The sequence below is a fragment of the Ictidomys tridecemlineatus genome, chromosome 3 (assembly GCF_052094955.1).
Source record: "Ictidomys tridecemlineatus isolate mIctTri1 chromosome 3, mIctTri1.hap1, whole genome shotgun sequence".
NCBI lineage: Eukaryota > Metazoa > Chordata > Mammalia > Rodentia > Sciuridae > Ictidomys > Ictidomys tridecemlineatus.
Genome location: NC_135479.1, coordinates 117518736 through 117590824, shown reverse-complemented (window position 1 = coordinate 117590824; position 72089 = coordinate 117518736). Strand labels below are relative to the sequence as shown.

Sequence of the window (72089 nt, the reverse complement as noted above, 5' to 3'; positions counted from 1 at the left end):
ATCAATGATGCTGAAAAAATATCTAATATTACTCTATTCCTTTACAAGAGCAATGTAAGACAGTTCAAAGCCTCAAAATTATCTGTCTCTAGAAGAATAACAAAAAAGCACATTAAAACACAGAGAGGATATTTCAGAATCTCTGTATTCTCGGTTCTACTCTGTTGTGATAGATCTTCTTGGGGCTCTAATAATTTCCTTTGAGAAAGCATCTCCGCAGAGAATTCAGCTCTTACATACACATTCTACTCATCACCCTCTTCCTTACACATCTCCAGGATGAAAAGCAGAAGTCACAAAAGAACCATCACTATTGGTTCTCAGTGGGGAGAGGGGAAGCCAGCTCTCCAGCACACTTTCCTGAGTGGCAAGCCTGAGGTCTGAATGCAGTGCCTTGAGCATTAAGCCAAAAGCACAGATCCTTCAACAAGCACATCAAGCTGCCATGTGAAAACCACACTCCTGCCACTTGGAAAAAAAAGCTGGTGCAGGCTCTTGGGCACAAGTCTTGCCATCCCTGCTGTGAGATGGCTTAGGGAAGCTACCCTGCCAGCTTCCACTTAAGCTGCCAGCAGTTGGAAGAGAAATGGGGTAGGGAGAGTGTTTCCTCCTGTCCTGGCCTGATTGGGATATTGCTAATGTCTTTCTGGAAGCAATCAGGAGGATGAAATACCTTCACTAAAATTTGTTCACCCAGAACTTAAGACAAAATGCTCTCCACCAAGATATTCAGAAAGAACAACAGAAACGCTTTTCAAGGTGTTAGAAACCATTGTGGGTTTACTTGTGCCCTTGCAAATGTGTTTGTTATAGTACTACCTCCCAGTGCCCCAGAATGAGATCCTATTTGGAGACAGGATCTTTCAAAAGGGTAATTAAGTTAAAATGAGGTCTTTATGGACGCACAAAGAGTAAAGAGGATATGAAGACAAACGTAGGGAGAACATGGCCATCCACAAGCCAAGAAGAGGGATTTCAGGAGAAACTAACCCTGCTAACACTTTGATCTCAGTTCTAGACTCCAAAACTGAGAAAATAAATGTGTGTTGTTTAAGCCACTCAGAGTGTGGTGTTGTATTTCATTATGGCAGTCCTAGCAAACCAATAACAACAACAACAACAAAAAAAAAAATGAACAGCTTCAATAGCAGTAAAGTCAAATCCTGACCTTACAACCAAGATCTGGAAAAGCTTCCCTCCCCAGCATATCCCTGCACACACATCCCAGTCTAACTGCACTCTTGCTTGGTCAGGACAAGCCATCCAGGCATTCGTTCCAGCAGTGTACAGAATGTGTGCACCACACTGGGGCATTATTTCTCCCACTTGATATAAAGGATCTTTATTTTTGCGGGAGGACCACTGGGGCCTAACACCATGTCTGATGTTTTAGTCTACATCTCTGAATTCCACACCGGCTGCCTGCACTGTGTTTGTTGGTATCTAGGCCTCAGTATCCAGGCCCTGCCTCTCATTGTCAATCACCAATGCTGTCTGAGTGCCAGCTCTGGGTTTGGCCTCACAACTTCTTTATTCCCTTTCAGTTCCTTGAACTTGCAAAGAACCTTGTTACAGGAGATATAATTTCTGTTCTTCAGTCTTTTAGAAATTATTGAAGTTCATTCAGAAATTTTCCCACCAGTAATTTTACATAATTTTTCAATGCTAGTGTCAGAGAAAGAAGGGCCTTTTGCATCCATAAAACATGCACAAAACTCCTTTCTATGGATAACATAAATGGTCATAGAAGGCATCCAAAAATCACTGAGAAACAGAGTAGGCAAGGAATAAGTTCCATTTGGGTGCTTAGTTTAAAAATCAACTCTGGGGGCTGGGGTTGTGGCTCAGAGGTAGAGCACTTGCCTAGCATACGTGGGCACTGGGTTTGATCCTCAGCACCCCATAAAAATAAAATAAAGGTACTTAGTCCACCCACAGCTAAAAAATAAATGTTTTTTAAAAATCAACTCCGAAGATATACAAAATGTTTTCAAAAAACTATGCTGATAATATAAATTGTTGTTCATTAAGTGAGTATGTTTTTTTTCTCTGTTAGTTCAAATTTTTTACTTTTTTCTTATAGGTTGTTGGGGCTCCTAGTTGTTAAGAGGAAATTTTTGTTCCTATAAATAAATATGGATTCTTAAGCAATATGGTTTTATGCCATTTTCAGAAAAAAAAATGAGATAACTATAGACATACTTTTTATTCCACATTCAAGCCTTATTAGAAGGAAAAGTTATAGAAAAAGGATAAGTTCCTTTTAAAACTTTATGTAACTTTCTTTTTAGTCTGTTATAGATAGTAATAGGCCTATTTAAAACAGGAAGTTCAAGGTGATGACAGAGCTTTACCAGGAATCGTACATGGGGAAATATAAAGAACTTAAACAGCTGAATCCACCTTAAATGTCACTTGTGATGTAGAGGGAAGGGACACTTTGCTGGGAGGAAGTTGAGAAAGGTTCTTCTTATTCCAAAAGGCTTTCCCAGGTACTAGAGGATGAAAAAAAAAAAAAGTGATGTGATGTCTATCTAGTTTGCCATTCTTTTTATAGAAAGCACTTAAATCCAGATAGTTCAATAAGTATTTTGCAGAAAACTCTTTTCCTATAAATGACTCCCCAATGTCTACTCATCAGTAAGTTAATTATAATATTGGACTTAAGGATTTGATTTCTAAAATCAATCAAAAAATGACACATTGAAAAATAGAATTTTTATTTCCATCTTAAACTCAGTGCAGAAGTACCTGTTTACAAACTTTCTTCATTTAATTGGATTTCTTAGTATGAAATAGTATTTCCAGAACTAATTACAATTTTGTTCTAATGAATATTTAGCACCAAAATATGTTATCTTTGCAGTACAGTATATAGATTTCTAAATCATCCATAAAGGTAATTATATTTTTTACTTTCTCAAAAAGTCATATATTGTTATTGATGCCAAAATGGGTCGTTTACTTCTTCTCAGGCCATGATTGAAGAAGCCATCACCAGAGCTGAATCTTTCTCAGTTATGTACACACCATTTGCAACAAAAATAAGAGCTGATAAAATAGAAAAAGTAAAAGAGGTTTTCACAAAAACTCATCCTGCGTATGTAGAGTACATCTACACAGGTAAGACTCAACATCTTCAGTTATCAACTGATCCCTTATTTCTGTTGAAATAAATGCAGAGCCCTTTCTGGTTCGTTTACTGTTTGTGTCAGAGTATTTCTATTTAAATCTAAGGAATTGAAATGGGAAATTGTTTTAAGGTTTTAAGTAGAACTGGCTTTTACAGGTCTAGCACAAAATCCCTTGAGCCTTCCTGTTTCTGTTTTTAAAGGAAGGGGTAAAACCTAGAAACTTCAAGGTTTTTTAAAAAACAAAAGCAATACAAAAGCAATTTTAGTAAAATTTCATCTTTCTATATATCCTTCATCAGTACACTAGGTGATTATAGTATTTTCCTGAAGACTGACTTTTTTCCAAAGCCTGCTCTTTCTGCTTTCCTGTCCCCATCTTCTTCACCCCTCAAGCCTCTCTCTTCTTGAAAAACACTGGTTTCCAAATGAGCTCTGGATAGCCAAGGGTACCTGAGAGGACACACATTGGTATTATCCTTTTTCCTCTCTTTTTCTGGGAATTGTCCTTTTCCTTGTCTTTTTCTTTAAAAGTCACTTACTTTTATTCATTCATTCAAAATATTTCTTCCTACCTACTGTGTGTCAAGTGTCAAGGAGTTTTGTTTTGTTTTATATTAAATGAAGGGCCATTCAGCGATGACTAGTGTTAAGCAAAATACCTAAATGTACACACCTAATATCACAATCTTCTATTAAGGCCAGTTCAACTCCTTTAGGTTTTAGGGGCTGAGTTGTTGATGCATAAGATTAAAAACATACTCTGTCCTTGGCCATTTTTAAAGCACCATGTGCTCTGCATTTATTGTTCCTTGTTGTTCCCATAATCTATGAGGTTAGGTGATTTGCTTTAGAAACAAGAAAAGATAATTGAGAAAAGACAAATAGCTTTCTCAAAGATGCCCACCTGATTGTTTATGGCAGGCTTTAGATTGAACCCATATCTTTGCCATTGAGCTATACTGTCTCCCTGTGACAGAAGCATTAAGTTAGGTCCTGTGGATTCCTTATTTTTCTCCACAGTGCCTCAACTTCAATTAAATAAATCCAACCAATAATGGTTGAATACTAATCTCTGAGGAACAATGGGAATTGAGGGCAGAGAAAGGGAGAAGAGCATACAAACTTTGCCGTAATGACCACTGATGCTGATTATACTAAGGTTGAGCATTTTGTAAAAAGAGAGGTAAAAAATTTCCAGAACTTTGCTAATTGCTACAAACTTTTCATCATTTTACTATGAACATGGGTTGTTGTTTTGTTTTGTTTTGTTTTGTTTTTTGGTAGTGGGGGGGAGGGGCACAAATCATGCCCATTTAGCCTCATGGGAAAATGAATCTGATGCAGTCATTTTCACGGCTGCTCTCAGATCCATTGGTAAGGAAGAGGGATTCACTAAGGAGATCATCAGTTTGCCAATTTCTCTTCTGGTAGAAGGAGTTTAGTTATATTTAACCTACTTCACAGAGAAGTCATGACGATTAATTAATACTTAGGAAGCACTATTGCCACTGAGAGTTTAAAAACAATAATAACATTAATGAGCCAGACTCATGTCTCATGTAACTCCATCAAACCTGTTATCAAGATGAATTATGATCTGCTGGCAAGACGATTCAAGCTAAAGGATCTTATACTGTAGAAGAGAAGATAATTATAAGTTACTAATGATTGTTTCTATTATTTTATAATTGCTAATTGTGAGAGTATGACAGTGCAATATGATACCCTGAGAGGAAAGGTACTACTCCTGGCAGAGGATCATGAGGTAGAAAAAATCAGCCTAGAGTTTAAATCTCATTGGGCCTAGTCAGGTTCTTTTTTCTGTGGAAATCATGATTTGGGTTAATACTATTGACTTGGTGACACGATTTGCCTCTGTATGAAGAACTAAAGGGCTGTCTAGCTATGTGTGCACAGTGGGGAAGGGGACTTCCTTTCCCCCAGGCACTTCCAAGGTGAGTGAGAACACAGAGCATGGGTGGGAAGGGGGAAGGAAGGTCAGGTATTTTCCTTAGCAGCTGAACCTCTCTCCCAGGAGGTGCAGAGAGCTGTCTAGAGGAGGCATCAGGAGCCACAGATCATAACTAGGAAGTGAGAAACACAAAGAGAGATTGGGCGTAGGAGAAATAGTTACTTTTTGTTTGTTTGTTTTTGTTTTTGACATATTCCCAAAACCAGAATTCTTTTATGAACTTTGTAGATGGAATTCAAGACGCTTCTGTCCTGATAAAAATTTATTCACTTACCCATTTCAACAAATATTCATATAGCAGGAGAGACTGCACAATCACACAGCAGATGTGTGCAGACAAGACTGTTTCCGCATGATACTTGGGCTAGACAAGTGCACAAGTTTCTGCTCAGTGCTGACTGTTTCATAAACACTCCTCCATGTGCAATCAACTCCATCCTCAAAGACACTGAGTTTGTACACTCACCCTTCCACAGACAGCTACAGGTGAGGCTGACAAGTGTGTTTGTATCCACCCATAGAAATATATAGTTGCAGGAGAGAAACTGACGCCCCATGGAAGATGAAAGCCAGCCTTAGCAGCAGCAAGGCACTAAGCAATTCAATGAGACCCTGTCTTTAATAAAATACAAAATAGAGCTGGGGATGTGGTTCCGTGGTTGAGTGACCCTGAGTTCAATCCCTGGTACCCCACCCCCCCCCAAAAAATATATATATATAGTGCTCATTGAAGCAAAAGAAATGGAGGCCATATGTAAAAATTTCTAAATTACAGAAATCATCTAAACCAACCATCAGTAGAAGAAGTTTGTCATATAATGTGTACCTCAAAAATCTTGGATGAGGAGACTACCTACCAAAGTTTTGCTGGAGAAGTAGTTATGATCATTAAAACTTGGAGATAAGCACCTTTCATTCTGCCAGTGGAGACTGGCAAACAAATTTCCAACTCAGAAACCCTGCCCAACTCCAGGTCACCTTCATCAAGCCCAGCTTGGCCTGAGAACAGTACTCCCTGGTCACATGATGAGCTCTGGCTTGTGGTGGTGAGGAGCAGGAGAGACTCCCCCAGTAGTGCTTTCTCTCTAGCCAGCCCACAGTTCACAATCACCTCTGTCAGAGATTTCCACAGGAAAAACAGATGCAGGATGGAGGAGGTGAATGATGATTAATTTTGAAATAATGCTTAAATACAGATCTGATGTTTAAATATTTTTTTAATTGAAGAGGCCAACTAAGTGAGAAATTGGTTTTATAGTGTTGTTTCATTTATAATTTCTATAGGGCTGATGAGGGAGGGTTAAAATTCAAATATGCTTTATAGGACACCCACATTTACACATGCTCAGAAACTTACTCCTCATCCTTTTCTGTTTCAGAAACATGCTAAAACCCACCCAATCTTAAAGTCATATTATAATAGAGCTGTATTGTATTCTGTTTCATGGAGAAGAAATTACTTATTTTTATAGTATAGCTCTCCATTCTTCTTATTTAAGGAAAAATCCAGTTTGATTCATGCAGAGTAGTCAGGGTATATAAAACAAATAATAATTCACCAGCCCCAGAATTATTATGTTTTCATTTATAAAGATTTTGCTTGTGATTTTTATTCATATATTCCAATGAAATAATGCAATTCTGCATAGTTCCTATTCTTGCATGGTTGTATTTTAATAATAATAAAGTAATACAATAAGCATATCCTGTCTCCTCTTGATGAAAATATCAAGATTTATTTTCTAAATAAATAAATATTCAGTAATGGATCTATGCTTAGTAATGTTTAATAGAAAAGTTTTCTGGATCAGATATCAATTACTTTAACACTTAGGTAGATAGAGTCATATTTTGTCTTTCCAATGCAATTTAACTCCCAAGAGTAAATATGTATGTTCAGAGGAATAATATATTGTTTTAAAATAGACCTTTAAAAATTGCTTTTCACTGAAATTTATAACCTCATTCTTGTTCAGTCATCATTTACAAGCAAGGATAATACATTCTTATGTTCTCTAAAACACGAAGTTAAAATTTCTCATTTTATTCTTTCTTCTTTAAATTATGTAATTTTACCATGATCAAGAGTTTTCAAGATCAGACTATTTTCCTCTTTGTAACTAGATTTCTCAAATGGAAAACTTGAGAATTAAACAGTCTGTATTTCCAATATCATTAGGAAAGTGTTACAGCTGGATTAATTATAAAGATAAGTCATCTCATATTTGTAGAATCAAAGAATCATTCCCAAAGAAGGTCCTCACATATGGGTCTGAAATCTCTGTTCTTAAAATAATAAAATGCTGGTCCTCCCAGTGTGCAATGCGAAACTCTGGCATTGTTCTATCTGATGGAAGTAAACATTCCTCAACCAGCAGTTCACATGTCCCTTGCAGTAGCAGATTATAGCACAGCTTGTCTTAGATCTCCACTTCTACCTCACCTGAATCTCCCTAAAACTAATGCCTCCTGCTTAAGACCTTTTCTTATGGGACCTGACCAAAGACAGACAGAGTTGCCCTTAAGGAAGTAATCCAAAAATAAATGGAAGTAATAGAAATATTTACTTCAGCCTCTCGAGACTATTTAGTGGGTTGGGGCAGGGTAGAGCAGATGGAATGGGATGGATGGCTAGAAGCAGGGAGGTATTATAGGTATTGTATCCATAATGCTCAGCAACACCTTGTAAAATGCATACACACAATAAACGCAAACACATGGAAGCTTCACTCAAAGATGCCTTTCCCATTCTGCGTCCTCCAGATATATTCCCTTGTGAATATAAAGGTGAGTCCCTTTCTATTGTCAGAATTGGTAGTCTTACCTGTTATTACCTAACACCACTTTACCCATGTGTATAACGAAGTCCCAAGATTATTTTTAAGGAGCAAAGTTCATCTTATCAAGCATGGGAATAGTGAGGTAAAGACTCAGATGTTAGGCAGAATCTCTTTCTTATGCTGTCTGATCTAGCTACTCTGTAATGTTATATTTAATCATTAGACACTGCTAACTAATAAATCATGCAGCTGAGCATCCAAATCCCTAAAGACTGACCTCCCCGTCATATAAAACAAAGTCTCTACTTTTTCAGTTTTAAATTATATTTTTTTAGATTCAGTTTTGCATGGAATTTTGTAGTGTTTCCCTTTCTTAGCAATTTGTTTTTCTAGATTTGTATATTTAGCGTTGAGTCCTATTTATTTCCCCTTCAATACGTGGCTCACAAATAGCCTACACCTTATGGGCACCTGCATTTCTTAATGACCTTGTAGTCCACAGATAATCAATGCCCTTTTGGGCTAAAATACAGCCTCATCCAACCCATTGTACATTTTCTTGCTTTTGTTTCACTTTTTAAAAACATTTATTGTAAAATACCACACACACATAAAATGCATTAAAAGTGTACATCTTGACTAATTTTTATGAAGTAAACATCAAGTCAAAAGTCAAAACATTGCCAACTCTCCAAATAATCTCTAGTGTCCTCTTCCCAATCCCAAAGCATTCTCTACACTGGGCCAAGGTAGTGAAACCCTTAGGAACTTAGCAAGACCCTGACTCAAAATAAAAAACAGAAAGACTGAGGATGTGGTTCTGCTAAAACACCCCTTGGTTCAATCCCCAGTACTTATTGTTTTGCTTACTATAATTTTTTACTTTGTCTTCATACCCTATAGTTCAGGTATTCTGCTTTGCCTCTTCAAGAGTGTCTTAGCTCTTTTTGGTCTTTTGCATGTCCATACAAAATACATTACATGTTGATTTCTGATTTCTACAAAAAAATCTATTGGAGTTTTCATTGATATTTGAATCTATAGATCAATTTAGGGGAAACTGGCATTTTTATGATTTTTAATCATAATTTATGATTGTAGTATATCTCTTCATTTAATATTTCTAAATTTCTCTCAGTATTGTCTCAAGAGATTTCTGAACAGAGTTGCAGATACCTAGAAATGACTTTAATGGGTAAACCCTCTACACTTTCTAAATCTAATTTTTATCTATTAACTTATATTTTTTTGGGGGGGTACTATGGATTGAACTCAGGGGCACTCACCCACTGACCCACATCCCCAGCACTTTTTGTATTTTATTTACAGACAGGATCTCACTGAGTAGCTTAGTGCCTCAATGTTGCTGAGGTTGCCTTTGAACTTGCAGTCCTCCTGCCTCAGCCTCCCAAGCCGCTGGGACTATAACGCATGCGCCATTTATCTCAGATTTTCTACATATTACCTGTTGACTTTTTTCTTCCTATCTAATTTTTAAATAGTTTGTATTTTTCTTGGACTTACTAAATTGTAATGAAACTACCCTGAAGAGTTCTTAGTAAGCAAACTTATTTTGTTTCCAATCATATCAAGACAGTCTTTAGCTTTTTTAGTTTTTATTTTTGCTTTTAATTAACATACCATAATGCTACATATTTTTGAGATACAGAATGATATTTTAATATGTTTATACAATATGTAATAATCAGCTCAGAATAATTGGTATATTCATCACCTATAACATTTATCATTTATTCATGCTGGAAGCATTCAAAATTCTCTCTACAAGCTATTTTTAGTTAATTGTCAGTTGTAATTACTGTATCATGTTATAGAAAATTTGAAGTTATTCCTGATATCTAATTGCATCCCTGGAAAAGACTTTAACTATTAAGTATAGCATTTTTGTTTTAGGATTTTATAAATACACATTTTTCTAATGTGTATCTATATAGTTTCTTAATTTTTTAATCTTTTCCTTGATCTTTTGCATTTATAAAGAACTGATTTTTCCTATTTTAATCTGTTAATGTGACAAATTACATTGACCAGTTTCAAATATTAAACCAACTTTGCTTTCCTGGCATAAATCAAATGGTTCAGGATAGGTTTTTCTTTTTATCAATTGCTAGTAAACATGTCAATTAACATTTTATACAGAATTGTTGCCTCTATGGTCAAGAGAAGGACCTTAATTACTGACAGTGGCTTATTAACCTTGAGTACTGAGAGTGAGACTGGTTTAATTTCCTCTGGCTCACCTCTGTTCCTAGGGCTCAGACCCTAGTATTCACTGCCCTCCACATTGTTACCCTTAGGCACTATTAAACTCTGAGCCACTTCTTTTGGGTCAGAAAATGCCCCCTGGACAAAAGCAGCACAAATACTGGAATTAGCATAGCCCATATCACCCCTCACTTCTCTACTAAGTAATTCTTCATCATCATATTAGTTCTTTGATGCTGTTAGAAAGATGTTCCTTCCATACTTCTGGGGTTTTAGATGTCTTCAGAAGGAAAGTTGGTCCACATTATCTGTTTTGAAATAACAAAAAAAGAAACTTCTGTTCTAAGATTCTGTAATGTTTCAAGTTTACTAAAAGATATAATGAATAACAAAGTTTTATTTTAGAAATAATATTTTTAAAGTATATTCGAATCATTAACAATTAGGGAAATGCAAATAAAAACTACATTGCAATTTCATGTCACACCATTAAGAATGGCATCATCAAGAATACAAGCAATAAGCCAAGTGTGGTGGTGCATGCCTGTAATCCCATCACCTTATGAGGCTAAGGCAGGAGGATCACAAGTTCAGATCAACCTCAGCAACTTAGCAAGGCCCTAAGCAACTTAGAGAGATGCTGTCTCAAAATGAAATATAAAATTTAAAGGGCTGGAGATGTGGCTCAGTGGTTAAGTGCCCCTGAGTTCAACCCCTAGTATGAAAGAAAGAAAGGGAGGGAGGGAGGAAAGAAGCAAGGAAAGAAGGAAGGAAGGAAGAAAAATACAAGCAATGATAAAGGCTAGAGAGAATGTGGACAAAAAGTACACTTTTACACTGTTGATGGAACTGTAGTTAGTACAACCACTATGGAAATCAATATGGAGATTCCTTAAAAGACTAGAGATGGGACTACCATATGACCCAGCTATTCCACTCCTAAGTATTTATCCTGAAGATTTAAATTAGCATACTATAGAGACACATGCATATCTGTGTTTATAGCAGCACAAGTCACAATAGCCAAATTATGGAACCAGCCTATGTGACCACCAACAGAGGAATAGACAAAGAAAATGTGGCATGTACACACAATGGAGTTTAATTCAGCCATAAAGAAAAAATGAAATTATATCATTTGTAAGAAAATGGATGGAGAACATTATGTTGAGTGAAATAAGCCAAACTCAGAAGGTGAGTTTTAAGTGTACATTTCAGTGGCATTCAATATATTCATATTGCTGAGGTAATATCTCTAGTACTTTCTTGTCTTCCCCAACTGCAGCTCAATACCAGTTAATCAATAACTCACCATACCCCAGCTTCTGTCACTTATCCTTCTACTTCATATCTCTATGAATTTCACTGCTCTAGGTACCTCATATAAGTGGAATCATATATTTGTCCACTTTGTGTCTGGCTCATTTCACTTAGCATAACGTCTTCAGGATTCATCCATGTTGTAGCATGTCAGATATTCCTTACTTTTTAAGGCTGTATAATATTCCATTGTATGTCCGTACCATATTTTGTTTGCCCGTTCAACTATCATTGGAAGCTTGAGTGACTCCCACCTTTTGGCTATTGTGAAAAATGCTGCTATGAACATGGGCATACACATATATGTTCAAGTTTCTGTTTTCAGTTATTTTGAGTATATACTCAGAAATGGAATATATGGATTGGTTTTTGGAGGATCAGTCAATAAAAATATAATGATATTTCATAACAAGGCCATCATCAAGATATATTCAGTTTTGTTAGCTGCCAAAATAATAATCCCCAATTGTCAAGCTTTTATTATTTTTAGGTAAGGAAAATATTCTTCCCAGAAATTTAACTTAAAGTATTTATATGTATTTTATATCTCAACCATAATATTATAAATATCACATATTATTTGTAAATACTAGCTAAACCCCTGCATCAAGAGACTTTGTTTTGGGCTGGGAGTGTAGCTAGTGGCAGAGCGCTTGTCTACATGAGGTTCGATCCTTGGTACCATATAAAAATAAATAAATAAACATTTTTTAAAAAAAAGAGCCTTTGGCTTTGAATGGCAGGAATCACAGCTCAAATGGCTTTGGGACATAAGTTTTAAAAGTGCAGGAGGAGGTATTGAACACACTGATTTACATAAATGAAATATCTATTGGTAGACTGTCTTCAGGTATCAATTCAACAGCTTCGCATCTCTATTCCCATAATCAACTTTATTATGAAGTTCTACCATTCTACCTGGTGTTCCACTACCTGCACCATGTCTTTAAGTACTAGGTCCTGATATGTGAGAGCTAAATGTTCAAATATCTTTGCGGATCTCAAATCGCCCAAAGGAACAGTGGATGCCTCTTCCACACAATTCCTGGAGTTTACTTTTTCATATTGACCCAAATTGCATCATATGCTTATGAGTGAACTAATAACTAAGGTCAAGAGTATGGCATGGATTGATTGATTTAAATCAACTGAGTCTTACTTTTAGAGTAGGAGAGGACTTGGGGAAATTCCCCAGAGAAAAAAAGAGGTTGAGGGAATGAATCCAGTTAGCCAACAAATCCAATGACCACCAACCCCAACATAGTGCAGTAAGACAGACATCTGTTGGAACTATAACAACATTGTGTTATTTCATCAGTAGTGACTCTTATAAATATTGACAGGAAGAGCAGTACTTTTATAACATTTGTATTGTCTTAAATCTACGTTGACAGAGGTATAATTAAGGAACTTCAATGTAATAAAACACAGAGTAGAGGCACAATATAGTTGATTAAGCATATAACTTTAGAATTAATTAGAATTTTAAGTACAGGTGATAAGAGGAAACTTAGACATACAAAAATTGGCCTCAGAGAAGCAGACCAACAGCCTGAAGTGAAAATGAGGACTTCCAAGAATGGAACCCGTTCTTTCCACTTGCATCTATAACTCTAAAGTTACATTAAAGGTCAAAAAGGAAACATCATTTATTATACAAAGATTCATTATGCATATGGCTTTCTCATGCATCAAATGCAAAAATCAAAATATACTATTTATTTTGAAAAGTAGAAAACTTCTTATTATTTATGAGGAAGGGCAGTAATGATAACTAGCTATGAAGTTGCTGCCTTCTGCTATTTTCTTGCTGATGTGAATTTGTGGATTCCTTCCAAGAAAGGAGGATTGGCATTAAAAAAGAGTACAAAATAAAACTCAGAAATGTCTGAAAAAGAGGTAATGACAAAGTGTTGGCATTATGAAGGTACTGTAGAAGCTAAATTCTGAAACCGATCAGTAAAAAGAAGTCGTATAAAACTTACATGGTCCCATCTCACACCGAACAATTGGGACCTTTAGAAATGAGATTTTGCTCTAGCCCAAAATGTCAGAACATTTTGTTATGGACAAAGGGCAGGGAAATGACAAAGACACCAGAAAATAGAGAAGGAAATGAAACTTAAAGAAAAGTAATGATAAAACACTGATAAATTTGCATATTTCTAAAAAAAAAAAAAACTTAAAATCTCCGATTTTTCTTTTTTAAAAAATTGCTTTAAAATATCCATGCACTATCTGTTGGCTGTGGTTATGACTAGGTGTCCAACAGAAAACAGTGAAATAAGGGCATTTATGTTTCCTACTTCCAGAGAGCTCAAATTTTATTTTGCCAATATTTAACTTCATAATAAATACAACTATCCCTCACATGGAGATGGGTCCATTCATCTATAATCATTATTTCATGTTTTTGCAGATGCTTCTCTGGTCCTGCAAATGGTTTCTATTAATCCAATCTTCCTTTGTGACTCAGAGTCCATATTTTTCAGAGAACAAGCTGCACCAGGACAACAACCTGACTAGGAAACTAATTTTTCCATCCAGGCAAAGCTGCAGTTCGCCTGGGCATCTCCTCCACTGAGTTGCCCAGTACACATTATTTTGCCTCACTTACCCTTGGTAAATTGAACAGAATCCATTTAGGATTTAGATAAAATGCAAAAACAAAGCCTATGTGATTTTGTTTCCCCTAAGTTTAGTGACAGAAAATAAATCATATCTCAGAAACTGGATATTTTATTAATCTTGATATGTTGCCTGTTTTATTCATTAAAAATTTGAGATTTGGAAAAGTTTGTATCTAGATTCAAGCATTGATTGAGCACCTGCCAAGTATTTGGGCCTGAACATAATTGGAAATGTGATCTTCAAGAGCATTGAAATTTGCTGAGGAGTTCAGACATAAACCCATAAGACCAGAGATTCACTCTAGTGTACACAATATAAGTTTTTAAGAGTGTGAAGAGGAAAAACTGGATAAGCGGATCTTAGGTTTGGTACATTTGGAAAGACAAGGATCAAGTGAATAAAGGAAAAATGGGGAGAGAAGGTGTTTGTGGGTGAAAAAAATCATAAGCCAGAGTTCAGAGGCTGGATGAACTCAGGCTGGTGAACTTGGTGAAATCAGAAGTTAATGACAAAGATTCATGCCATAGATTCAGGTTCAGGTACTGATGTGAAGCAGATTCACACAGTCGAGGACCTCAGATGTCAGAAAAGTAGAAATCACCTGAAGAAGGCAGTGAGAATGACAAAGGTGACATTCTGGAAATATTCATCCAGTGGTGGTATGGAGAAATTCTTAACAAGAAACAATACTGGGAACCTTGAGACCTGATAGAAAACTCTTTCTGTAATCCAGATGTGATGAGAAATTTGACAAAGACAATAATAGTAATGCAAAGAAATGAGATATGTTGTGATGGGTGGATTTGATTAGTTTCCGAGACTCACTAAATGTCAAGGAATAAAAGAAAAGTCAACAACAATTTCAAAAATTTAAGCCAAAATAATTGAGTGAATAATGGCTGTTCTCAGAACACGCTGATAAACACTGGGGAAAAGGAAATTTTGGAGTATAAAAATCACTTTTGAGGAACAAATTGGCTCTATTTCAAATAACTTTGGGAATGACAAGCAAATAACTACGACACAGCAGATATTTGGAAACATGTGTTTGAATTTGGTGAAAATTTCAGATGGGACTGTAGCTTTGATCCTCAATACTTTCATTAGAAATAATAGCTAAAACCATAAGCTACAGAAATTCCCAAAGGTGTATGTAAGAGAAAATGTCAGTGAGCCACAGATAGCCTTGGGGAGCGCTGAATGAGAACGCAGGAAGAGAAAGGGAAAGAAAGGAGCCAGTGCATAAAAGAGAGACCGACAGACAGAAAAGAGATCACTGCAGTCCAGGAAGGTGGTTTTAAGGAGGAAGCAACATTGCAGGGAGATCAAGGAGCTTCAATAACTTGAAGACTTAAAAACTGGTCAATTCCAGCCTTCCACAACAAAAGAAAATATTCCTGATTAGAGAAAAACTATTTGTCTTTTTTTCCAGGAGTTAGATTGGGGGAAAAAGAATTGAAAGAATGTGGTTTTCCAAGAAATGTAATCTGCATAAACTGTCTTTGATATTATTTTTAAAGCATCTCCTTTCCTAATAGTAAAAACTCAGAATGATATCATGCCTGCAAACTGATCTTTTAATAATAAATTTAGGCACAGTCATCTAAATTCATCTTCAGTTGGGATAATTTGTAAAGACATGCATTAAAGGACTTATTTCCCCCAAGTTTTCTTGATACAACAGAAGCAAAAAAAAAACAAAAAAGACATATTTTTAATCCATTCCACTTTTCTACCGAAGGACAATATAATCTGATTAACTTTCATATCCATCAGAAGCACAAGGCTTTTCGGACGCAGGTAGAGGTTTATGAGCACAAAATTGAGAACAATTAGCACTCAAATTAATGTTACATGAGATTCAACATCTGGTAAGAGTGTTGTCATTTTGGGTCATAGACCACCTGCTAGGCTAGATGTTCATACAACTGCAATTTACTCTGCATACAAATGGAAGAAAAATGATACTTCAAAAAATTTTTTTTCTACCACTTAACAGTTTTTATTTTTTAGGGGACTCTCACATTTTAAAATTTTAAAACACATTTTGAAACATCACATGGAAGTTAATAATGGACTGAGTACTAGGAATAAAAAATAATTTTATTTTTATAAGCATATTTTGTAATAAATTAGGTATAGTGCTAACATTAATTTGTCTGGTTCATCTTATTACCAGTATTAATATTTGTCTCCTCTTTATCCAGTGAATATTCAAAGGTAAGACAAGGTCAGGCTCTTTATGTCATCTACATAATAGAGTCCTCAAATATCAGGTCAGTTTGGGCAACAGTGCTGCACCAGAAAATACCATCTCAAAGGTACTCAGTTGCCTTTTCACACAAATCCAGTTCTTGGAAACTTCAGTAGAACAGGTAAATTCTTCCCTTATTAATCATTGAGTAAGGTAGACTTAGGTTGGAAACAGATGATGTGTCTGGATTGTCTTTTGCAGATTTTAAAAGTAAAGAAACTTTCTGCATTTTGAAATTGAACTGTGGAAATCACTTTTTTTACCTTGCTTATAGAAATGAGCCATCCTTTTTCAAAAGAGGTGTTTTATAAAGCAAACACCAACTGAAGAAGCATCTAATACTGCAATCTGCATCTTAAGGTGCCTAAAAACTTCTCTGTTGGTTCTGAGAACTGGAGCATTGATTGTACTTCCCTACGTTGAGAATATTTATCAAATATTTTCAGGCTTCTGTTACATGTTCTTCATTGGTTTTTATATCCATGATCCTAACTTGTCAGGGGGGCTAGTTTCAGAGGGTTTTTTTGACATTCAGTGCCTGACTTATATGACATATATATATATTATATATATATATAATATATATGTTGAAAGTATATATATATATATATATATTGTATATAAACACAATACCTTTATTTCATTTGTTTATTTTTTTATGTGGTGCTGAGGATCAAACCCAGTGCCTCACACATGCTAGGCAAGCGCTCTGCCACTGAACTACAATCCCAGCCCCTGACTTTCAGTTTTGATCACTCGATTAGTGTAACATTAGGCAAGTTTGTAACCTCTTGAAGGTCGGGTTTCACCCTCTATAAAGTGGGCTTATTGATATGCCCTGACCCCCTTGACAGCTGAGTAAAAAAAAGATAGTCCCCTTAAAATGTATGATGCAGAAGTGTGAGATAAATGTCAGCCCTCATTGAAGTGAAGGGGTGACCCGATCCTAAGTCACCCAAGAAAAACTAAAGCATGTTTAGTATATTTTTGTTCTGTGAATTTGGTTTAAGAGGTGTTCTTTGATATTCTAACTCTTTGAATAATCAGCATACATTTTAACTCTCCTTTTAACAGAAAATTTTGGCTAGTTACGTAGTCAGCCTTTGTCAAATAACTGTGTTTGGGGGTTCTATGGAAAGGCACAAGGCAGCTGTGGTTGGAGGGGGTAGTTAGAAGAGGTTACAGGAGAAGGGAGGGTGGTCAATGATTCAGTCTCCAAACAGAAAAACTCTATCAGCTTTAAACTTTGGATTTCTCACAAATCTTAGTTTGAACGAAGATTCAAACTAAAAAGTGAAGGCAGGAATGGGGGTTGGATCAAAGCACTTATGGTGCCAGGAGTGGTGGCACACTCCTGAAATCCCAGCGGCTAAGGAGGCTGAGGCAGAGGATTGCAAGTTCAGAAGCCAACCTCAAGAACTTGGTGAGGCCCTATGCAACTTAAATCCTGTCTCTAAATTAAAAAAAAAAAAAAAAAAAAAAAAGCAGGGGTGGGCTGGAGATGTGGCTCAATGGTTAAGTGATCCCCATTACCAAAAACAACAACAACAACAAAAAGAAAAAAGAAACACCACCTATGGTTTATTATGTCTATTATTTTTTAAATATTACCAGTTTTGAAGGCTATATTTCAACAGTACCATGTGAATTTGGATTCTATGTCCCATCAGTGTCCCACAACTTCTATTCAGAAAATGGAGCAATAGCACCAATCTTAAAGACAATACACAAAACTCTTTGAGCATGAACAAATAGAAAATAAATACTTGGAAATATCAGCCCATATAGTCAGAAGAGAGGTGGGAGGGAAAGGGAGGGAGTAGGGGAATTGCACGGAAGATGGAAGGAGACTCTCATCGTTGTACAGAATACATGTATGGTGATGTGAGGGGAAAAAAAAAGAAGTGTGTCACCTTAGATTGGGTAGAGAGAAGTGATGGGAGGGGAGGGGAGGGGATTGGGGGATAGGAAGGACAGCAGAATAAAATAGACATTATTATTGCTGTATGTATATACGTGACTGCATGACCAATGTGATTCTGCAACCTGTACACTCAGAAAAATGAGAAATTATACCCCATCTGATTCAAACGTATGATATGTCAAGATCATTGTACTGTCATGTGTGACTAATTAAAACAAATTTTAAAAAAATAAAAAAAAAAAAGATTGAGTTTGTTCCCAGCAGCTTGGGAGGCTGAGGCAGGAAGACCGCCAGTTCAAAGCCAGCCTCAGCAAAAACAAAGCACTCATCATCAACTCAATGAGATGCTGTCCCTAAATAAAATACAAAATAGGGCTGGAGATGTGGCTCAGTGGCCAAGTGCTCCTGAGTTCAATCTCCAGTACCCACCCCCGCACACACAAAAAAAGGAAAAGAAAAAAGAATTGAGTTTGTTTTAGAACCATTTTCATGATGTTTGAATTAGTTCCAAGTCTAATTACTTTACATGTAGCACTTTAAATTTCCTCCTATCACTATAGGAAGGATGGTAACTAAATTAATTAGCTTTAGATTTTAATTTTCATTTGGTTATTTTTCTCTTTCCTTTTATATGACATAATTTCCTTACATCTTAAACTATGAACAGAAAAAAAATCTATTGAGAAGAATTACAAAAATATTGCCTGCAAGCTGGTCCTGAATGTCTATTATTTTGAAGATGAATAAAAATGACCACATAATCTAGCCACACGTTATTACTATGCTTTGTATGTGTTTAGATTGCCAAGGAAAATATAAATAAGGAAGCATGATTTCGATATATTATCTGATGACCTTTTTAATTTTATTTTGCATCTTTAATGTTTATATTTATCATCTTTTCCAAGTAAATTCTTAAAAAGGGGGGGGTGTTGCTGAAAATAATAAAGCTAAAATGAAGTCTCTTAGTTCTTTTTCTGTCATATTTCAGACCTTCAAGGACTCCACCTGTTGCCTCAGACCGCTGACTGGTCATCATTTCCTCCTCAACAATATCTCTTGACTCTTGGTTTCAAAAACAAAGAAGATGGGAAATTTTTGGAAAAAATATCAAGTAGGAAACTTCCAACATTTACAGGTAAATTACTTGGACTTTTTTTTTTCATGGAACTATTACTTTATTTAAATACAAAGGAAAAAATTAACAAATTATTTAGTATACACAGAATTAATTTTGATGGATGCAAGTTATTATCAGTTATTTATAAATGTACAAATATTTTTAATATTCTGTAGCTTGTCTTTTCATTATCATCATGGCATTAGTTGAAGAGTAAGTGTTAATTTTACCAGTCTATTTTATCAGCTTTTCAATAGATTTTACTTCTGATTTCTTTCAGAATTAAAATGTTTCTTTTTTTTTGAAGTTTTATAGTACATTTAGGCTTAAGATTGAATTAAATTTTTTATATTTATTTATTTTTAGTTTTAGGTGGACACAATATCTTTATTTTTTTATATGGTGCTGAGGATCAAACCCAGTGCCTCGCACATGCCAGGCGAGCGTGCTACCATTTGAGCCACATCCCTAGCCCCAAAATTGCATTAATTTTGTAATAGCTTAAGAAGTGGACTAACATTCATACTTTTCATATGGTAATCAAATTTTCCAGCATATTTTGTTGAAAAGAATTATTTCTTCAACTTGCTCAAAATAGATATATTAATCTATTTTTCCATCCTTTCTCCAGCATCATACTGTATTGACTATGTTCTTATGGTGCAAATGTGGACATTACAAGTGTAAATTCTCCAACTTTGAGATCCCTTTCCAGGTTGTATTGCATGGTTCTAGTTTCTTTGCTTTTAAAACAGCTTTGGAATGACTACATTAATATCTGCAAAACATACTGGAACTTTGCTTGAGATTGTATTAAATCAATAGAACTCTTATTTATGAATATTTCAATCCATCAATATGCTGCATCTCTGCATTTAACTAGGAATTATTTAATTTTCATACTGACTGCTTTTGAGTTCAGCAGCAAAGTGTACTCATGAAATTTCCTGATGTGATTTAAGGGACATTGTTTGTGAGGGGCATCATATTTCTAAATACAGTGAATGGATATCTTTCTGTCCTCCATCCTTTAGGTATAATGTTAAGTAGTATCACCACAAAAAGATGGAGAAAAGACTCTAAGTGATCCCAAGAATTGATTCTATTGTGTCCTTCTGTCCTTTTAATAACTGTTAAAATAAAAATACTAATTAAAAAGATTAAGAGCATCTGGCATGGAACATATATAACTCCTTATAAATTAATTAGCTAAGGATTTAAAATACATTTTCAAAGTCAATCAGTAAGAAAATTCTTCAGTCTGAGAGGAAAACAAACTTTGAGGTTCAGCAGTGGAGGGATCTGAGAGGCGGGAGAACCCTTTGGGAGCTCTAAAGGAGAAACCTTGCAAATGAAAGTCAGTAGGTGAGAACGGGTCATGGCACTTAGTAATCCAGAGGAAAAACAAAGAAGGGGATGTGTCCTCAATAGAATGTATTTCCCAGTTTCTTCAAACCTCATTTGGGAAAAATCTCATGTATATATTAGCATATTTTACAGATAACATATAATTCAAATATATTATGCATGTAGTATATAAAGCTTATATATAATATACAATATGAATATATAATATATATATGCATTTTATGTTACATGTTCTATATGTAATATACATATAGAACATGTAACATAAAATGTATATTTTTTTTCCTAAGTAATCTAAGTGTAAATATTTTCCCAGGAGTTCACAGTTCCTTTGCATAATCTCTGAGAAAGCACAAATAATTCCTTGTGGTAATCTAGCACTGAATAATGGATGCCTAGGATCCCAAAAAGGCATCTCTGTGCTTGCATCTGCACCCTCAGGGACACAACATATGCGTATATGTTGTACATTATGGACTTACTCTTATCCTTCAATATGGTTACAAGGCAGGAACCCTGCATTGTTCATAACGTCTTATTCATCAAAGGCCTAGCATGCAGGAGGGCCTGGGCTTGGACTTATTAGTAACTCTTTCTGATCTTTTTTGTGGGTTGGTCAACAATACCTGGGATTCTGGTTCCAGTAAAGCTTTCCTGAAAGAACACACATGGTCCTGCAGTGCCCAACCCCCTCACTCCAACCACCTCATCTCAACCACCAGCATCACTGATGCCTCATCATAGTGCACTAATACCACTTGTATCATCATTCATTAGAAAATGTAAAAGACATTCGTGCAATAAAACTGTTCTATGAAATAAAACACATAGCCAATAACAACTTTAAATCACTTGGATTACCTGCAGATGTATTAACATCTGTTCCACTCTTATGTAATTAGCCAAGAGCTTAGATCTCCTGAAGAGTATTACAGTTCCATGGTATTCAGAAATTCTAGTTGAAATTTTCAAAAGTCAAGAAAAATATTTACATGGAGTTGAAGTCTCGAATTTATGGACTGAATTCATGACCAGTTGGAATTTACTCCTTCAGCTCTAACCACATAATTAAGAATTTGCGTTGTGTCTGGTGCTGTATCCTCTGAGGCTTATCTCAGCTTCAAGCTACATTCAAAAGTCAATGGGATCTGCACATTTGAATAACACCTGAGAGGAACTAGACAAGAATCAGACACATTTATGACAACATTTTTTTTTCACAACTCAGGAAAAATATACTCTGCAGAGACAGGTAAATTGTTATAGGCTGTCTCTTAGATCTCTCAATCAAGAAACACAACCAAATGAATAGATGACAATTTCTAAAGGGCAGTGTCTCCTCTGCCTTTCTCCTCGTAGATCTTTCACTGTTATACATATGGTCTAGAGATGGGACAATTTCTATACTAAAGATTTCATATCTATTAATATTTGGATATCTATTTATAGCTTGCTAAGGAAAGCATTTTGAAATGGAAGTCTGGGAAAGTAGTATAAAAGTTTACTGTTCCAATTTCTAGAACATAAAACTCCTTTCGGTCTGCTGACTAAAGAAGACACAGTGAGACACATGGAGACGATGGGGAAGCGAATCTTGCCGATATTGGATTTTATTAGAGGCACCCAATTGAATGTAGGTATACACGTTAGTTTTATTTGTCCAATCAACAACTATTAGACAATTCTAGAAGTATGGAAAGTTTATGGAGCGAATATTACAAATGCTGGGGTATTTTAGAAAAATTCATAGAAAATCCCATCTGCAAAACGAAACAAATTTTAGCTAATGATTTTATTCCTATTATATTGCAAAACCTATTACAATGCTACACTCTGCAATTTCAAGTATTTATTAAACTAGTGTTTCTTTAAAGAGATTTTTCTTCATGCCTTCCTGATAGCTAATTCAAGGTTGCACTGAATTTCTCATTTCGAATCAATAACAAAATTTTAGCAAGCACAATGTTTTCCCTATTTCACTTATTGAGCTATAGCATATAACCATCTTGTTAACTATGCAAGAATTCCAAGCTATTTAAGCTAGTGCCTCCATACCCTCCTGATGAATTGGATTCTACTCTAAACATTGGCAATTGATCTCTGTACAGCTTTAAGGTAAGTTATCTAAGCTCTTCCTAAGATCCAAGGAAAATATGCTTTTTGTACTTTACAGTCTTGAAAAGCCCAAAATATGACCTGAATTATGCAGTTCTCTTTCACAAAATTTTAGTCATTGTACTGAAAGTACATAAAGAGAACGACTCATTAACACACCATAAAGGCTATGGATTGCTCCTCTTTTAATATTTTTCAAAAGATCTGTTAAGTTGGAAATTTTAAAGAATTTTCTTTTATATTACATTTTTTATATTACATCATTGATTTGATGTTCTTACCTTACAGGGAGAATCAAGGGGGTCATCACAAACAGCTGCTTAACATCTGTTCAGCAGTTTATCTGCTCAATAACATTATTCAGCATTTTAGAAAAGCTATAAAATACCTAATCTATTTGCATGATTTGTAATTCTCTGCACTACAAATATAAAAGCACATTTTTACTGATTTCTTTACCACAAGGCTCCTTCTTCTCTACATGTTCCCCTCATGTATCTCCCCTGCATTGTTACCAATAAGAAATTCATCTCTGTCTTAGTTGGCTCAGACTACTGACAAAGAGCCATAGGCTTGGTGGCTTAAACAACAGAGATTTATTTTCTCACTATTTTGGAAGCTGCAAGTCCAAGATCAAGGTGCCAGCATGGTCAAGTTCTGATGAGGACTCTAGATTTGGCTTTCAGAAAGCTGCCTTCTGACTGTGTCCCCACATAACAGAGAGGCAGAACAAGCTCTGTGGTGTCTCTTCTTTTAAGGTTACTGATGAGAGCCCCAATGTCATAACCTTACTAAGTCTAATTACCTCCCAGAGGCCTCATCTCCAAACACCTTCACACTGAGATGTTCAACATATGAATTTGGAGGAGACACAAACCTTCAGTCTATAACAATTTCATAGGCTATGTTGCAAATTTGGGGCCCTACTCTGCAATCCACCATTTATGAAAACCTCTTACACACACACACACACACACACACACACACACACACACATCAACCTCCCCATCCTAATTAGAAATCCACATGTCACGGTCATCCAGTCCTCACAGTGGAAGTTTTGCTAACAAGAATCACCAACATGAAGCATTATTTGATCTCATAAGGGCATGCCTAGCCTGACAGAACCTGAGTGTCATGGAAGTTGTCTGTGCCCTCAATTTTTGAGAAAGTGTCTACCCTATCTAGTTACTAGTCCAGAAACTGATGACATCATTTGTGGCTGGTTCAGGTGCTGTGAAAGCAGGCTGGGCCTATCCAAGCCTTCCACACTTTCTCAACATTCACAGCTACTTTTCTTCTCACATTTCATAGGTCATTTCTGACCACTGAGGGATTTGTATATGATTGTATATTCATGTGCCTGAAGGCAATTTAAACATCAAATGGATTCTTAATATCTAATTAATAACAGTCTTCTTTAGAATCAGCCTCCATTCACTCTGCTGACTCCAAGGAATTTTCATCCACTTGCCTGTGTTTGCTTCTATGAGAAGTAATAATTTTTGTAAGATTGTCTCAAAGAGTTTTAATGGAATTGAAATGAATGAGGCTGAAGGTTTCCAGGGAACATAAGTATATCCAAATATTGGCCTCTAGGTTTCATATTTGCCCAGCCATAGCTTTACAAAGAAGGATTGAATAAAATTGGATGGAAAGGTAACCTAACTTAATGAAGCAAGTAATGAGCTAGTGACTAGAAATTATTTCTCTATGGTACCATTAACTGTGACCCAAGCAGCTCTCCACAGTATTACAAGTTCATCCTGGGTGTCTTTTTTTTTTTCTTTCTTTCTTTCTTTCTGGTCAGATATCAAATGCCATCCCACTCAAATGTGTAAACATTGTGTTGTCCGTATTGTTACCCTAGTTTGTGATACTTGTTGGGAAGACTCTTGTCCAAGGCTATGTTCTGGGTATGTAATCCTATGGCAAGTCACTTAGCCTCTGAGCTGTTTTTGATTATTTATAAAATAGGCTTATATCTGCAAAGCTCAAAGTTGTAAGACCAAAAGTACATAACCCATGTTGAAGCACTCTGAATGAAGAATTTTAGAAGCTTTCATTATTTGTCTGTGTTAGTTTGCTTTGACAAAAGTATTCTTTTATAGGTCTTTGTTTTTCTTTATTTAAGCTATGTACTTTGAAATTACATATTTTTCTTCTAATATGAAGATTGTGATAGTCTCCTGTTAGTTTTGAATTATTTTCCTTAGCTCACTTTCCATAGATCCTCCACTTACTCAGATCCGCCCACACAGCACCATTAGAGGTGGCCTCTCCAGCCTTGGAAGGACATGGCTGCCCACAGCAGGGCTAGACTCAGGACCGCAGCTTCACTAAGGCTCATCTGCCTCAACACACGTTGGTAGGATAGAGACAATCATCCAAGACATTTCCATCAGAGCACAGTGACCAACGTCTTGGTCTCTATATTTATCCTGAAGAATTTCAGATTTTTCAATTATCCTCGATACTAGTAACTGTGACATGATTTTGTTTGCCCACTAAGGTAATAAATCATCCATTTTGAACACCCACATTTTCATCTAAGCCTAATAGCTAAGAAATGCATTTTGTGTCTTATATCTTTAGAGGTTTTCATTCATTTTGACAATGTTCCTTAATGGAAATAATTTGGAATATGAAAAATATAATGTATTAAAACTTAACATTCATAACTGCAGGAGACTCGAAAATAATACTAGTCCTGGGTATAATACCATGACCAGAATCAGATATACCATTTTTAAGAATTACCACTTTTCTCTTAAGTCACATAAGTGATTGTAAATATGTAAATTCCTCCATAATACTTAGGCAATGCACATAATTCTCATGATTTATTCCCTAAACACATTGAATATCTAATCACCTTTTAAATATTAGGTTTGTAATATCTACCTGGTATCTTTAATTAGAAAGAATGTTAACTTGGCAATATAATAAATTATAGGTTATAATTGGTTGCTCCAATTTTTAATTTTTCTCCATTGAAATAAAGGATACATGTCTTTGTTCTCCTCAAGATGCATAAAAATGAATAACAATTTAGCTTCAATAGAAGCATATTAAATATAAAGTGAGTAAAAAAATTCTAAAACTAACAAATCACTCTTACTTTTAAATCTCTGAAACATGTCATAATCAAGAAAATTTTTTAACCTAAACATAGTAGAAAAATAAAGTAATAGAAGACTCCACTCAGGAACAGAGTTTAGGAGAAGCACATGTATAATGTCCTTTAATGTGAAAAGAACTTTCCTCCGGGATTTTGACATTGTTACCTTTGTTTTACCATTGAGAAAACTGACTCAGAGTAGTAATAAAGTTATGTTCACACAGCTAGGGGATTAGAAACGAGGGCTCAAAATCAGATATTCAGATATCATTCCAATACTCTTTCACTAAAGACATATTCCATCTCTTTGAAATCATAGTTTGATCCTTGTGGGAGGCAAACCATACATAAGACAACTTGAAAATGCTTCCATGGCTGGGTTCAGTTTTAAAAATGAACATTCAAATGTACGAACAAATTAGACTAAGAAAATTAATTGTGAAAAGTTTCCTAGGCAACGTGAATTTCCACCTCTTGCCGTAGGTGGGTGAAAAAGACAAAGGGCTTTCCTGGTCAGAGGGTGGATTCCATGATTTCCTTTATACACTTATGATAGGAGTCTCTTTGTCTTCACAGATTGCTCTACTACACATACAACATGTGGTCAAACAAGGAAGATTTTGTCATTTTAAGAGTTATAATGGCCACTATTCCATCTTTTTGTTGGTGGTGGTGGTGGTGACTTCCAATTCTACTGATGTTCATCAACTCCATTCAACCAGAAATCTTGAAATGATTTTTATCCTAATCATTTCACATGGCACTCTGCTTTTCCATTCGTTAATTTTATTTGGCTGCTGTCAGTTTCAAACCTTATGTACTATGCTTCCTGGGCTAAATGTTACAGAGTTAAAATAAAACCTCTTGCCATGCATGAAGCCCCCTTCACAGAATGACTTGCCAAAAGAATGACTTAACTAACCATGTTTTTAATACCTCGTTAATTTCCTCCAAGTGAAGCATAAAAAATGTTTACACATGCACATTTGAAATGAACAGTTGTATATGTTTCTACCCGCCCCCCTCTTTTTTTACAATTAATATCTCTGTGTTATGCCAAGTGAAATACATTCCAAATACTTGGACTCTGCTTTTCAGCAGTGTTATACAGTGCCACTTATTTGCCAAACATTTATCCATAATTGCTATTAAATCTAGGCAATTCTCTGACTGAAGCCTTCATTTGAACTTGCTATTTACCTAACCTTCATTGTACCGATGTGAGGTTTTAGCTTCAGTCTTGGCCACTTTATTACACTCTCTCCAGAAGCTAAGGAGCCCTTTGATCACTCCTGAAGTCTCATTAGGAGGACTACCTCCCTTCAAATTTAGCCTTTACTAGCACTAGATGTTTAAGCTAATTTCTTTATTTTTCATTATTTCCTTTATTTTCTTAAAGCAACAGCATTAAAACATTCTGTTCACAGTAGGTATTAATTTTCATCTTTTTCACTTTGGCTTTGAAAAACCCTCATCTTGTATAGGTAAAATTTTCATCTAAAGCTTTCTGATAACACAAATTGCATTTGCTTTTTGGACAAGGGAAGGATGGGTGACTATTAGCAGTCAACGATATTCTTTCCCTAGTATCTTATTCATAAGGAGCATTTCCTGTTTTGTTATGCATCCAACAATCAAGCTAACAAAGCACTGTTGCCTTCCACTATTTTTATTTTCCTGATGTTTTGGAAAATTACACTAATAGATTATGTTCCCATGCAGGCTGCAGTTGTTTCTGCTCTTTGGAGTTGAGTCACTACACCACTTTCCTACAACTAGCCCCATTGTTTCTTTTGAAGAAGGACAAAGAAAGCAATTTTTCTTTAGAAAGAAAACTGTTTCTCCTCCAACTTGCTTTCCTCTACTTGACAGAAGGCTATTGTTTAGCTACATGTTTAAGCTGAATGGTAAGCCAGCTATTTTGTCAATTCAAGCAACGGATCCCAAATTCACCATTTGCAATCATCACTCCTGTTGGTTTATAGATTTTCATAAAAATGATTAATCAAAAAGAACAAATTAGTGAAAATATAGGACATTACTTGAATGGCACAGAGATATATTAGGGAGAAATAAAGCAAATACAATGCATTGGTGCCTAACCTTCATTTATTTCCAAGGTTCTAAAAAAATGCTAGCTTCTAGAGGTTGCTATCAATCAAAATATGAGTATGGCATTTCACAAGAACTGCTTTCTAATTTCCAGTTGAAGTTCAGATGATCTTTAGTAATGCTAGTTGCTAGCAATTTTTCTCCTTAGAGAAAAGTCTAAAAAAAATCATAAGTCTGCTTTCTCATATTCCTGGAAAAAAATTCTGTTTCATAAGTATTCAACAACTAAAAGAGTCCTTATCAGATACTAATCTGTAAGATGGTGGTTTGTTCTCAAACTTTTGAAAATTGAAAATCTGGGCAGACACCTAAATAATTCATATTTCTAGGGTCAAATATCCAGATTATGTGATTCCCTGAATGAAGCCCAAGACTCTGTTAACTGCCTAGTTAACATCAAGCCTAAGATTCTGGTGCATGAGATCCAAGAGGAGTCCTGCCAAAAAGGGGCACTGGTCACCCTGCCTTCCTCTTCTGAGCACCACGATGAGCAGTACAATTGCTAAACTAAATCTTTCTGTGACTTCTGTTTCTCAGCACTCTCCAAACACAGCAGAAACCAAGACCTTTGTTTTAACCCTTATACACCACCAATATCAGAAGTACCTTTTCTGAAAGACAAGATGAGAATTTTATAAATTCTGTGTCTCCTATTGAGCATCTCAGTTTGTACTAAACTTTTTAGAGAAGGTAATATTTCCTCTTTTGTGGAAAGCAGTAGCAAAGACACAAGAGGATCTCCTTATTCTAAGTTGCCTACCTAAAAATGCTTAAAATACCAGTAGATTCATGGTAGGGAGTGGAGGGGGGGTATCTACAAATGTAGAGAAGACTGCTTCAAGATGGTTTATGGTTGAAGTGGTCCTAAGGGGCAGGGTGAATTGCTACGGGACAGGACCCAGTGCAGGCCATCCAATAAGTACTAAAGAGAAGGGCAGAGCCAGAGGTTTAATGTAAGCCATCGGAGTAAACAGAATTCAACTTGCATCAAACGTTTCTACATACATTAGATAGTAAGCAACTCTTAGCTCTTCTGATGCTATGGTGATGCAGATACAGTCACCTCCTCTAGTTAGACACAGCCTCCTGAGATCCCCACTAGGAGAGCACCCGTACAATTTCAGTCCATCTTTTCTCCTCAGCCCAGCTCCCTAATGCAGGGCAACCAGCAAACTCATCTCAACAATTCTGCAGAGAGCTCCCTTTTATGTTTATTCACCTACTAGAAAAAAAAAATGTTTAGGCAATTTTCTAAACTGATAGAAGAAAACATTGATTTACAATAGAAATTGTAGTTTCAAAAGATATAAATGTATTATACCAAGCCCTGACATTGGTGCCCAGGGAGAGGTCTATTCCTGTGGTTTTGCTCAACAACATTTCCCTTCACTGTGCGACCAGGGGAACATGTGTGCGTGCTCGGGCGTGATGGAGAAGTTGCAGTACGCCAGCCTCCTCAGCCAGCTGCAGAGAGTAAAGGAGCAGTCCCAAGTGATTAATCAAGCAATGGCAGAGCTAGCAACCATTCCCTATCTACAGGACATCAGTCAACAGGAGGCGGAATTGGTAAGTATTTGTTTTTCTTTGTTTAAGGCTTTCCCAGGCCCTGAGCCAACAGAAGAGTGATATGGTCTTGGGGGAAAAAAAAAAGTTGTGATAATAAATGTAGCCTGAAGGCAAACTCCCTATCTCTCATGAAGCATTTTAATGAAGAAACGGGAAAGTGTAGGGTGAATGTCTGGTTTTTCTTTGCTCACATGGACTAGTTTCCATTTTTCATAACAACAACTTTGTGATGTATTAAAGACAGAAAGGAACTGACTATTCATATTGTGTATCAGGCTTTTTGTTTTAATTTCAATGAAGTGTTTCTTAGACAATAAGATATACAATCATATGATTCTCTTCTAGGGAAAATGAGAGGACAAAAGAGATACATATATAGAAAAACAACCACAAAATAATCACTTCTAGTACTACCAAATATTGAAAGGACCAAAACAGCACATACTAGTACATTTATGTAAATCAATAAAACATTGTTTATTTGGGAAAAAAATGTAATTAGTAAAAAATAGCTGCTTTTTAAACTGAGTTTACTAGTTAACTCAGAAAACCAGACCTTTTGGCCTTATACAGACCCATTCATAACTAGTTGAGGGAATAGGTCACAAACAATTTTCAAATAGATGTGTGTATTATAATCATAATTAATATTAGAAATTGTAGCACCTTGTATGAAAAACAATTATTAAACAGTTAGCTGCCCATTCAAGGAAAGGTAAAATATACTCTATGTAGAGATCCTAATGTGTTCTAGGGAAGGGCTCTTTGCTTTGAAGCTCTAATTGAGAGTAGCTAAAACTAATTATAGACCTGAATTGACTTCACATAGTACAGCCCGAACTGATTTCCTGTAATCTTCAGATAACTAAAAGAACCTGCCCTTTTTGAGCTTTTAAAGATATAACCAAGAAATGATCTGCCAGGATTTATAATTTTCATCTAAACCTGTTTAGAGTGTATTAAATAAATACTGATATTCAGAGTAAGTATATAAAGTGGTCTGCCTTGCCAAATAATAAAACTGTGTATACCAAAGATGAAAACTATGAAGTAAATCTATTAATCAAAGAATTACTAAGTCAAAACTGGCAATAAGACTTTCTAAACCTTTAAGGTTGTGTGCAGAACACCTTCTAAAAGGCTAAGTAAGTGTTTATCCTGCCATTTATAAGGCATTCAGGAGTGCAGTAAGTTTGGAGCTTTCAAAGAGCATATTATAGCCAATTTTACATGATTAATGCTCCTCTGAGATAAGAGAAAGCAAAGAAAATGTTAATTTAGGAAGCCAGCAAAATGTTGATCCTGTCTTCCTGAAAAGCACATTCAAGATTTAAATGAAAAATACAGGGGAGTTCACTGCACTTAAGTCTTCTTAACCAAATATCTATTTTTTTGGGGGGAGGGGGAATGCTATTTTCCTGCTGGAAATACTTATTTTTCAAAATATACATAGAGCACCAAACTAGTGTTATTGACATCCCTTCCTAATATGCAATTTTTCAGTATCTGAAACCTTGGGAAATGGAATTTCATGGGATATTTTTATAATTTATATGCTCACAAGAAAAAAATTAGATATATATGGATATATATGTGCAAGCAAGACATTTGAAAAGTATGTATCTTGCAAGATCTCATCACCTTCAGTAATAGATTTTACTTTTCAACTTCCAAGTATGGGTTAACTTAGAAAATAAATCCTAGTAATACCTTGTACAGTGCTATATCAACAGTGATTGCTCAACAGAAGATATTTGAATGACTCAACTCTGCCCTCCTACGCAAGCTTTGCAATATCCAAAGCGCAGAGAGATTATCGAAGGGTTCATACCGTGTGAGGCCACAGTGAACTGAACCGGTATCTGTTCTTTTTTTAGAGAATTTTTTTTAAACTATGAATATCACAAGGCTTGATGAAGCTTTAATTTTGCAGCCACATACACATCGTGTGTACAGGATTGTTTGCAACTGGAATATTTCAGGTACCTCTTCTGGGCAAAGTGTAACATGTTTAAAACTTGCCTTTGGCATCTAAAAAAAAAGAAAGAAAAAAAAAAGACTTGATTATTTCAAAATTTTAACAAAGAAAAGAACAGTGAAAGAACCTAAATGAGCTAGATTCTTTAAGAGGCAATAAAACAGCACAATCTTAGTATTGTCCTCTGGTGAGCTTTTGCGTGATGCCTAGAATTATGATACATTAGCCTCAGGAGAAAACACTCAAATGCATTCATGTACTACATGCCATTTCCTGGGAGAATTAACTACTGCCTTCATTCTTTACAACCCAAATCTGTTTTTAACAAAACATCAACATTTACTACATTAAAACCTATACGTTTTCTACAAATTTTCAAGAAGAATCTTTCCATTGTTTCAATATTTTATGTCTGCAATAATACTCAGTAATGACTGAAGCAAAGATGAGGTGGCAGTGTTCATTGTGGGAAAGATGAGTAATAAAATCATCAGCGTACAAATGATTTTTTAATTAGGTTTTAATCTGTGTATTTAGAGAAGTTATTTCTGTGTGAATTCCACACTGATAATTTTTATCTTGGTGCCACAGCTGCAGTCGCTAATGGCAGATGCTATGGACACCCTTGAAGGAAGAAGAAGCGATAAAGAACGTGTGTGGAATACAATCCAAAAGGTAAAACTTTGAGCTGAAGGAAAAAGATATATTATTCTCAAGGAAAATGTCCATCTTGGGTCAAATCTGTTTAGAAGATAAAAAGAAAGGAAAAAGGAAAGTTCTTTAGTTTATATTCTGTTTTCTTCTTTAAGTAAATGCAGCTCTCTCCCTGAGACAAAACCAAAATCAAATATGGATTTATTTAATCTGTTCCCTCGGGTCAGCTTCCTTTCCAACAGACTGGTCATATGTTTTCGTGATTCTGCTCATTTTCATATTGTTTGAAAGTGTCTGCTTCTCCAATATTGGTTATGAGAAATCTTTAAAGCCTTTTCATCAGTATTTGAGTCCATTCCCCAACTGTTTTCCCCAGTTTCTGTCACTTGAGAAATAATGGCGGGGCTGGGATTATAGCTCAGTGGTAGAGCACACTACCCAGTGGTAGTGTAAGGCACTGGGTTCGATCCTTAGCACCACATAAGTAAATAAAATAAAGGTAGTGAGTTCATCTACAACTAAACATTTTTTTTTTTAAAGAAAGAATGGCTACATTTCCTAGAATGGTGAGTAACATGTTGGTGGTTAGAAGTGGAGGAACATTCCTTCCTTGGCCACTGGAGCTCAAATGCAACAAGCAGAGTTGCACCTGGACCCAGTACTTGAGAGAGTTGTGCGACACTAAAGGAGCACAGAGAAAACTGTAAGCGTCTGTAGTGTTGGGTCTCCAGTCCAGCTCCAGGTAGTAACTTCTGACAGTTTGCTCCCCAGTCTCCTCCCATCGCTGTCAGAACCCAAAAAGGGAGACTGGTGTCAGGATATGTGGAAAGAGCAGAACAAAGAAGCCTTCATTGAAGAGGTAACCAACATCCCTGAGGGACTCTGGTACATCTAAGGAAGTACATGTCTCCTGAAATCAACTTATTTGTGCTAAGATACATATAAAACATAAATCAACAGAACTGAGCAAATATGTGCTGCCTATCTACTGTGCTGGAAAGCACCCTAGGTATTAGGGATATTGGGCTAAGAAAAACAGACATGGCCCCTACCCATAAGGATGGGCCATGCCATCTAGACAGCTACGTATATGTTTATTGAGTATTACAGGAAAAAAGGAGATATTCAGGGACCTGTGGCAACAGATAGCAGGAGAACAGCCTGACCTGGGAGATCAGAAAAATCCATCTCCAAGAATGTGATGTGTATACAATATTTCAAGGATGTCTCGTAGTCATCCAGGTAAAGGGTGAGATTTCCAGAGGGAGCAGTTTGCTCCAAGAGCACAAAGAAAGTGTGGCATGTCACAAAGCTGACAAAAGACTAAAGTAAAGAAGATATTTCAAAAAGAAGCACAGTGGCAACTGAAGTCACGTCACAGGTCTTACAAATTGAGCTAAGGATGCAGAATGTTTCCAAGTATATTTATCTAGAAAATGGATTGAGGACAACTGTAGAGCCGTGGTAAGAATAGTTTGAGGGGCTCCAGAAATGTGTGGAGGAGAGTTATTAGAGATGAGGGTCATCCAGGGGAGGTTTGGTGGTGGCTTGATTGAAGGCAGTGGGCGAAGAAGAGAGAAGCAGACAAACAAAAAATATTCAGGAAGCCAAAGCTGTAGGCCTTGTTCACTGTTGGGATGCTGGAATTGAGAGAATACTCAAGGTTAAAAAGGATGCCTAGTGATTAGGCCGGGGATAAGGAGGTTTGTTAATGCCATTTCCTAAGGAAGGAAATTGTCTTGGCTTTTGGCTGAGAATATAAATTCCTTTAGAGTCCAGTCAGGAGACAGAAACCATACTAAATATTTGAATAATTCAATATGAAGAATGGTTAACTAACTATGAAACTATTAATTAGGTAACTGAAAAAGCAAAGTAGAATAGTAAGTTTTCATAGAGGAAGCAATTAAAGAAAGCAACCACCATCCCTCAGGGCTAGGGAACCAGAGAAGGAATTGGAATGACTACAACTTAGAAATTTGGAACAGGGATCCTACTGAGCCAAAACTCAGACCTCTAATAGAAGACCTTGCTCAGCTCCTCCTGGTGTCACTCAGCTCAAAGGAGAGGTCCTGATGAGCTGGAACCCGGACCTCCCAGAAAGTCTAACTTGTGGAGAATGACCGGGAGGGAAGTGGTGATGGGGGTAATTCTGCCACTTCAGGGAAAACTACATTCCCCTGCTACTTAAAAAAGTCCTTTTTTTAATTTATTTTTTAAATACATGGCAATAGTGGAATGCATTATACTCATTATTACCCATATACAGCACAAGTTTTCATAACTCTGTATATAAAGTATGTTCATGCCAAATTATGCCATTATTATATGTACTCTTTTTTTGCATTACAATTCTTAATACACATATATACCACAATTTTTCTTATCTCTGTTTGTATATAAGCTATGTTGACACCAAATTCAAATCTTCGTACATATATTTTGTATAACAATAACCCTCACATGGGGCTGGGGATGTGGCTCAAGCGGTAGCGCGCTCGCCTGGCATGCGTGTGGCCCAGGTTCGATCCTCAGCACCATATACAAACAAAGATGTTGTGTCCGCCAAAAACTGAAAAATAAATATCAAAAAGTTCTCTCTCTCTCTCTCTCTCTCTAAAAAAATAAAAATAAAAATAAATAACCCTCACATTCCACCATCCTTGCTATTCCCCTTCCCTTTCCCTCTCCCTCCCACCCCTCTTCCCTATCTAGAAATAATATTCCTCCCATGCTCTCCCTCCCTACCCCACTTTGAGTCACCCCACTTATATCAGAAAAACATTCGGCATTTGTTTTATTGGGATTGGCTAACTTCACTTAGCAGAATCTTCTTTAATGCCATTCATTTACCTGAAAATGCCATGATTTTATTAATTTATTTTATTATTTTATTAATATTCCATTGTGTATAAATGACACTTTTTTATCCATTCATCCACTGAAGGACATCTAGATTGGCTCCACAGTTTAGCTATTGTGAATTGTGCTGCTATAAACATTGATGTGTCTGTGTCTCTGTAGTATGCTGATTTTAGGTCCTTTGGGTATAGTCTGAGAAGAGGAATAGCTGGGTCAAATGGTGGTTCCATTCCCAGATTTCCAAGGAATCTCCATACTTCTTTCCAAATTGGCTGCACCAATTTGCAGTCCCACCAGCAATGTATGAGTGTACCTTTTTCCCCACATCCTTGCCAATACTTGTTGGTGTTTGTCTTCATAATAGCTGTCATTCTGAATGGAGTAAGATGGTATCTTAGAGTAGTTTTGATTTGCATTTCTCTGACTGCTAGAGATGATGAGAATTTTTTCATACATTTGTTGTTGATTGTATATCCTCTTCTGAGAAGTGTCTGTTCAGTGAAACAGGTGGTATCACTACACCAGCCCTTAAACTGTACTACAGAGCAATAGTAACAAAAACAGCATAGTATTGGCACCAACACAGGCTGGTAGACCAATGGTACAGAATAGAGGACACAGAGACTAACCCACAAAATTACGATTATTTTATATTAAACAAAGGTGCCAAAAGCATGCACTGGAGAAAAGATAGCATCTTCAACAAATGGTGCTAGGAAAACTGGAAATCCATATGCAACAAAATAAAATTGAATCCCTATCTCTCACCATGCACAAAACTTAACTTAAAATGGATCAAGGATCTAAGAATTAAACCAGAGACTCTGTGTATAATAGAAGAAAAAGTAGGCCCTCATCTTCATCACGTGGGGCTAGGCCCCAACTTCCTTAATAAGACGTCTATAGCACAAGAATTAAAACCAAAAATCAACAATTGGGATGGATTCAAACTAAAAAGTTTTTTCTCAGCAAAAGAAATAATCTGTGATGTGAACACGGAGCCTACATCCTGGGAGCAAATTTTTACCCCTCTCACATCAGATAGAGCTCTAATCTCTAGGGTAAATAAAGAACTCAAGAAGATAAGCACCAAAAAACCCCCCACAAATAATCCAATCAATAAATGGGAAAGTCCTTTATTCCTCCTCTAGTGCCCACTATTGCTAGAACAAAGAGTTAGCAAAGCAAAAATGGGGTTTGCAGAGTGCCAGCATCACAGAGCAGACCACAGAAGGGTAGATTCAGAGTTGAGAGACTTGGGGTAGTAATAAGCACAAAAGTCTATTGAAACTGAGGTGCTGGCAAGATACCCAAGGGAATGTACAGAAGCTTAGAGTTCTAGATAAAAAGAGTAAAAGAAAAAAGTGGGGAAAAAAAGACTGAATAGAGACAGAGATTTCTTAGTCATTGGCCAATTGGTATTAAGTGAAATCATTTGAGTGGGTGATATTACTGAGAAAGAGTGTACAAAGAAAGGAAAGCTTTGAAGAGCACATTGCAAATATAGGAAGAGAAACCTACAAAAGGAACTAAGAAGGGCTAGTAAAAGGGATTAAGCGAGAGGTCAAACAAACCCAGTGCTAAAGACTGGGTTGTCAAGCAATGTAAGCAAATGTTTCTGTGGACCATAGAAACAATGTTTAAAATGGGGTCAGCAACTAGACCCCTGTTTCTCATACTATACAAAAATCAGCTCAAATGGACCCAAGGCCTAGGAATTAGACTGGAAACTGTGCCACTCCCATAAAAAAAAAAAAAAATGTAGGGTTAACATTCCAACATACAGACAGGACAAGGATTTCCTGAACAAGACTCCTAAAGCTCAGGAAATAGTGTCAAGGATTAATAGATGGGATAGCATCAAATTTAAAAGCTTGTTTACAGCAAAGAAAACAATTGAGAATGTAGAGAGGAGCTGGAGTTGTAGCTCAGTGGTAGAGCGCTCACCTAGTGCAGGTGAGGCACTAGGTTCGATCCTCAGCACCACGTAAAAATAAATAAATAAAAATAAAGGCATTGTGTCCACATACAACTAAATATACATATTTTTTTAAAAAAAATATGGAGAACCTACAGAATGCAAGAAAATCTTTGCTAACTACTCTTCTGTTTTGCTCAGCTTTTTCACTGCTGTGACCAACAGACCTGACAAAAACAACTAGAGGAGCAAAAGTTTACTTCAGGGCTCATGGTTCAGAGGTCTCAGTCCATAGACAATTGGCTCCATTCCTCAGGGCTTGAGGTGAGGCAGAACATCTTGGCAGGAAAGTGTAGTAGAGGAAAGAAGCTCAAGAAAGACATCACCCCAGGAAGCAGAAGACACTAACTAAGCTCAGCTCAAAAAATATATTTACCTTAAAGGCACACCCCAATGACCCTCCTCCACCAGCCATACCCTACCTGCCTACAGTCATCACTCAGTTAATCCTTATCAGGGAATTAAAACACTGATTGAATTAAGGCTCTCATAACCCAATGATTTCACCTCTAAACCTTCTTTCATGAGCTTTATATAAGAGCTTTCAGGGGACAACTAGTATGTAAACCATATTATCTTCTGACAGAGAATAAATATCAGAATATTCAAAGAACTCAAACAACTTACCACCAAAAAAAACCAAACAACCCAATCAATAAATAGGCAAATGAACTAAGCAGACACCTCTCAAAATAAGAAACACAACAGCCAACAAATATATTTTAAAAGTTCAACATCTTTAGCAATTAGGTAAATACAAGTCAAAACTACACTGAGATTACATTTCATATCAGTCAGAAATGGCAGTAATCAAGAATACAAACCATAATAAATGCTGGAAAGGAACACTTTTACACTCTTGGTGTAATTGTAAATTACTATAACCACTATGGAAATCAATATAGAGGCTCCTCAAAGTCTAGGCATGGAACCACCACATGACCCAGCTATACCACTCCTCAGTATCTATCCTAAAGAATTAAAGTCATCATACTATAGTGATACATGTATGACCATGTTTATAGCAACACAATTCACAATAGCCAAATTATGGAATCAACCTAATGGATAAAGAAAATATGTATACACACACACACATACACACACACACACACACACACACACACAAATGGAGTTGTATTCAGCCATAAAAAGAATAAAATAAAATTATGTCATTTGCAGGAAAATAAATGGAACTTGAGAGCATTATGTTAAGCAAAATAAGCCAAACTCATAAAGTTAGGGGTTGAATGTTTTCTTTCATATGTAGAAGCTAGAGAAGAAAAGGAAGAGAAAGCAGTGGGGGTCTGGGTAGCTCATAAAAATGGAAAGGAGAGCAGTAGAGGAAAGTGACCAGAGGAGGAAAAGAAGGAAATGGAAATATTCTAGGGAATGACATTGACCAAATTATATTGTTATATAATGTACATGTATTAATATGTATCTATGAATTCCACTATTGTGTATTGTATATACCAATAAAGAATATGGGAAAAATAAAAATCAACATTCCTTATCCAAATATATTTTGATAATATAATATTTCTTTGAGAATATTCCTTATAAAAAATATGTTAATTTAAAAATCATTCTTAAATGAAATAAAATGGGGTCAGTAAACAACACTCTGCAAGTCAAATCTAACACACAACCTACTTTTGTCAGTAAAGTTTATTGCATACAGCCATGCCAATCATTTACATATCGTCTACATCAACTTAGCTAAGTTGACTAGTTGCCACAACCACTGTTACAGATCACAAAGTCTGACATATTTACTACCTAGCCCTATACAGAATAACTTAGCTATATTCTGATTTAGAGCATTTTCCTTCCCAGAAATATTTGCATTAGTAAGTTAATATTTAAATTTACGAATCCAAGTGATGAAAGGGCAACAGTCCAATTATTAAATTGCAGAGACCAGCCACAAAGGTGGAAGAGTACAACATCTATCTGTATCCTGTAGACAACTACTTATTCCAGCTCACTCTCACTCTAAGCAAGCGTTTTGGATACCCTTGTTCATAGGAATGCTTAGCCTGTGGTTTCTCATTCTGTCCCTAATTCAGTTATCTATTACTGCTTAACAAACCACCCTGTTACCGTTTGGATAAGAGGTGTCCCCCAAAAGCTCCTATATTAACGCAAGAATGTTAGGAGGTGAAATGATTGGATTGTGAGAGCTGTAACTTAATAATCATTCCTCCTCTCGTGAATGGTCTGTGTTGCTAACCATAAGTAGGTAGGGTCTGGCTGGAGGAGGAAACAAGGGCCATACCCTGAAAGGACGCATCTTCCCTGTGGTCTCTCCTCTCTCTCTGCTTCTTGATGGTATCTTGAGCTGAGCAGCTTTCCTCTGCTGGACTCTTCCCCCATGCTATTATGCCTTACCTTGGGCTCCAAGCAATGAAGCCAGCCATCTATGAACTGAGACCTCTGAAATCATGAGCCCGAAATAAACTTTTCCAACAATTTGATATTATCAGACCTCTATGTTGACAATACCACTAGGTAGCTCTTGCAATTACTCTCTGACAGTTCAATCTAGTGGCTTCTGTGCATGGGTTAGAGTCCTGTGAAGGTAGGAATTGTCTGACCTCCAAAATGGCTGCTAACATAGCTGACACTTGGCACTTATCAGCTGAGGCAACTGACTGGAATGCCTAAGTTTGATCTCTCCACATGAATTAGGCTTTAAACAGCATTGCAGCTGGGTTCCAAAAGGAACTATTTCCAGAGATAGGAAGTAAAAACTATCAGTCCTCTTAAAGGCTAGTCCCAGAACTGGCAGAGCAACTCCACCATATTCTATTGGTCAGAGCAGTCACAGACCAGCCTGGATTCAAACAGCTGGGGAATAAATTAATGAAAAGGTGACATGCGCATTCAGTGAGAGAATGAAATAATGGCGACCATCGTCCAGACAATGTAGAGTAGCAAAATGGCTCTGTGACCCCAGATGGAAAAATACCTTCAAGCAAGAAGGAGTTGGGAAGATGGTAAAGTCAAAGCATCCCAGGCCTCGAAGATTGTGACACAACACAGCCACTGCACCCAACCACTGGGTGTCTAGAAAGACTCACTGGTGAGCAGCCAATCTTTCCAAATTAAAAGACCTGGTAATGATCATAGCTTTCTAAATGGAAGCTCCTGAGAGGTCTTTAGGAAGATGTGAATGGGAAGGAACAGGGTGCCAAATTTTTCCCAAGGGCTTTTAATTTGGTTAATGTGACTCCACAAAGGATGATCGTATCACTTTCAGACAATTCCGGTAGCAAGTAAGTAATTTCCTTTTACTGCTACAGAGTTAATTTGCGTGTGCAGGAAAAAAATAATTAAAAAAAAAACCTAATTGTACAAGCTACACTGTGTTCTGATCTCACTAGAAGTTGATATCAACATCACCACCTCTGAGATCTGTTATCTGTAATAGAAACAGCTGTTGTACCTAATGAAAACACTTGAAATTTTCATCTGAAGCAGCAGAATTATAGCAGAAGCTCCTAGTTCCACATAGTTAAAGGGTCTGTCAGAATCTCCATTACCTAACACAATTTTCTGGGCTCCACTTTGTTATAGGTCTATAAAAACCCTATCAAGATGAAATCTGATTCATGAGAGCTGACCTCCTGTCTACATTTTTTTTTTGTTTGTTTTCTTTGAAGTTTCTCTAAGAACCCAAAAAGAGAGGGTATGAAAACTGTCATTTTTCCCCCTGATTCATCAGAATAATTGTTTTGGTTTGGTTTGGCTTTGCAAAGTATTCCATTTGTACTAAATAACTCAAGATAGATAACTTATGTTGGTTTAGCTACATAGACACAAAATTAAGTAAGTTGTATTAAAAAACAAAAACGAGGAAAGGGGCTGGAGCTGTAGCTCATTGGTAGAGCGCCCGCCTCGCATGTGTGAGGTACTGAGTTCAATCGTCAGCACCATATAAAAATAAATAAAGATATTGTGTCCAACTACAACTAAAAAATATATTTTAAAAGGGGGGGAGGTACATAGGTTCATTTTCTTATGTCAGAAAAATCCCATGTCATAGCATATTTAATTAAATGTATCAGACTTTTCATTATTTGAGTCTATAACAAAAGTCCCTAGGGAGCACACCCTTTTGCATCCCACAGATCCCACACTGCTCCTTCATGGGTTCACCCAAAATTTACTGGGTTTCTCTCCTGCATCAGACTCTGTCCTAGACATTGGAGATGCAGCCATGTAACAGCAGTACAGCAGTGCCATTGCAGTGTTTGTTTCCTATTGAAGTAGGCAATACAGGACCTAAGAGAAATAGAGAATATGTGATAAAGTAATAAATTCCATTGGGGGGGGGTGGGAAGCATAATAGGAAAATGAAAAGGCCCAAGTGGGGGAGAAATTCATGCAAATATCTGGGGGAGATCATTCCAAAAGAGGAAAGAGCATACGCAAACCCCTGGTTGAGTATGCTGGACATGTGCAAGGAACAGCAAAGAGGGCAGGGTGACTGGAGAGCAATGAAAGAGGAATAAGGTGACATGAAGGAGGACACAATACTTTGCAAAAACAAATAAAAACCTCAGCACTCTAAGATGCCAAGTGGAGAGTTAGAAATTGATTGAAGGGGGCAAGGGTAAAAGCAGGGACACTAGTAAGTATGTTATTGCAGTGATCCAGGGGAGTGCTCAGGGTGGCTTGGACCTTAAACCCTGCTGGTGGCCCTGCAGGTGAGAAGTGGTCAGATTCCGTCTTCTATTCAGAACAACAGCAAAAGCTTATTTAGTGAAAGAGGCTAAAACTGTAAAACAAACAAACAACACTCTGAACCAGAAATTAGTTGACAAATTAGGTCTGTAATAAATCAGGTCAGATGTCACTTCCCTCCTCTGGGCCTCAGTTTTCTTGACTGTAAAATAAGAGTATTGGACTCGAAGATTCTCAAGCCCTTTATCAGCTCTGAATGAATGGGTCCGTTGAAATCCAGACCACCAAAATTTAACAATAAGAGTTAATATTTACTCTTTATAATATTTATATATAACAACAGTCTCCTTTTCACTACACATTTATAAATTCACTAAAATAGTAAGTGTATTAAACAGAGAAGTTTAACAGTTTGCCTAAAGTCACACAGCCAGTAACTCTCAGAGCCAAGACTTGATGTGATTTTGAAGCATAATCTTTCTTTGATAGAAGCCCAAGATTTGTGCTGCTTGAAAAATTGAGTGACAAGCACAGTATGATGGCTGAACATTCTAGTATAAGTCCAAGTGGCAAACTAAAGTGACCTCCAGCCAAAGTGAAGTTTGGCCATGAACTAACCCACTTTATAATCAATTCTCAAAATAAAGTTTTTCAATCCAAGCCAAAGAAGTCACTGAGGAATTTTTGGTTTAGTTTATCCTTATAACCCACTTGTGTATGATCCTGCTTCTCTGTTCCTTTATTTTGCATTTATAGCCAGAAAGAATACCAAGCTTAAATCTGCAAATCCTTGACCTTTAATTCAGCTCCCACTCAGGCGCCCTCAAGCAAGCCACAGCCTCCTGAGAAATGTAAGGTGTTGATACCTGTTCCACTTTCAGATTCAACAATTTTGTGTTACTCACCATTGAATCCTGATACCCCTTCAAGTCTTAGGAACTAGGTCTGAAGATAAATAGAAAGGGGGGGTCTCGAAAAAACATCCTCATTCCAGCTATTAAGTTGGAACACTCCTCTTTCTCCCCACCAAGAATCAAACAGTAAGCAACTCTCTGCAATCAAAAGGAAAAGTTCCTTGTTCTTCGTTTACAAAGCTCAAGTGTCTCACTGAGAAGATCAGCATTTAACCTTGTAAAACATATTGTCTTGTTCTACTATGCCTCTGGATCACTGATTTGAGACTAAATGAGGAAAAATAAACTTTGTTATTTTAAAAATGAGAGAAATGCTCTGCAATATAATCACGGAGCCTGTGAGTTTTCATGAGGAGAAATGCTTCTTTGAAATTTCACCTAGGATTATGACGTACATCAATGAATCCTACTGACATGTAAGTGGGTATCTTTAAATCATTCATATGAATGCATTCAAAATTATTTACCTTTTTGTGTTCCTTTTAATCTCAGATCTTTAACTTATAAATCATACGCATTGTCATCATACAGAAATGACATTCACTGATACACTAATTTGGTTATTTCGAGTCATATGTCACTTAGCAACTTTGCTCCACTCAGGACTGTTGACACAGGCAAAACAAACAGGGGAGGATACAAATTTGGGGAATGGGGCAGGGGCAGTCAGGTTGAGGAAGAAGAGATGAAAGCAAATGGGAACATTTTATGTACTTTCCCCCTCCACATTCAAACCTGAACCCTTCCAGAAACTCTTCAGAGAGAGATTGCACACACGGCACTATCATTCACCGGCCAGTCATTTGGGCTGACAAATATGTGGTTGGGTTAGATCTTCTGAGAGTACTGCTGTCTTTTCAGAGATTCAGCAGTCGTACCATTCATTTGCAAAGCAGTTTTTCCGGCAATCAGGCTTTTCCTGTGTGTCTTGTTCTTTAAGGAGTCTCCGCAGATTTATTGCAATTTGATTGTGAATCTTCCAGCTTCTGGTTATGGGCTTCCTCATTAGCATATCCCCAAATTCCTTTACAGTGTGTGCTCTGAGCACCGCTAAGCAGTTCTGTCCATGGCATAACGCAGCTCAAGTAGGGAAGCCTAAGTGCTCATATTGCTGACCATGCTGGGGAGGGAGGAAAAACTGCAGGCAGGCAGGAAGGGAGACAAGGCCCAAAGAGCTGAACGATGCCAGTCTCCTGGGATAAATCATCACAATTCTCAGGATAAATTGAGTCTGTGCCAATGGGTATCCAGGACAGCCTCCTCTAGTGGAGAAGCCTTCAAAAATCTCTGGCAGAATGTAATGATTGAGCCTTGGGGCACGCAGACCTGAAGAGGAGGACCCCATCCTTCAGGGTTACACACAGCAAAGCCAACTGTAGCCTGAGGAATAGAGAAAGTCAAAAGCCTGAGTTCCATCCAACTCCCTACCACAGTGAAATGCTGCAAATCTAGATGATGAGTTGCAGTTACCACTTATGCCTATCTCTCTGTCCCTTGACCAGAACGGGAAAGTATGGAGTACATTTGTTGTGTCAGTCAGCTTTCCAACATTGTGACAAAATACTTGAGGTAATCAATAAGGGAAAACATTTATTTTGGCTTAATTTGACAACTTTTAGTCCCTGGTGGCTTGGCCCTCTTGCTTTGAGCCTGTGGTAGCACAGTTTATCTTGGTAGGAGAGCACAGCAGAGAAGGCCCGTGTTACTCACCTCATAGCTTCTGGAAAGCAAAGGAAGAGACAGGAAGGGGCTGAAGTTCCAGTGTCCCTTCCAAGGATGTGCTCCTCATATCTAACTTCCTTTCACAAGGCCCCTACTTAAAGTTCTGTCACCTCCCAATAGTACCACAGGCTGGTGACTAAGGCTTCAACACATTAGGCCTTTGGGGAGATAATCAAGACCCAAACTGTAGTATTCATTAAACATTTTCAGCAGCTGCATCTGCCAATCACCCATTTCCCACCTGTACTTGGCCTTGCCTCCAAAACTAAGCACACTTCTTTTATATCCTTTGTTTACTGAACTACTGACTTTCAAAAACTTTGATGATTTGGCAGGAAATTTCTATAGTGGAAGAAGTATTTCCGTGCAAGAGTCAAATCCTAACACGGCCCTCATCTAGGGAGCATGTACCAGGAGCTTAGCCATTTTTAAATAGAATTTTTTCAAAGTGCAGACAGAGCTAATATGATATCGTGCACATGGACCTAATAAAATATTTTGCTACTCAACAAATTATCAAGCTATCTTCCTGTCTGAAGCTTGTTTCTGAGTAACTATAACAATTGAAACAAGCTATAGAAAATTTTACTTCATATAAATAAGTTAATATTGATGATGATGAATGTTATCAGTGATTATTATTGATCTCCTTATGTGCCAAGCTCTTCAACACATTATCACATTTAATGATTGCAACAACCCTAGCATAAAGGCATCGTTATCTCTCCTTTGAAAGAGGAGGAAAAAGAGATTTGTAAAATTAACAAAGAAACAAACACAAGTTTGTAATGCTAGGGTTTAAGTCAAAGGCCCTGTTCCCAATCACTCTCTGAAATATTTATGTTTAAACAAATGCAATTGCTAAAAGTCAATGGCACGAAGAACACTGACTAACCCAAGCGCAGACCTGTAAGGAAGCCAGTGAGACAGGCTTTGAGTCTTCTTTGTGGCAGTAAGTGGGATAGAAGTATCAGAGTCTATTGCAGGCATCCACCATCCTTCTCTAGAGCACAGCCTACTGCCCATCTGGACACTTACCCACATTGCTTTGTAGCAGCTGCCTGACCAAACCTGAACTCCAGCACCCACAACTCTTGCCTAAATCGTACTGATTTTATGTCTTCCTTCAGTAGACACATCATGTTTAATTTTGCTTTGACAATTCATCATTTTTCTTCTTCCTGCAACTTCAGGACTTCAAGAAAACAGGTAGAGGTCTAATCAGTTACTCAACAAATTATCAAGCTGTCGTCCTGTCTAAAGCTTATTGTTGCTCTGAAGGTCACTCTTCAGCAAGTTATCTGCATTAGCATTCTGGGGTGCTTCAGGCTTCCAAGGAAAACACAGTTCTATGGTACATATGGACCATAACTTCACCCCAAGTTTTACCATAACAACACAGAAGATCTTGAGGCTGGAATTGGAACAAAGCATCATTTACTTCCTTCTAAGTTCTTTGCCTGCCTGACCCATTTACAAGCTAATATAGGGAAGTGACTAAGCAGAAATGGGAAGTGCTCATATTATTTCAAATCTGAAGGTGTTTTATCTTTGCAAAGGTTTTTCAGAATGCATCTTTTAAAAGTTGAGTGTAAAATTGATTGGGGAACATAGGAGAAGAACATATATCTCGATTGTATTTTTGGACTGAAGAGGAAGTTTGCAGTTCATTCTACAAGTTGCTTCCTTTAAATTACTAAAAGTGTCTTCTTCGCTTGGTAGCCTAGCATTTTAGTGCATATATTTTATACAGTTATGCAATTCTTCATAATTCTTGAAAATAACAGAACAACAGCTTATACCACTTCGTGGCTAAATGAACCATAGGACATCTTCCATTCTGTATTGAAAGTGGAATTAATACGGAGTTCACAGCAATTGACTTGTAGTTTATTCAGTCATTTGCAATATACTCATTACAGCTTCCCTATTTTGGAGAAGGACAAAAATAAAAGTAACTTTATATGCAATTATATGGGAAAGTATGGGTCATTTGTCTTTCTATGACTTTCTTAAAATATGCATTTGGAGACGAAGACAAGATACACAAATTCTCTAAACACAAATAAACCCATATCTCTTAGCATTATCAAAACTGTGTGAAACTTATATGTACTCTAATTAAATGGCTTTTTGTTGGAGAAAAGACTAGAGGAACATGAGATGTCTGGTGAAAAGACAACTATGCACATACTTTGGAGAGATCCTAGCCAGAGATAGAGTAAAGTGAGGCCCATCTGCATAAAAGGAATTCATGATATTTTTGCTTCTTTTGACATATGCTGGATATAACCCTGCCACATCAGTATTAGAAAAATACAACTAAACCATAAAGTTTAAATGTGATCTTGAATCTCAAAACAAAATGCCCAAAATGTCCAAATTTCAATCAGAGATCACTCATCAAGACAAGAACTAGGAAGACTCAAGTCGAATAAAGAAGACCATCAATAGATGCCAAGACAGAAATATGAGAAATGTTAGAATTATCTGACAAATATTTTAAAACAACCATCACAAAAATAACCAATCATAAACATACCTCAATGAAAAAATAGTCTCAGCAAGTAAATAAAATCTCATCAAAAGTAGAAGCTATAAATTAGAAACAAATCAAAAATTTAGAACTGAAAAATAACTAAACAAAATTGGGTGGGCTCAACAGCAGAATGAAGGGAACAGAGGGACAAATCAGTGAAATGACAATAGGACAATGGAAATTATCAAATATGAACAATAAGGAAAAAATAGACAAGGAGAAAACTGAACAGAACCTCTGGGACCTGGGAGTTAGAGAAGCAAAGAGAACTTTCCAAATTTCCAAAAGACATACAACTATAGATTCAAGAGGCTGAATTAACTCTAAAAAAAAGACAAAACCTAAAGAAATTTACACATAAAGAAATTTACAGAGAACATATCAGAATCAAACTCCTGGAAACGAAAGACAAAAACTCTTGAAAGCAACAAAAGAGAGATGTGCACCACGTAATAAGGAAAACAACTCAAATTTTAACAGTGGCTTTTTTCATAAGAAAATATGGAGGCCAAAAGCAAGTGGCTCAATATTTTTCAAGTATTAAAAGAAAATAATTTTTAACACAGAGTGTTATACCCAATGAAGATATCTTTCAGGAATAAAAAAGAAATCAAGGCATTCTTAGAAAAAAACCTAAAAGAATTTGTCAATAGCAGAGCTACCCTAAAAATAATGACTAAAGTAAGTTCTCTAAGTGGAAAAGAGACAATGAAAGAAAGATCTCAAAATAAAAGGCTGAAAGAATACAACAAGCAAACTGTGAGTATAAATAATAAACTTTCTTTTTGCTCTTCATGGTATCTGATGATGGAAGCAAAAATACTAACATTGTATAATGTGGTTCTAAATGTATATACAGGAAACAAGATAAGAATACTGTAAACTGGGAAGAATGAAGAGATTTGAAAAGTATTGATTTTGAACTTCAGTCACACAAATGAACACACACAATATATACATATAAAATACCTGGAGCAACTACATAAAAAGCAATACAAACAGATAGACTGATGTGATACAGCAATCTGTATACGGGGTAAAGTTGGGAGTTCATAACCCGCTTGAATCAAACTGTGAAATATGATGTATTAAGAACTATGTAATGTTTTGAACGACCAACAATAAAAAAAGATATACACAAAGTGTAATTCTAAAAAATATATAAGTACTCATGAGTAAGACAAAAAATAAAATATAGACTAAGCTCCAACATACCAGTAATTACATTAAATTTAAATGGCCTAAACACAGCAATTAAAAAGCAGAAATTGGCACAGTTGATTTCAAAATATGACCCAACTACATGTTAGCTACAAACTTAGTTCAAATGTAATAGCACAGGCAAGTTTGAAGTCAAAGGACAGAAAAAGATAGACCATGTAAACATTAATAAAAGAAAAGAAGTGATGACTGATATTAGACAAAGTAGATCTCCAAACAAAGAAAATTACCAGAGACAGGAAGGGATATTCTATAATAATAAAAGGATCAATCCAAAAAAAAAAGATATAGCAATTCTAAATGTGTGTGCACAAACAATAGGACTTGAAAATATATAAGGCAAAAGTTGATAGGATTAAAGGGAATAATAGACATGTCCACAATTTCAATTGGAGATTGTAGACATATTGATGGAACAAATGTAAAATATAAAATACAAAATCATCAAGGAAACAGAATAACTCAATTATACCACAAACAGGACCATTGGCCAATGCCATCTAACCGACATTTATAGAAAAATTCATCCATAAAGAGCAGAATATACATTCTTTTCAAATGTCCATGTAACGTGTAACAAATAGACTCTATCCTAAATCATAAATGACTTTAAGGATTTTTTCCAAAACTGAAGTAATAAAGAACATATTCTTCAACACAATAAATACAAACTTAAAAGTCAATAACAGAAAAATAATAAGAACTTCTCCAAAGGCTTGAATAATAGTTCATGGATCAAAAGAGAGACACAAGAAAATTGGAAAAAAAATACACTGAACACAACATATCAAAATGTGTGGTACATAGCTACAACATCACTAAGAATTTTATATCACCAAATGTATGCATTATAAGAGAAAAATCTCAAATCAGTAATTTGAAGCCCTATCTCCAAAACCTAGAAACAGAAAAGGAAAATAAATACAAAGCATGCAGAAAGAAAAATCTATAATAAAGACTAGAAATCAATGAAATTGAAAACAGAAAAAAGAAAAATCAATGTAACAAAAAGCTGACTCTTTAAATAGATCAATAAAGTTTAAGTCATCTGGCAAGACTGATAAAGAAAAAGAAGACACAAATCACCATTATCAGTAATAAAATGGAGGGCTGAGGTTATGGCTCAGTGGTAGAGCACTTGCCTAGCATGCATGAGGCACTGGGTTCCATCCCCAGGACCACATAAAAAAACTAAACAAAATAAAGGTATTGTGTCCATCTACAACTAAAAATATTTTTTAAATAATAATAATAAAATTCTGCAGCCATTAAAAGGATAGGGGAATGCTCTAAACATTTCTACCTATAAAATACAACAACTTAGATTAAATGTACCAGTTCCTTAAAAAAAATGTAAACTACCATAACTTATCCAATATAAAATAATCTGAATAACCCTATAACTATTTATAATTATAAACTCCCCAAAGGGAAATCTTTGAGCTTACCTGATTTCACTGGATAATACTACTATTTAAAGAGTTAACCCTAATTCCACATAATTTTCTTTTTTTAAACCAGTTTGGCAAGTTATCTACATAATTTATTTTATTTATTTATATTATTTAATTTACTTATTTATATTATTTAATTTATTTAATTTATTTTAAAGACTACAAAATGCTTCCCAATTTATATTATAAAACTAGTATTATTCTGTTACCAAATCAGACCAAAACAGTACCAAAAAAGACAAACCAGTATGTATTGTGAATATAGATTTAAAAATCCTTAAGTTATTAGCAATTAGAATTCAGCAATATATAAAAATAATTTTGTGCTATAACCAAGTGGGGATTATTCCATAGGTGCAAGGATGTTCAAGTATTTAAAAATCAATGTATTCTACTATAGTAACAAGCTATGGACAGAAAATCAACTGAGCACATCAAGTAAAAGAATGTTTGTTTTCCCTTTAGGATCAGGATCAATTCACCAGCCTTATTCAGCATAGTGCTGGAAATTCTAGGCACTGCAATAAGGCAATAAAAAATAATTATAATATATTTGTTCCGAAATGAACAAATAAAACAAAAAGCCCAAAGAGCCATGATCTAACTCACAGAAATTAATTCAAAATAGGCCATAGACTTAAATGTAAAACTTTTAGAAGAAAACCAGGAGAAAATCTTTGTAGATGACATAATTGTCTCATAGAAAATCCCACAGGATATACAAAAGACTCAGTGACTTTGAGATAAAAGTTCAAAATTCCATGGTATTTCTATGTACTAGCCGGGATTATGGACACTGGAACTTAAGATAGAGTACCCTTTACAATTGTTCAAAAAATTATTTAAAAATTTTCAAGATAAAATATTTTGGTTTGAATCTAACAAAGCATATGCAGGACTTGTATGCCAAAAATACACAAAACAGTGATGTAAGAAATTGAAACTCTAAAGGGAGAGAGGGAGAATTAGAAAATTTAGAAGACGTTGCATAGTATAGACATCAGTCTCTCATAATTGATATGGCGTTTTAACATAATTTCTATTAAAATTCTAGCAAGATGTTTCATAGGGACAGACAAGATTATGCTAACATTTATATAGAAAGGCAAAGGAAACAGACTAGCTAAAACACTTTGGGAAAGAATGAAGTGGGAGGAATCAGTCTACCCAATTTAAAGATGTTTTATATAGCTACAGTAATCAAGACTTTGTGGTATTGGTAGAGGGACAGACACATAGCTCAATGGAACAAAATAAAGAACCCAGAAATAAACTTATATAAATATCCTCAACTGCCTTTTTTTTAATATAAAGGTACAAAAGCAATTCAATGGAGGAAAGAGAGCTTTTTCAACAAATGGTGGTGGAGCATATGGACATCCACGGGGGGAAAAAAAAAAAAAGCCCAAAGAGCCATGATCTAACTCACAGAAATTAACTCAAAATAGGCCATAGACTTAAATCTAAAACTTTTAGAAGAAAACCAGGAGAAAATCTTTGTGGTCTTTTTCTTATTAATCAATTAGACTATCAAAATTAAAACCTTATGATCTGTGAAAGACTATTTAAAAGGATAAAAGGACAAGCACAGAATAAGACAAAAGATATGCAAACCACGTATCCTTCAAAGAACTAATATATAGAAAGAATAAAGAACTCTCAAAATTCCAATAGTGGCTGGGCATGATGGTGCATGCCTGTAATCCCAGCAACTCCGGAGGATGAGACAGGAGGAATGGCCCTAAACAGCTTAGTGAGACCCTATCTTTAAGCATCCCTGGGTTCAATTCCTAGTACCAAATATAGATAGAGAAACAAACAAATAAATAAGTTCAACAGTATAATAAAGTCAATCCAATTTGAAAATGAGCAAAGATATAAATATATATCACCAATGTGAATGTCTAGTAAACAAAAGATGTTCAACATCACTTGCTATTAGGGAAATAGAACTACAATGAGATGTTATTTCATATATATGTATATATGTGGCTAACATAAAAAATAGTGGCAACACCAAATGCTAATAAGAATGTAGAGAAATTGAATAATTCATGCATTGCTAATGGGAATGAAAATTGGTATAACCACAGTAACAGTAACTCTATGACCACAGAATTGCTATCTTGTTTTAAATGGCATATTGTTTTGGTATGGTACAAGCATGTACCATAGGATATACAAAAGACTATATATACAAGCATGTACCATACCAAAACAATATGGCAGTTTCTTTTAAAAAATAAATAAATATGCAACTCCCACACGATCCAAGAGCATGGGACATTTATGTTGGAGAAATGAAGACTTATATTCATACAAAAACCTGTATACAAATGTTCACATGAACTTAATCCATATTAACACAAACTTTAAATAATCTAGCTATCCTTTAAAGGGTGAATAGTATAACCATGGTACATGGTACATCCATACCATGTAATACTACTTGGCATTAAAAATAAACAAATTATTGATCTAATAACCTGAATAAATCTCCAGAAATACTATTACATTACTATTAGATTACATTTAGATAACCTTCATTTCTATAATTTTGTCATTATAAAAAGGTTTTCTGTGAGAACTGATTTGTGGTTGCCAGGGTTAAATAAGATGCAGGCCAGGAGAAAAATGGGGTGTGCTATAAATTGGCAGCATGAGCCAGGTATGCTGGGGCAGGCCTGGATCCAAGTTACTGGGGAGGCTGGAGCAGGATAGCAAGTTTGAGGCCAGCCTCAGCAACTTAGCAACACCTTGTCTCAAAATAAAAATAAATAAAGGGCTGTGGGGTGGAGCTCAATGTTGGTGTGCTTGCCTAACATGAGCAAGACCCTAGATTCAATCTCCAAAACTACAAACCCAACAAAAAAGGCAACACGAAAAGAGTTTTGTGATTTTTGTGGTGATGGAACTGTTCTGTTTTGACTGTATAAACATCAATGCCTTGTCTATGGTAGTCTTTTATAGTTTTGCCAGATGTTAGCATGGAGGGATAGTGGGTAAACAGAACAAAGTTTCTTCCTGTATTGCTTCTTAGTGATGCATGTGAATCTACAATTATCATTATCCCAACATGAAAAGTTTAGTAATATATACTCAAACCTTCAGATAAACTATACCACTGAATGGTGTTGAAAACATAATTTTAAATATATATATATATGGTTTGTTGTAACAAAATACCATAAGCCAAATGGCTTCTAAACAACAGAAATTTATTTCTCATGGTTCTGGAGACAGGGAAATCTAAGATCAAGGCACCAGCAGATTCATTGTCCAGTAAAGTCTAGTTTTCTAGTTTGCAGTTCGTGTCATCTTACTGTTCTTTACATGGTATTTGTAATTAAGAGTTGATGATACAGGGCTGGGGGTATAGCTCAGTTCTAGAGTGCTTGCCTAGCATGTGCAGAATCCTAGGTTCAATCCTTAGTACAGCACAGGAAAAAAAAATAAAAGATGTTCAGGAATACAGTCTGGCATGGAGATTTTCGCATGTTTTATAATATCTCAAGAGCAGGTATCTCAGATTTTTATGTTGTACTCTTGTGATTAAAATCCTGAACAATACACCAAATCCACTAAATGATAAAAGAGAAATATAAGGGTTTGTCTGTTTGAATACTAGCCAAAATTAAAGGAAACTGACATATTATTAGTAGAAACAGCTCTGTTTCAGAAATTAAGTTTATTTTAGAAATTAATTTCAAGCCTGTTTGAAAACAATTGTAATTCTAATAAGAATTACAATTCAAACCATTATGGATGATAAATATGTAAAAGCATTTGGTCTGGAAATTAAATTGGAACAGAGCAAAGAAACTCTTGCTATGAAATCCACTCTGGTGGAGTGAAATGTCTATTTTGCAGAGAGGATTTTGGTCCAAACTGCTAATCATTGAAAACACATTCATATTCTGTAACCACCATGATAATCATATAAACTTGGCATTTATTCCTCAACCTTCTTTCTTCTTAAAAAAAAAAGAAAAAAGAAAAAAAAAGTCTTTCAAATCCTTATTTTTTAAATTAAAAAATTTTGAGCATCCAACTCCCAAGGGATGAACATGTGCAAGCAAACCCATTTGCACATTCTTAATCCTCTTTGATCCAGACTACATGGAATCTAATAGGAAGCCCTAAATTCAAGGCCAGCATCTTCCTTCTTGGTATAACTTACCCATGTGTTTAAATCTGAATTGCAGTTTTTCTAACCGCAGTAACTGAAACAAGTCCACTCTTGTTCCCAAGACCCACACTAAGCCTATATGTGCAAGGGGGCACCAACCAAGTAGCAACCTTCAAACAGTAGGAAAGGTGAACTTTTGAAAGCATCTAAAGTCATGTGTGAGGAGAAAGCTAGTACTTAGTTTCCTCTCACCCTCTCACCTTACGTCTTAAGTAGTTATATTCATTTGCTAGGACTACCATATCAAAGTACCACAGACTGAGTGAGTTAAATGACAGAAATTTATTGTTTCACCATCCTGAAGTCTAAAATCAAAGCATCCATCCACAAGGTTGGTTCCTTCTGAGGGTAGTGAGGAAGAATCTGTCCCATGCGTCTCCCCTAGTTTGGTAGTTTGCTGGCAATCTTTAAGGTCTGTTGGCTTGAAGAAGCTTCACCACAGTATCTGCCTACATTCACATGAGACTCTTCCTATGTGCTTATATGTCTCCAAATCGCCACATTTTATACAGATTATCAGTCATTTTGCGTTAGAATGACCCTAATGTAACTTGATTATCTATATTAAAACCCTATCTCCATATGAAATCATATTTTAAAGTACTAGGGGTTAAAATTTTAATGTATGAATTTAGAGGGTGACACAATCCACATTAATTTATATTCAAATCCATAGCAGTAATATTTGAATATAAATTAAAAGGACCCGAGAAACTAGTTGATGACAACGTCCTTACTGTTTAACATGAATTATAATCACTAGTCATACGACAGGTCAGAACCTGCCCTCCTACTGAGAACTTTAGTTTCCCTCAGTCAATAGACATCCCCAAATTCTCTATGGGTCAGATGCCCATATCACTGTAATGCCTAGTCTGCATTGGCACATACTTACCTAAGAAAATGCCACCTGCCCATTTTGCAAATGGGAAAATTAGACCCAGGATGACCAAGTAGGCTATCTGATCCAGTTAAGCAAGTAGCTTATGTACCAAAAAGAGAGTCTAAAAAAGCTTCTGCTTCAAAACCCAGCTCATTTCCTCCCTTACATACTTGTATTTTATTTTCCTAAGGGCTTTACAGAAATTTCTATCATTTGCAATCTGTTCTTCTTAGTTATATGAATCTATTTTCTTTTAGCATTTTTCTTTCCTTGACTTAAAAAAAGAAAATAAAGAACCAGCTTTACTAAAAACATGCTGCAGCTCTCCTACACGTCAGTAAGCACAGAAGCTAAAATTGCCTTCCTTCACTGCACATAGTGTCATCCATCTAATGGTGTAATCTAGGGGAATAACCTCTGGTTTGACGATGCAAGTGCTCATCTTTAGGACTGGATGACTTAGATCTAATGTGAACACGAGTCCTGGGATTTTAAGATTGGGGGTATCCTTAGATATTACCTAGGCCATCTCTCTCTTAAACCAAATGGTGGTAAAAACTGAAGCTCAGAAAGGTCAAGGGTCTTTCCTGGCATCAAAGAGAAAGATTGTAATAAGTCAAGCCAAAAACAATTCTATGCTCCTGCTGAGTCCTCATGCAGGGACCTTTTTATCTCTGCCTATGTCAAGTATGTTATTCACCCCTTGCCTTAATAGTCTCAAAGCTAAGCAATAGTAATAGAATGGTGGGGTGTGAAGATCATGTCTACTTCATTTATAGGGGAGCCTCCTACATGCTGTATACCAAGCATCACTCTGATTGTGAGAAAACACATGGGTTTCTGAATCTCTTCAAATCTATTTTTAGAGAGTAGGATTATTGATGATCAACCATATCCAAGGTTCTGGGACTAGTGGACAACATGGCTCTAGTTCCTGCCTTTGAAGTTTAAATCCAGGTGATAAGACAAATATGTAAATCATCATAAGCAATTAAGTAAAAAACAATTACAATATGCAGAGATGAATGAGCTGCTATGGGAATACATTGCTGAGACACCCACTTTGCAGAAGATTATAAAGGAGAACTTCCCTGTAGCACTAGTGTTTAATCTGAACTCCAGTGGGTATGTAACAGTGTGCTGACAGACATCTTCCATCAGAGGACATGGCATAAGGAGGATCAAAGGTACTCAGCTGAGAGATGTACCATATGGCTAAAGCAGAGGGAGCGAGGTTACAGTTTCATAGGTTACACGAAACTAGTTCACCAGATCTGGACAGGCTATGTTAAGGGTTTAGGATTCCACTTACTGTATTTAAGCAAAGGAAAGACGTGATCAGAGTTTTATTTTTAAGTGATCATCTCGGTATCATAATGAGATGGATTGAAAGGACAACATGGAGGAAGACCAGGTGGGAGACGACCATGTAGGCCAGGTGCGACTGTGCAAGCAGTGTGTGCTCAAGATCCCCTGACACATTTTGTCTTTTTTTAATGAAAGGAAACAGTCAAGACTACTCTTAACGAAAATAATGCAAAAAAAAAAAAAAAAAGAGAGAGAGAGAGAGCAGCCACTTGATGGATAATTAAAAATAATTATTTTTCTGTCTCATTGAAGAAAGCTTTTTTGTTGTTGTTGCATTAGGATTGTAATTTCAAATTGTATTCAGGCTAATTGCAAACATCTAGTTGTAAAGAGTTTTGATTTAAATAATACATTCTCTGTGCAAATGACATGAGTGAGTCATCAACTCAACTAATCCAAGTAACGGCACAGTGTCATCCATTGTGTTTGTGTTCTTGTGCTCTGTGTTAATTTTTTCACTTATTAATTTGGTGAAAATTGGATAGTGTAAATGTATGGGATACATCAAATAATGTATTGATTTCCTGAGCGGATCCAAAAACATTCTGCCAAATTATTTTGATGATTCCTGTAATGATGAGGTATCATAAATGACCATGTGCTTTCAGAGAAATTTACCTGGTGTCATTTTTTAAAGGCTTTCAAAAAGGATCCTTTTCACATAAATAAGTTATCTTGTTTTCTTAAGGAGCCCAATAAGCAGTTTCTATAACCCAGTGTGATATAAGATCTAAGCATAACATATGGATGAGTGCTACCATTTATTATTCTCTTTTTGACAATTTGAATTATCTTTTGGATATTACTCTGAAAGATAAATCAAACTGCTTAAAAGTGGAGCTCAAAATTGGAAAATTGAAGTTCTAAGTGCTTTCATCTTGAGTAGTAAGTGCTCTAAGCTTTGAGTTAACTTTATGACAATGGACTCTTTGGTGAGAGATGTTAAACTAATACAATATGCAGGTCTTGGGAGTCGAAGTTGAGTATGAATTTTTATATCTACCCAGTCAGATAAGAGCCCAATTCAGCATATATATAAACTTCTACACCATAGTTCTTTCAGACAAACAGTATAATACATTCAACCAACTACCACTGAATAATTATGAATTTTTTTTTTTTGGAGAAAAACCAATAGGTTTTTTTCTTTCAACGACTATTGTTTTGGATGTCATTATTTTACCTCATTCCTTGGGGTGTAGCATTTGTAAAGAAAATGCATTTTTCTCATTTTCCTTTTGACTTAAAGGCTCTTGCCAAAATAATGTAGAATATTCATTTTTTTCGTTCATCTTGGCCCATGGCCTTACAAGTGCTAGAGTTTCTGGTTTTGAAGGGGTGGATTTGTTTGTTTTCTCTCTTATTTTTGATAAAAGCAGCACAGAAAGACTTACCATAAATTAACTTTTCCCCAGCCACTTCCTTTTGAAATCCCTGGTCTCACTGACTGTTAAAAACAGTGTGGTGATGATAATCCCATCACCACTCCACTCCATGAGACTGAATGATAAGGAAAAGCCACATATCCGCTGCATGTTCTCAAGGCAGGAGACCCTTAAATGGAAACAAGAGGCATCTGCCCTAACCATTCCTGTCTGCCAGTTCTGTTTTCAACACGGACCTGTGTGTGTCCTTTAAGCATCCCACCATCTTCATAAACATACAAACCCAGGGGAACGACAACAAATCTTATTGTACCTGTTTATTTCTTCTAGATTGGACGAATTGAAGATTTTCTATACCAGTTAGAGGACAGTTTCTTAAAAACTAAAAAGCTGAGAACTGCTCGAAGGCAAAAAACAAAAATGAAACGGCTTCAAACGGTGCAGCAAAGCTAGTCACTAAGGAGCAGGCCTCACCATCAGACATCCCAGGGAAAGAGACCAGGGCGTCCACCCAGCCAGACTGTCCCCAAGGGCATGAGGTGCTCCATCCCTTGGCTCATGGCAAAGACATTCTATATTCATTAACCTCAGCTGGCATCAATAAATGTTCTTGGCAAATTTGGCTTGACTCTTGTTCATATTTGTCTTGTTTAGTTAAATAGATTATAAAATAAACATTGTTGTCTCTTTTACCTACCTTTTCTTTCAAAAGTGACTAAGGTATATCAGGTCTACCCAAGAATGCCTATAATTTGCATCTATATTCATGTGTACTCACTAAAAATTATTCACGTATGGATATATGAACAGATGACATAAATGCAAATTTAAAATTACAAAACTGATAATCTACTTTTGATCCTTATGGAGATGGTCATAGGATGTTTGATATGTCATCATTAAGGTGTCTCATTCCATTCTTTCTTCTGGTTCTTTTAGATTGTTATTTTCCCTGTGCCTTAAGTGACGCAACACAAATTCACATATTTGACAAGGCTGTGAATCAAGTGCCACCACTCAAGACTTCAACTAATCAGTAAGGGGAATGAGACTAGGGAGACTAGGATGAAATCAGACACAGAGCAAAATAAACAGAAAGACACAATTTTTTAAATAGTGAGAAAATAAATAGGCTCTCATAGTACACTGATAATAAACAAGAATAAAAAGGAATAAAATAGTGATGAATCTTTCTTTATACAATGATATTATTAAAGAACCCAATCAGTTCTACTGTCATGTATGACTAAATAAATAAATAAATAATAAAAATTTCAAAGGAAAAAAAAAAAGAACCCAATCAGTAACTTGGGTTTTAATGTATGTTAGATTTATGTAGTCATGGTAATGCAAAATATAAATATGTTTACAAATTTAGAAATAATATAATCAGGACCTTCATTTCCCTGGGGACACTTGCTTAACCCTAACTTTTAACAAATACTTGCCTCTTTCTACCCCACCATATAAGGAAAACCCACATCCAAGGCCAGCACATTGGCTGGAGTTACATCAATAACAAATTCAATTAAAAACAGTAAATTTTACAAGCTCCCTTTGTTTTAAACTCATACTAGAATGGCATCTCAGTCCTTTCTTATAATTACTGAAAAACTATTTTCTTTTTAAGAACACTGGAGTTTAGCCAAATGTCGAAGTCTCCGATAATGGGTCAGCCTGCCATCTGATCCTTGCTGCTATCGCTCTCTCTGACCTTGTCCAGGAATCTCCCATTATTAAAAAGGTAAACAAATAAAAATTTGGTGACAAGAAATATGCTATTTCTCCATCATTTTCTTGGGCATGAAGATAATAGATTTCATTCTGTAACATTTGAAAGACGTTAAAAGCAAGCCCAAAGAATGACATCTTGGCCAAGCAGAAGCTTGACAATTCAACCAGATTTCAATATTAATTGTGCAGTAATGCTTTGATAATTTCAGTTTCCTTTCCCTCTGCAATTTGCTGAGTCCCTGTGTATTTTTACTAATGCCTCTGCATGAAGAGCAGAGCTATGCTGATGTCTAGGGCTGAGAGCAACTTGTCTTTCAAAATATCTAAACAGGGGCTGGGTCTGTAGCTCAGTGGTAGAGCACTTGCCTCATACATGTGAGGCCCTGGGTTCGATCCACAGCACCACATTAAAAAATAAATAAAATATTGTGCCCATCTGCAACTAAAAAAATATTTTTAAAAAAATATTTAAATGGATTTTTCCCAAACTGCCTACCTTAGAATGATTAATTATTTCCATAAAATGTGTTTGGGAGATTACCACTGGATGTTCTTCTGGACAAAACAGAGTTCAAAAGTCCCACCTCCAAAGGAGAAATCCCAAAGGAGGCTTCCCACTACCACATAAAATCCACACACATTCTGGTACATATCTGCCTTAATTCCAGGTACTTGATCATTTTGGTCATATTTCAAGGCATTTTGTTGTGTTTATTTATCAACTTTCCATTTTCAAATTTTTTAAACTATGGAATAGTGGCAAGGATAGTACAATGTCACTGACATACTCTTCAACACAGTTTTCCCTTATTATTAACACATTGTCATATTTGCTTTCTCTCTGTCCCTCTGTATTCCTTCTCTTCCCTTCCCTTCCCCCCTACTCCCTCTCAAGAAAAATCCAGTCAGGCATGAACCATCATGCCCATTATCCCAGCAATCAGGGAGGCTGAGGCAGGAGGATTGGAAGTTCAAAGCCAGCCTCAGCAATTTAGGTAGGCCCTAAGAAAGTTATTGAGACCCTGTATCAAAATTTTTAAAAAGAGAGAGAGAGAGAGAGAGGACTGGGGATGTGGTTAAGCACCCCTGGGTCCAATCTCCAGTGCAAAAGAAAACCCATTGTTAGCTCATAATAAATGCATTATGCTAATCCCCCATTTGTAGGTCCAATTTTGTTCTCTGTATCAAATAAGAAGTTACTTAGGAACTGTTTGGGGAAAAGCTTGGGACAGCATACACAACCACAATGTCCATCTCCTCATTGCTGGCCTTTATGTAGCACAGCTTTGATGACCACAGAAGCATTCAGCAGGGTCAGGACCTTTGCAGAAGGAAAGGCAAGTAGCAAAGACTGCTTTTTTTATTTGACTCAGAGCTGATAGTGCATACTTTTATATATCTGTTATATATCTTCAAGGGTGGCAAATCTGTGATACAGTTTTTGAAAATAGCCAAAAGATACCCAGAACCCAGCTTGATGCACAGAACCGATGGTTACTGTACGATAGCACTATGTGGGCAGGATCATGGGGATGCATGAAGTAGGGATACACAAAGGCAAGCATCCCAACGAGATGACTGTGAAGGGAACCACATATGTCTTCACCTCTGCAGGCTGGTGTGTTTGTTTTTTAGAATAATCCATCTTGCCAAGCACTCCTACATGTTTCTAATGGAACAGAATTGTATAAATTTAAAACCTATACAGGTAGCAATTTGTCAGCATGTATCCAGAATATTAAAGATGTTTACACCTTTTGCCTCAATAATTCCACTTCTAGGAAACTATACAAAAGAAATAATCAAATATGTGTTAAAAGGTAAAAGCTCAAGAGTATTTGCCACAGAGTTATTTCAAAAGGAAAGATAACATGAACCCAACCAAAATTTCCCAGCATAGGTAATAGATTAAATGATTTATGTAAGTCTAATCCATGCTTAATCTAATAATATATAAAAATTTTATAATCTTAAGAGAAAAAAGAAGTAAAACTATATATACCATGATTATAACTAGATTATAAAATATATTTACATAAAAGACTGGAACAAAATACAATAAGTTGTCAAGAATGGTTATCTTTTGTGTGAGCACTTACAGGTGATTTTTTAAAATCTTATCATTAATATTATACAATATGTTCCTTGATAATAAAAATAATCTTTCAAAAATATTATTTAATATCACTCCCAAATAGATTCAGATCAGCTTTTCATTCCCTGTTTGAAAGAAAAACTATACATCCTAATTCTTGCATCACAAATAATGGCTATTGCATAGACAGAGGTTGAAGGGAGTATTTTCTTTACAGAATTATTTAAGCACAAACACCATTACAACACCTCCACCAGAATCCCTGATGCAAGAATCCCTGGTGCAAGCAGTCCCCAGGGCCAGTGAATTAACTATTAAACAGAGCGCCAATTATGGTGTTTCATCTGTGTTTACAAAAAAAACAACAGTGCAGTATGTGGGTTGTCCCTTATCACTGTTGCTTGTGTTCCTCTTAACTTTCCCTATGATTGTTTTGTTTAGTTCCTTCCCTGTACTCACAAGCCATCATCTCATGAAATATGAGATGATCACAGACCAACATCCCTTAAATCAAAATGTATTGAAAGTTGAGAGACCCCTGGCAGAGCACAGCTTTGATTTACAGAGGCTTGATTCATGGAGATGGTATGATGGAGTCTAAGTTCAATCAGATATTTCACAAGTTGCCTGATCTACTCAGCAGTTCCCGGGGCTCTTGGACATGGATACAAAAGACTATTGTGCAGCCTTGACAAGCAGCAGATTGTCAAGACAGAGTGTAATGACACCTGGAGGCAGGCACACATTTTTGACAAGCCATCAGAGGGAAGGAAAATCAGAAAACTGACCCACAGAGCATCCTAAAGTTATAAATATAAGCATATTCTGCTTGTTCCTTAATGAGTGGAATTCAGAGACACTAAAACTGCCTGAAATAATCAGAGCTCAAAAAAAAATCATTCTTCACATACATTATAAAATAAATGGTATGTGCACTTGAAAATTAAATATTGGATATGTGTTTTTGTTGTTGTGATCTCCTATTGATCCAAGGCAGCCTGCAGAATTAATATGCATTGCTGATCATGACTTTAAATTTATTTTTAAATATATTTTGGGGGAAGAAGAAAGGCAAAAATTGAGTGAGGAAAGAGAGGACTGAATCCCTGTGTGGATATCTCATCTGTCTTTTCTTGAAGGTTTGTACAACAGGTTTACAGACATGAATAATTGTTTCAGATCCTGCTTCCTTAAAGCCAAAGGAGAACACAAGTGTACTTTAGCGTAACTCTTAAATGTAAAGTACTAAGAGCAATTTCTCTCCTGGGCACTACTCAGTTCAAGTTAGCTACTGCTGCTGGAAGCAAAATGGGCTTAAATTTTGAAGACCTGAGTTCAAGTCCTAGTTCCACCTCATGAGGTTTTATTAGGGAGCAAATGAGATAATGAAATATGAAATGATGTTTTAAACGCTGAAACAATCATACTTACTTTCATTGAAAACTCACTATAAACCAGGTACTGTCCCATTTGGTCCTCACCAGGAAGCTGAGACAGGAAACATTACTGTCTTTTCTCAGAGGAGAAACCTGTGACCCAGAGCTTCCTTACAGATAGAAAGTAACAGAGCTAGAATCCTTGTCCAGGCAGCTTCACTCCCAAATAGGGACTTGATATAATGTTCCTTTGTGTCTTATTATTATTACTGATTTTAGGAATTTGCAGGTCCCAAGTAACATTCATATTGCACATGCCTGAGGTAGCACAAAAATGTCCCTAGAAGCTCATTCTGTGCCCAACATGGTAGCCACTAGCCACTAGCTTGAAATGTGACTTGTGCAACCAAAGAACTGAGTTGTTTAAATTTAAGCTTTAAAATTTTTTAATTTTTACTTTTTAAAGTTAAATGTAAAATTGATAATTATTATAAAGCTTTGAAGTGTATTTAGATCAACTTGGGTGTGAAAAATCAACTTTTTAGCTATAACTTTTATGCAATCTCCACAGAGATCAATGAAAATTTCATGTTCAAATTGAGATGTGCTGTAAGTGTAAAATATCGGATTTCAAAGACAGTATTAAAAAATAATGTAAGAAAACTCAATAAGAGTTTTTTTAATTGATTACATGCTGAAATGATAATATCTTAGATTTAGTAACCAAAAGAAAATATATTTTTTAAAATTAATTTCACCTGTCTCTTTTTACACCTTTGACTATAATTACTAAAATATTCAAAATGACATATGTGACTCAACTAAATATCTCTTGAACAGGACTGGCCTCGACAATAGGTCAGCTGGGACCAGAATCTCTCCCCTTCTGGCAGAAGACATTGAGCAGCAGCTCATCTTGTTCCCTTGGCTGTAAGTTTCCTTGGACTCCAAGAAGGAAGGGCAATTGGCTTTCCCAGAAAACTGGCCATAAATACTCTGTAGTCTGTTGGTATCTCTTCCCTTTTATGCTCGTCCAACATGGAGGTAGATCCCGCCCCTGGAACCTACAGAGTGTCCCACACAACACCCTGCTGCACCCAGCACACCTGGCTATGGGCCTAGAGAAAATGGCACCTTGCTGAGCCTTGCTTCAAGTTTCCCTAGTAAAGTCTTTATAACCCACAAAACTATAAAATTTTCCTGGCTCAAGGCAGACGGTAAGTACCAAAGGACCCACCTTGCAAAACAAGGTCTCCCTGGAACACTTGGAAAGACGATCTCAGGAAACGCTTGAACCTCCAGCTCGTATGAAGGTAGATACTCAAAAGAGTTCTGAGGTCTCAATCTTGTCAGTATGGTAGGTGTGCACGTACAATAGAGAGCTACACACTGGTGACAAAATCTACCTTTCCATAACGCTAATTAAATGAGCACATCCATCTACATGGCAGGGTGTAAAATAGACATTAGGGTCATTCTGTGAGACAATATAAAAAGTACTGTCTTTCCCATTACGTAATGCAGAGCTCAGTCACCTAATCTATGAAATGATGATAGCGGTCCTCATATGGCTATTGAGAGGCTTAAATGATTTCTGTATTTGATTCCTGGACAGAGTTAAGACACACAGTAGAAACTATTTAAATATTAGTGTCCATCATAGAAGAGTGAGAATCAGTCTCTGCGCTGAAGGAGTTAACACCACACCCCATACTGCAGGGGGTCATCTCCTGTGTGGAGGAAGGGGTCCTGGCACTGTGTGAATCCAGGAGAACTAGGTTCAGAGGTAAGAGGGCACAGGAATATGACCCAGAAGATGTAAGAAATCAAACTGACATGAAGTGACCTCAGAGCTCAAAGCAGGAATTGCTTTTCTAAAAATAAGGTTGCTTTTAGCCCATTTTATCTTTTGACCTTCTCATAAGTGTTTAGCATAGAAAAATTATTTGAGATATTTAATGAGCGGTGTTCCAAATAATCACAATTTTAAACTAAAACTAAATATGTTTGTGTTTCATCAGAATTCTAGATCTTTTTAAAGAGACACACATTCTCCCCCACCCTACCATCTCAAAATCTCAAACTTAACTATTCTACTCCCTGGCTTCCCATTGTCATTGCCTTAGCTCAGGCTGTTTAGCATCTCCTGTGATTTGTACTTATTCCCAATGGGCCTGGTCTTGGTGGGAACTGCTGTAACAAATTACTGTAGACCAAGTAGCTTGAGCAACAAAAGTGTATTTCTTATAGTTATAGAGGCTGGAAAGTCCAAGATCAAGGTGCTGGCTGATCCTAGCTCTAGTACAATGCTTTCTTTCTGTGTCCTCACTTGGTGGAAAGCAGAGAGAGGAAGCTAGCTCTCTGTTTCTTCTCAACAGGGCACTGAACCATCTTGAAGTCTCCTCCCTCATGACCTTATTACCTCCCAAAGGTCCCGGCTCCTAGTACATCCCATGAACGGTTGGAGCTTCAATGTAACATAGGAAAGGGTCACAAGCATGCTGTCAGTGACAGGCTTCCTTCTCCCAGTTTTCTCTTCACTCCAACCCTTGTTCCATGCTGTGATCAGAGAAATCCTTCAGAACCAGTCACCACACTGCACAAGTATTAATCCCTGCACTGCTGTCCCCCACCAGCAGCTCCCTCTCTCTACAGAACAAGACAGAGCACCGGGAAGACACCAAGACTTCGAGACTCAACCCTGCCTCATTTCCTGCCCTCTCTCTTGAGCGGCTCCACTTCAGAGCACCCTATAATTCAGTGAAATGTGGTACCACAGCTAACAATCTCACCTATGCCCTTTCTCTTCTTCTCTAATCTTCAAAGCCTCGGCTCAAAATGTCACTTCTTCTTTAAACTTTCATTCACTTGCTTCTCCCCTCCTCCCACACAGCCAGGAAGATGTGCTCATGCTCCTGTCAGCATTCTCCTAACACTGTGTTCATACCAATAGCACAACACTATTATGTCACAGAAGAATGAATTTCAAACACATTATTTTTCTCCCTTACAGTATGGATTTTCAGACAGCAGGCAATCTTTTTTTTTTTATCCTCAAGGCTTGTTATGGTTTAGATATGAGGTGACTCCCAAAAGCTCATGTGTGAGATAATGTAAGAATTTGCAGATGTGAAATGATTATTATGAGATCTTTAATCTATTCCAAGAATTAATTCACTGCTATGGATTAACTGAATGGTAACTGTAGGCAGGTAGGGTATGACTGGAGGCAGTAAGATCACTGGGGGCATATCTTTGGGGTTTATATTTTTGTCCCTGGTGAGCCATGCTCTCTCTGCTTCCTGACTGTCATGTCCTGAGCGGTCTTCCTCTGCCACAGCCTTCTGCCATGATGTTCTGCTCACCTTAGGCCCAGAGCAATGGTGTCCTGGCCAACCACAAACTGAACCTCGGAAACTGTGAGTCAAAATACTATTTTCCTCCTCAATGTTGTTCTTGTCAGGCCTTTTGGTCACAATGATAAAAAAGCTGACTGAAACTAGGCTCTCCCACAATTTCCAAAGGAAAAGAAGAATAGGGGGAGCGTTCAGCCATTGAGTTTAGAATCTAACATGACTGGTTTTTAGCATAGTTCCTAGAAGTAAAGTAGCTGTACTGTGATTAGGGACAACACACATTATTTCACTGAATGTCACTCACCCATCTGCTAAATAGAAATAATAATATTTGGGACTGTTATGAGAGTAAATGAATCAAAAGAGTGACTATAAAATTTCAGTTTTGAATTGAGTTCAAAATCATTCTAATTTTTTTAAAAAATGTATTCTTGAGAAAAGAAAAATTGGAAATTCTCACTAAAATTTTTATTGAAAAAAATATTCTCTTTTCTTGAATAATGATAGGTTATAAAACAAGTCACATTTCTAACTCTTCCTCCTTATTAATGAATTCAGCCACATCAAAATGCAATAAAAAGGGAAATAAGAGACTCCTAAGAATCATTCAAATTTTTATCAGTCATTTTCCCTCCATAAAATGAGCATTTCTATTAAAATTATATTACATAAAAATGGAATTTTAATGTGTGGAGATTCTTTAAAGTCATGAGACCACCACCTGGTCAAAGGCAGACAATACTATCTTTTTCTTCATAGATGTTAGAAATGAAATAAATTAAACATAAATGAAATTAGAAAGTGTAAAATCAAAGTATTCACAAAATAAAACGTGGTCCCCAAATGCAGAAGTGTGAGGACATCCAGCTCAAAGATGCTGGTATCCAAGTATTGGGCTCTTGGTCAGCAGTGACCACAGGAAATGGGAAATCCTTCATAGACAGAAAGACCACATGGGAGATGCAGAGAGGTACCACTGCAAGAGGAGCAAAATGTGGTGACCTACATTGTGTCATCACTGCACAGCTGGAAACGAGGATCACTTTCCAGCAAGGCAGATGCTGGGAGAGTCACAGTGGTCAAAAAGTACAAGGAGGTTGAAAAGACAGTCACTTCATAGGGAAATGGACCCCTCAACGAATAGGAAAAGAGCTGAGCAGAGTGGCCCACACCTGTAATCCCAGCAATCAGGGAGGGGAGGCTGAGGCAGGAGGATTGCAAAACTGAGATCAGCCTCAGCAACTGGTAAGAGCCTGTCTCAAAATTTTTTTAAAAATGCATAAAGGGGTGTAATTCAGTATTAGAGCACTCTTGGGTTCAATCTCCAGTGGTGAAAAAAAAAAGAAAAAGAATAAGAAGATGATCTACTTTGTAAATTTATATAGTCAATTTAGGTGTTATTTTCAAAATATGACTGTAGTATTTGCCCATCTGCAGCCCTATGAACATCTGAATTAGAGAACTGTTGAGGGAGTAAAGCATAAAACGTTATATACTGTAAGTATTTGGGAGATACATATATTTACATTGAACATGACTAAAGAAAAATATATTGAAGAACAAAATACTCAACTAAATAAGACTCTTCCAGGGTATAAACTGAGCACCTTGAAGCATATATTACCTTCATTGATCCCTCAGACACCACTAAGAAAATAACTTTTCTTACATCCTATGCTTCCCAAGTGTACTGAAAGAAGAACCGGGCCTCCCAAGGGACCACAAAGTTGAGTCACTGTTAAGAATCTTTTACAAATAGGAAAAATCTATCTCTAGCTTGAAGCAGTCAATGTACTTAAGAAATCAACAAGGCCACAAATCACTATTACTACCATGTCCCATTTGGCTTTTCACCTCACTGCAGATATCAACACTGACAACAGCTTATGTTTGAAAAGCTGGTCCCAGTTCCCAAAGCACCTTCACATGCATTAGCCCCTTTGATGTTCAACACAGCCCTGTGCAGTAGGTAGGGCAGTTAACTAATGAGAAAAATAAAAGCTCAGAGAAGGAAAGTCATACTCTTTTTTTTTTAATTTTTATTGTTGGTTGTTCAAAACATTACATAGTTCTTGATATATCATATTTCACACTTTGATTCAAGTGGGTTATGAACTCCCATTTTTACCCTGTATACAGATTGCAGAATTGCATCAGTTACACTTCCATTGATTTACATATTGCCATACTAGTGTCTGTTGTATTCTGCTGCCTTTCCTATCCTCTACTCTTGAAAAGAGTCACAGTGAAGCTAAAAATCCAGGTCTTCTGGTTCCAAAGATACTGCATCTCCCACTTCCATTTTAAGTTGCATAAGGATGACAAGAATAGTTCAATTCTATAAGAGCAAAACCCTTGTCAAATGCTTCTAATTTTTTCAGAACCCCCTTGGAGAAGTAGGGGGGTGTTTTAATACTTAGAGGGAAACAGACCAGGATGGGCTGAATTTCTCTAAGAGGCATTGGCAGCTGGCTAGGGCTGCAGATGGGCAGAGGGAGAGACCAGGGTGCAATGCTCCAAGCAGGGATTAAACATCAGACTCAGAAAGAGAACAGCTGTAACCCCTTCATATTACAGTTTTAAAATTCCAAGCATGTAAAGAACCATAAAAATCACAAGTAGGCCCCTGGATCATAACAGATGAATAAGGGATTTATAATCTTTAAACTGCAAGGGGAACGACTTACATTTGTACCATTTCCTATTTTGATTACAATCATTGTCCTGAGAGCAGATTCATGTTGTGCCTTTTCTGATTCTTTTTGCAATCCATCACAAGGAGACAACAGAATGGTAATGCTGCCGTACATTCTTTGAAAGACAATAAAAACCTATGTAACTCCTGACCTTTCCCAGTTGTTTTGCTTTGGGGTTTTAGTTTTTGCTTGTTTGTCATCATTTGACTGGGCAGTCATTTTCTATTGTGGCCTGTTAGCCACCTCATTAACCTAGAAGGGTGAGATGGTGTGGGCAATTAGCTTCCAGAATATTAAAAAGGTTAAAGCCCCAAAGCCTGCTGTTTGGTGCTTTTCATAAACAAATTCAGGTATTAAATTCTGATATCTTATTCCAGTTTCCAAGCCTGTAATCATAAAAAGTGGCACAAAGTAAGACTTTCCCTGAATTGTTTTAAAATGATATTCTTCTAATGTTTTATGGCCATATGTAGTTTATATGTCAATAAATAAGCCAGGGAAATCTCTATACCCTCCCTTCTCTACAACACCAGATTATAATGGAATGTTCTTTATTCCTTAGTAGGGACTTTTTTCAGCCCAGTTTTCCTTTGTATTAAGTGGCCATAAAATGGGTAAGGATCTTTGTAATAACCAAAATTCTTGATGTTCTCTAGAAATGCACTGCTTGTGAAACACAATATAAGAATCTGACAGTTTATAAGCCAAGGAACAAATGCAAATGTCTTAGACTAGTGCCTCTGGGCTCTAGTCTGGCTATTAACTATTACGGCCTAAAGTAGGGCCATAGCCACACGCACTTACCTGTGTTATTGTGCTATATATGCAACCATCTGGAAAACTATAGCTGTACCAATGCAAAACAAAACAAAACAAAAGAATTTGGGTTATGTTACACTTTTTCAGGTGTTATTAAAATCCCACAGTTGGGTAACTGCAATGATAACATAAAAATTCAGTAATTTCTAAATTAAAAAGGAAACCTCTTTTTCTTTTCTTTGTTGATTATTTTTTCACTTTCGGTCCAGCTATATTGCCTATCCTTTTAGAGCATAGAAAATATATCGAACACAGAACTGGTGTCATGCTCACGGCTGACCTGAGGTTTGGATGGCATTCATTTATATTACACTCTATATGCCCAGGGGTGGCTTTATACACAGTTAACATTTGGGATCTTTGGGGAATTTCCCCTTGGCGGCTACAAAGCTTGGGGTAAACCTATCATGCATAGCATTAGATCATTTCTTTAGGTGCTTTATGATCAATGTGGCAGCCTCAGGAATTCCAGTTAGATACATAAACAGTCTCTTGTTGTTTGTTAATGTAATTGTGGTCATTAGACAAATGCAAATGAAATGTACACTCTGCTTTTCATCATTTAAATGTAGATTTGGCAAGCAGCATTTGAAAAAAGAAAAGAGAAAGTATACCCATCCAGTCCTTTTATAAACATTACTATTCTCAGACAATAGATTAACTTATTCATTCATCCATCCATTTATTCCACAAACATTCATCGACTATCAGTATGTACCAAGCAGCCGGAGAGGGTAACTGGCATGGGATATCCCAAATTGATAAGAAGGTAATCCTTGCTCTCAAGGAGAAAATAGTCTAGTGGGGATAGGAATATGAAAATATAAATTACAAGCATTATTTGTTTGTTAAGTGTTGAAATTCAGTTACGCATAAAACTTTATGACAGGAGACCCAAGCAGAAAGATGTAACAGAATAGTTGTTATTAAGGTTAGATTCTGAAGAAAGACTAGACTGATTCTAAATGGAGAAAGCTCAAAAGACATCTCTAATAGAAGAAAGAGCAAAGGAAATGCATGAAGAGGGAATGCAATTTTAGTTTTGGCTTAAGCAAAACGTAATTTCGAAAATATACCTTCCACTGTCTCCCCCATCTCATTCCCTAAACCACCACCAGGGTAAATCTCCTATACAATCAATTTGGAGCTCTCTTCTGTTCCTTTCCAGTGCTATCAACAAAGATAAGATTGTGTTACCAATAAGCACAAAAACAAAAACAAAAAAAAAAACAGCTAACTTGGTTATTTGCTCTTTTCACACCATTTTCTTCCTTGATTTCACGGGTCTGAGGAAGTAGTCATCCAGACTTAAGTATTGTCAGCTGACTCTGGCTTACCCTGATTAACAATAAATGTGTGTGCCAGGGTATGAGAAATTTTCAAGGTTATCAGCCATAATTTCAGACCATAGGACCCTCAGCTGAGTGCCTATATTGCAAGAACTGGCTGAGCAAAGGGTCCCCACTTTCTTGGCTTCTTCAGACATCTCCAAAGTGGTTGTGCCATGGGGTTGTAGAACAGCAGCATCTCCAGGAGTTGATTACTGCCCAAGCAATCGAGCAATATGGGGATCACACTTTCTAACCACAGAACAAAAACACAAGTTTTGATGATATAACCTGTTATCTGAATACAAGAAATCATGAAAAACTTCCAAGATGGAAGAATATGGCAATCTACTCTCCATACCACTCCTGTCCAGTGAAAATATGAGTCACAGATGTTGAATGTGCCTTTAAGCTACATTTAAAAAGTGAAAGTAATTTTAATATTATATTTTGTTAACCTAGTCTACCTAAAAAAATTACAATTTCAAAATTCCAATGATATAATTTCAAAAGGACTGAAAAAACTTTACCTTTGTTTTCAGGATAAAGATTCGGCATGCAGTATGTATTTTCCCACTTAGAGCTCATTTGGATTTGGACTAGCCATAGTGCAAGTGCCCAATAACCTTGTGAGTCTGTTGGCTACAGCATCAGACAGTGCAGCTTCCTACTGAAGCACTATCTGTGGTCTTTTCCTGCACCAAACTGTATTGGTTACAACATCCAAATCACTAAAGGGTTAGTTGAGGTTAATCAATAGTCTGGCTCAGGACATATGGCAAATCTTTGTTCTTGCATTGGTTCATTTACTCACTCAGCAAACAAAGGTTCAGCCAATGTTATTATGTATCAAGTTATGGGCTTTCTGTGAGAACGCAAAATGAAAAAGGTTTGGTCTCCCCTTGTGCTGTCTGGTTGAGGAAAAACAAGTAAAACAACAACAATGCACTGTCTTGAATTCTTTGACAGCATGTGTGAGGGGAGCACTGAGCACCCAGAGGCAAGTCAGGAAATGAGCAGGCAAGGGAGGGGAGCTGGGAAATCATTCAGAGCACTGCCAGTCTAGCTAAGGCTCGGCTGATCTGCTGCAAAGTGGAGGGGGAGAGATGCACAGAAGAAAAAGGATCTTGTGCAAAGAAAGGCCCTGGGCACCATTCTACAGAAGTCAAAAGTAAAATCTATAATAAGGGATGTTAGAGAATA

General features: G+C 36.5%; 1 protein-coding gene across 1 annotated transcript; it reads left to right on the top strand.

Moving 5' to 3' along the window:
* The first annotated feature begins 29474 nt into the window (after positions 1–29474).
* Spata16 (spermatogenesis associated 16) lies at positions 29475–58089 on the top strand. The gene is made up of 3 exons (XM_005338050.3): positions 29475–29643; positions 32213–32296; positions 57813–58089. The coding sequence occupies exons 1-3, from the start codon at positions 29485–29487 to the stop codon at positions 57933–57935; spliced, it is 366 nt and encodes a 121-aa protein (XP_005338107.2). The 5' UTR covers positions 29475–29484; the 3' UTR covers positions 57936–58089.
* The last annotated feature ends 14000 nt before the right edge of the window (positions 58090–72089 follow it).

What these genes read in the sequence shown, in the direction of transcription:
- Spata16 (XM_005338050.3), top strand. Translation starts at nt 29,485, where the DNA reads ATGTGTGCGTGCTCGGGCGTGATGGAGAAGTTGCAGTACGCCAGCCTC. An exon ending in GTCAACAGGAGGCGGAATTG is followed by an intron (nt 29,644 to 32,212) that starts GTAAGTATTTGT and finishes TTGGTGCCACAG; the next exon opens with CTGCAGTCGCTAATGGCAGA. An exon ending in TGTGGAATACAATCCAAAAG is followed by an intron (nt 32,297 to 57,812) that starts GTAAAACTTTGA and finishes TATTTCTTCTAG; the next exon opens with ATTGGACGAATTGAAGATTT.